The sequence below is a fragment of the Oncorhynchus masou genome, chromosome 24 (assembly GCF_036934945.1).
Source record: "Oncorhynchus masou masou isolate Uvic2021 chromosome 24, UVic_Omas_1.1, whole genome shotgun sequence".
In the NCBI taxonomy this organism is placed as follows: Eukaryota; Metazoa; Chordata; class Actinopteri; order Salmoniformes; family Salmonidae; genus Oncorhynchus; species Oncorhynchus masou.
The window spans coordinates 27,966,393-28,034,142 of NC_088235.1; the positions used below are offsets into that span (position 1 = coordinate 27,966,393).

Below are 67,750 nucleotides of genomic sequence, written 5' to 3' on the forward strand. Positions count from 1 at the left end.
GGTAATATCCACCGTGATAATCTCCACCGTGATAATCTCCACCGTGGTAATATCCACCGTGATAATCTCCACCGTGGTAATATCCACCGTGATAATCTCCACCGTGGTAATATTCACAGTGATAATCTCCACTGTGGTAATATCCACCGTGATAATCTCCACCGTGGTAATCTCCACCGTGGTAATCTCCACCGTGGTAATCTCCACCGTGGTAATATCCGCCGTGGCAATATCCACCATGGCAATATCCACCATGGCAATATCCACCATGACAATATCCAAGGTGTTGTATATTCATCAGAAAAGACTTCTGCCGTCACACTAAATTACGTGGTGCAGTGTGTTTGGCATGGGACAGTGTGTTTGGCATGGTGCGGTGGGTTTGGCATGGGACAGTGTGTTTGGCATGGTGCGGTGTGTTTTGCATGGGGCAGTGTGTCTGGCATGGGGAAGTGTGCTTGGAATGGGGCAGTGTGGTTGAAATGGTGCAGTGTGCTTGGAATGGGGAAGTGTGTTTCCCATGGGGAAGTGTGTTTGCCATGGAAAAGCGTGTTTGGAATGGTGCAGTGTGTTTGAAATGGAGCAGTGTGTTTGGAATGGGGAAGTGTGTTTGCCATGGGGCAGTGTGTTTGGAATGGGAAAGTGTGTTTGGAATTGGGAAGTGTGTTTGCCATGGGGCAGTGTGGTTGAAATGGGGCAGTGTGTTTGGAATGGGGAATTGTGTTTGGAATGGGGAAGTGTGTTTGGAATGGAGCAGTGTGTTTGGAATTGGGAAGTGTGTTTGACATGGGGCAGTGTGATTGAAATGGGGCAGTGTGTTTGGAATGGGGAAGTGTGTTTGCCATGGGGCAGTGTGGTTGAAACGAGGCAGTGTGTTTGGAATGGGGCAGTGTGTTTGAAATGGTGCTTTGTGTTTGGAATGGGGCAGTGTGTTTGGAATGGGGCAGTGTGTTTGGAATGGGGCAGTGTGTTTGGAATGGGGCAGTGTATTTGGAATGGTGCAGTGTGTTTTGAATGGTGCAGTGTGTTTTGTATGGTGCAGTGTGTTTTGAATGGTGCAGTGTGTTTGGAATGGGGCAGTGTGTTTGGCATGGGGCAGTGTGTTTGGAATGGGGCAGTGTGTTTGGCATGGGGCAGTGTATTTGGAATGGGGCAGTGTGTTTGGCATGGGGCAGTGTGTTTGGAATGGGGCAGTGTGTTTGGCATGGGGCAGTGTGTTTAGAGCAGCAATTTAAGTTCCATAGACCCTCCCCCCATTCTGTCCACTGAGCAGCCAGTTCAGTTCCATAGCCCCCCTCCCCTTCTCTTCCCTGAGCAGCCAGTTTAGTTCCATAGTCTCCCCCCCTTCCTTCTCTTCCCTGAACAGCCAGTTTAGTTCCATAGTCTCCCTCCCTCCCTTCTCTCCCCCGAGCAGCCAGTTTAGTTATATAGATCACCCCCCCCCCTCTCTCTCCCCTAAGCAGCCAGTTAGGTCCCATAGACCCCCCTTCTTTCCTCTGAGCAGCCAGTTAGGTTCCATAGACCCCCTTCTCTCCTCTGAGCAGCCAGTTAGGTTCCATAGACCCCCTTCTCTCCTCTGAGCAGCCAGTTAGGTTCCATAGACCCCCTTCTCTCCTCTGAGCAGCCAGTTCGGTTCCATAGACCCCCCCTTCTCTCCTCTGAGCAGCCAGTTAGGTTCCATAGACCCCCTTCTCTCCTCTGAGCAGCCAGTTAGGTTCCATAGACCCCCTCCCCCTTCTCTCCTCTGAGCAACCAGTTAGGTTCCATAGACCCCCCCCCCCTTCTCTCCTCTGAGCAGCCAGTTAGGTTCCATAGACCCCCCTTCTTTCCTCTGAGAAGCCAGTAAGGTTCCATAGCCCCCCCTTCTCTCCTCTGAGCAGCCAGTTAGGTTCCATAGACCCCCCTTCTTTCCTCTGAGAAGCCAGTAAGGTTCCATAGCCTCCCCTTCTCTCCTCTGAGCAGCCAGTTAGGTTCCATAGACCCCCCCTTCTCTCCTCTGAGAAGCCAGTTAGGTTCCATAGACCCCCCTTCTCTCCTCTGAGCAGCCAGTTAGGTTCCATAGACCCCCCTTCTCTCCTCTGAGCAGCCAGTTAGGTTCCATAGACCCCCCTTCTCTCCTCTGAGCAGCCAGTTAGGTTCCATAGACCCCCCTTCTTTCCTCTGAGCAGCCAGTTAGGTTCCATAGACCCCCCCCTTCTCTTCCCTGAGCAGCCAGTTAGGTTCCATAGACCCTCCTTCTCTCCTCTGAGCAGCCAGTTAGGTTCCATAGACCCCCCCTTCTCTCCTCTGAGCAGCCAGTTAGGTTCCATAGACCCCCTTCTCTCCTCTGAGCAGCCAGTTAGGTTCCATAGACCCCCCCCCCTTCTCTCCTCTGAGCAGCCAGTTAGGTTCCATAGACCCCCATTCTCTCCCCTGAGCAGCCAGTTAGGTTCCATAGACCCCCCCTTCTCTCCTCTGAGCAGCCAGTTAGGTTCCATAGACCCCCCCCCCTTCTCTTCCCTGAGCATCCAGTTAGGTTCCATAGACCCCCCTTCTCTCCTCTGAGCAGCCAGTTAGGTTCCATAGACCCCCCCTTCTCTCCTCTGAGCAGCCAGTTAGGTTCCATAGACCCCTTCTCTCCTCTGAGCAGCCAGTTAGGTTCCATAGACCCCCTTCTCTCCTCTGAGAAGCCAGTTAGGTTCCATAGACCCCCCCCCTTCTCTCCTCTGAGCAGCCAGTTCGGTTCCATAGACCCCCCCCTTCTCTCCTCTGAGCAGCCAGTTAGGTTCCATAGACCCCCTTCTCTCCTCTGAGCAGCCAGTTAGGTTCCATAGACCCCCTCCCCCTTCTCTCCTCTGAGCAGCCGGTTAGGTTCCATAGACCCCCCTTCTTTCCTCTGAGAAGCCAGTAAGGTTCCATAGACCCCCCTTCTTTCCTCTGAGCAGCCAGTTAGGTTCCATAGACCCCCCCCCCTTCTCTTCCCTGAGCAGCCAGTTAGGTTCCATAGACCCTCCTTCTCTCCTCTGAGCAGCCAGTTAGGTTCCATAGACCCCCCCCTTCTCTCCTCTGAGCAGCCAGTTAGGTTCCATAGACCCCTTCTCTCCTCTGAGCAGCCAGTTAGGTTCCATAGACCCCCCCCTTCTCTCCTCTGAGCAGCCAGTTAGGTTCCATAGACCCCCATTCTCTCCCCTGAGCAGCCAGTTAGGTTCCATAGACCCCCCTTCTCTCCTCTGAGCAGCCAGTTAGGTTCCATAGACCCCCCCCTTCTCTTCCCTGAGCATCCAGTTAGGTTCCATAGACCCCCTTCTCTCCTCTGAGCAGCCAGTTAGGTTCCATAGACCCCCCCCCCCCTTCTCTCCTCTGAGCAGCCAGTTAGGTTCCATAGACCCCCTTCTCTCCTCTGAGCAGCCAGTTAGGTTCCATAGACCCCCCTTCTCTCCTCTGAGAAGCCAGTTAGGTTCCATAGACCCCCCCTTCTCTCCTCTGAGCAGCCAGTTCGGTTCCATAGACCCCCCTTCTCTCCTCTGAGCAGCCAGTTAGGTTCCATAGACCCCCTTCTCTCCTCTGAGCAGCCAGTTAGGTTCCATAGACCCCCTCCCCCTTCTCTCCTCTGAGCAGCCGGTTAGGTTCCATAGACCCCCCTTCTTTCCTCTGAGAAGCCAGTAAGGTTCCATAGACCCCCTTCTCTCCTCTGAGAAGCCAGTAAGGGTCCATAGACCCCCCTTCTCTCCTCTGAGAAGCCAGTTAGGTTCCATAGACCCCCCTTCTCTCCTCTGAGAAGCCAGTTAGGTTCCATATACCCCCCCCCCCCTTCTCTCCTCTGAGCAGCCAGTTCGGTTCCATAGACCCCCCCTTCTCTCCTCTGAGCAGCCAGTTAGGTTCCATAGACCCCCTTCTCTCCTCTGAGCAGCCAGTTAGGTTCCATAGACCCCCCTTCTCTCCTCTGAGCAGCCAGTTAGGTTCCATAGACCCCCGCTTCTCTCCTCTGAGCAGCCAGTTAGGTTCCATAGACCCCCGCTTCTCTCCTCTGAGCAGCCAGTTAGGTTCCATAGACCCCGCTTCTCTCCTCTGAGCAGCCAGTAAGGTTCCATAGACCCCCTTCTCTCCTCTGAGCAGCCAGTAAGGTTCCATAGACCCCCCTTCTCTCCTCTGAGAAGCCAGTAAGGTTCCATAGACCCCCCTTCTCTCCTTTGAGCAGCCAGTTAGGTTCCATAGACCCCCCCTTCTCTCCTCTGAGAAGCCAGTTAGGTTCCATAGACCCCCCCCCTTCTCTCCTCTGAGCAGCCAGTTAGGTTCCATAGACCCCCGCTTCTCTCCTCTGAGAAGCCAGTTAGGTTCCATAGACCCCCGCTTCTTTATAATTCACTGTATCACAATTCCAGTGGGTCAGAAGTTTACATACACTAAGTCGACTGTGCCTTTAAACAGCTTGGAAAATTCCAGAAAATTATGTCATGGCTTTAGAACCTTCCGATAGGCTAATTGACATCATTTGAGTAAATTGGAGGTGTACCTGTGGATGTATTTCAAGGCCTACCTTCAAAGTCAGTACCTCTTTGCTTGACATCATGGAAAATCAAAAGAAATCAGCCAAGACCTCAGCCAAAAAAAGTTGCATACCTCCACATGTCTGGTTCATCCTTGGGAGCAATTTCCAAACAGCTGAAGGTACAACGTTCATCTGTACAAACAACAGAACACAAGTATAAACACCATGGGATCACACAGCCATCATACCGCTCAGGAAGAAGACGCGTTCTGTCTCCTAGAGATGATTGTACTTTGGTGCGAAAAGTGCAAATCAATCACAGAACAACAGCAAAGGACCTTGTTAAGATGCTGGGGGGAAAAAAGTAAAAAAGTATCTATATTTGCAACTGTTTGCAACTGCACATGGGGAAAAAGATCATACTTTTTGGAGATATGTCCTCTGGTCTGATGAAACAAAAATTGTTTGCAGGAGGGACTGGTGCACTTCACAAACATCTCAAGACATCAGTCAGGAAGTTAAAACTTGGTCGCAAATGGGTCTTCCAAATGGACATTGACCCCAAGCATACTTCCAAAGTTGTGGCAAAATGGCTCAAGGACAACAAAGTCAAGGTATTGGAGTGGCCATCACAAAACCACGACCTCAATCCCATAGAACATTTGTGGGCAGAACTGAAAAAGCATGTGCGAGCAAGGAGGCCTACAAACCTGACTCAGTTACACCAGCTCTGTCAGGAGGAATGGGCCAAAATTCACCCAATTTATTGTGGAAGCTTATGGAAGGCTACCTGAAATGTTTGACCCAAGTTAAACAATTTCAAGGCAATGCTGCCAAATACCAATTGAGTGTTTGTAAACTTCTGACCCACTGGGAATGTAATGAAAGATTTACAAGCTGAACTAAATAATTCTCTTTACTATTATTCTGACATTTCACATTCTTAAAAATAATGTGGTGATCCTAACTGTGTCAGGTTCTCCTTAGGAGAGGTGGGTGTGGAGTCAGGCGCAGGAGAGAGTGAATTGCAAGAAAGGGCGTTTATTTACAAGTCCAAAGAACAGGAATGGGACCACAACAGTAGCCACAAAACGACAGGAATGCAGTCCAGAAAAAACACCTGTTCAACAGAACAAACCAAAACGCAACCCAAACAAATGACAGCTACAAGAACAATCCCGTACAAAACCAAGAGGGTAGAGCGAGATTAAATACCCCACCAATAACCCAAACTAGACAAAACCAAACGAAAAGAAAAGGGATCGGTGGCAGCTAGTAGACCGGCGACGACAACCGCTGTGCATTGCCCGGACAGGGAGAGGAGCCACCTTTTTGGAAGTTGTGACAGTACCCCCCTCCCCCCCTTGACGCGAGGCTCCAGCAGCGCGCCGACGCCTAGCCTCGAGGACGACCCAGAGGGCGAGGCGCAGGGCAACCCGGATGGAGGCGGTGGAACTCACCCAGCAGAGATGGGTACAAGATGTCCCCCACCGGCACCCAGCACCTCTCCTCCGGACCGTACCCCTCCCAATCCACGAGGTACTGCAGGCCCCTCACCCGACGCCTAGAGTCCAGGATGGAACGCACAGTGTACGCCGGGCCCCCCTCGATGTCCAGTGGGGGAGGAGGGACCTCCCGCACCTCAACGTCCTGCAGTGGACCAGCTACCACCGGCCTGAGGAGAGACACATGAAATAAGGGGTTAATACGATAGTATTAATACGATAGTATTAATGTTATAGCTGTAACCTACAACACACCTCGTTTATTCTCCTCAGGACTTTAAATGGCCCCACAAACCGCAGCCCCAGCTTCCGGCAGGGCAGGCGGAATCCCTAACTTAAGCGTGAACCCGCGGTCCATAAAACTCCCCGCTGCACCTGAATCTACTAGCGCCTTATGCTGGGAATGAGGGGAAAACTCAGGAAAGGAAATCAACACATACATATGACCAACAGGGAGCTCTGGGTGAGCCTGGTGCTGACTCACCTGAGGTGTCCGAGTAGTGCTCTGCCTGCCCTCTCGACTCCCAGACGAGCTCCTCCAGCACCGGTCAGAAGTGTGCCCTCTCCGACCACAACTGGTGCAGGAGGAGGCTTCTCCTCTGTTCGCCCTAGCTGCAGCCCCCCTTAACTACATGGGTGTCGGAGCGGGAGGGCTGGGAGGTGGAACGAACAGAACCCTATCTGGACACCCGCGAGCAGCCAGCAAGTTGTCCAGCCTGATGGACATGTCGATCAGTTGGTCCAGAGTGAGGGTGGTGTCTCAACAAGCTAGCTCCCTGCGGACATCCTCTCGCAGGCTACACCTATAGTGATCCATCAGGGCCACTATAGGTGGACCGCGCCAGCAGCTAGGGTCCGGAACTCCAGCGCGAAATCCTGTGCGCTCCTTGTCTTCTGCCTCAGATGGAACAGCCGTTCACCCGTCACTCTGCCCTCTGGTGGGTGATTGAACACAGCCCGGAAGCGGGTGAACTCTAGGTAATGGTCCCTCGCCGAATCTGGACCCTCCCAGACTGCGTGGCCCACGAGGACGTTGACACTCTCCCCTCCCGAGGGAGTCGAGTGAACGGTTGCCAGGCAAAGCTCCAGCTGGAGCAGGAACCCCTTGCACCCGGAAGCCATCCCATCGTACTCCCTCAGGAGCGCGAGTCGAATCCTGCTGGGGCCGGACGCCGCCGGAGAAGGTGGAGGTGCAGGCTGAAGAGTGGCTGAAGACGGGGTAGGGAGGCCGCTCCTCTCCCATCTCTCCATTCTCGCCAACACTTGATCCATGGCTGTCCCCAGGCGGTGTAGCATGGCTGTATGCTGGAGGACATGTTCCTCCATGGACGTGGAGGGCGCGTCCGCTCCTGTTGACTCCATGATTGTGGTGTGGGATTCTGTCAGTTTCTCCCTAGGAGAGGTGGGTGTGGAGTCAGGCGCAGGAGAGAGCGAATTGCAAGAAAGGGTGTTTATTTACAAGTCCAAAGAACAGGAACGGGACCACAACAGTAGCCACAAAATGACAGGAATGCAGTCCAGAAAAAACACCTGTTCTACAGAACAAACCAAAACGCAACCCAAACAAATGACAGCTACAAGAACAATCCCGTACAAAACCAAGAGGGTAGAGCGAGACTAAATACCCCACTAATAACCTAAACTAGACACAGGTGAACAACAAGACAGACAAAACCAAACGAAAAAGAAAAGGGATCGGTGGAAGCTAGAAGACCGGCAACGCCGAGCGCCGCCCGAACAGGGAGAGGAGCCACCTTCAGTGGAAGTAGTGACAAACTGACCTAAGACAGTGCATTTTTACTATTATTAAATGTCAGGAATTGTGAAAACTGAGTTTAAATGTATTTGGCTAAGGTGTATGGAAACTTCGGACTTCAACTGTGCTTCAACTGTGCATTAATAAAGTTTCAAATGGACCCCTAATATACTAGTTGGAGTTGTTGTTCACCGTATTGCTTCCATCTCATAACCTATAGTTCAGGTGCCTAGGATAGATAGGGATCGATTTAGAATTGGTGGTCGTCACCTTTGATCGAAGAGGACGTCCGTCTGTTTAAAGCATGCACCACATTTATTTGCATTTAAATGCTTCTCTGTTTCTGTTGCATACTGGTCCACTGAATGACATATACAGTGCCTTGCAAAAGTATTCGGCCCCCTTGAACTTTGCAACCTTTTGCCACATTTCAGGCTTCAAACATAAAGATATAAAACTGTATTTTGTTGAAGAATCAACAACAAGTGGGACACAATCATGAAGTGGAATGACATTTATTGGATATTTCAAACTTTTTTAACAAATCAAAAACTGAAAAATTGGGCGTCGCTTGGGGTATGTCTCTATCAGTTTTGCACATCGAGAGACTGAAAATTTTTCCCATTCCTCCTTGCAAAACAGCTCGAGCTCAGTGAGGTTGGATGGAGAGCATTTGTGAACAGCAGTTTTCAGTTCTTTCCACAGATTCTCGATTGGATTCAGGTCTGGACTTTGACTTGGCCATTCTAACACCTGGATATGTTTATTTTTGAACCATTCCATTGTAGATTTTGCTTTATGTTTTGGATCATTGTCTTGTTGGAAGACAAATCTCCGTCCCAGTCTCAGGTCTTTTGCAGACTCCATCAGGTTTTCTTCCAGAATGGTCCTGTATTTGGCTCCATCCATCTTCCCATCAATTTTAACCATCTTCCCTGTCCCTGCTGAAGAAAAGCAGGCCCAAACCATGATGTTGCCACCACCATGTTTGACAGTGGGTATGGTGTATTCAGGGTGATGAGCTGTGTTGCTTTTACGCCAAACATAACGTTTTGCATTGTTGCCAAAAAGTTCAATTTTGGTTTCATCTGACCAGAGCACCTTCTTCCACATGTTTGGTGTTTCTCCCAGGTGGCGTGTGGCAAACTTTAAATGACACTTTTTATGGATATCTTTAAGAAATGGCTTTCTTCTTGCCACTCTTTCATAAAGGCCAGATTTGTGCAATATACAACTGATTGTTGTCCTATGGACAGAGTCTCCCACCTCAGCTGTAGATCTCTGCAGTTCATCCAGAGTGATCATGGGCCTCTTGGCTGCATCTCTGACCAGTCTTCTCCTTGTATGAGCTGAAAGTTTAGAGGGACGGCCAGGTCTTGGTAGATTTGCAGTGGTCTGATACTCCTTCCATTACAATATTATCGCTTGCACAGTGCTCCTTGAGATGTTTAAAGCTTGGGAAATCTTTTTGTATCCAAATCCGGCTTTAAACTTCTTCACAACAGTATCTCGGACCTGCCTGGTGTGTTCCTTGTTCTTCATGATGCTCTCTGCGCTTTTAACGGACCTCTGAGACTATCACAGTGCAGGTGCATTTATACGGAGACTTGATTACACACAGGTGGATTGTATTTATCATCATTAGTCATTTAGGTCAACATTGGATCATTCAGAGATCCTCACTGAACTTCTGGAGAGAGTTTGCTGCACTGAAAGTAAAGGGGCTGAATAATTTTGCACGCCCAATCTTTCAGTTTTTGATTTGTTAAAAAAGTTTGAAATATCCAATAAATGTCGTTCCACTTCATGATTGTGTCCCACTTGTTGTTGATTCTTCACAAAAAAATACAGTTTTATATCTTTATGTTTGAAGCCTGAAATGTGGCAAAAGATCGCAAAGTTCAAGGGGGCCGAATACTTTCGCAAGGCACTGTACTTGTGCTTAATAGTCATCCCCCTATAGAATGAACCCTCTGAATAACATAGAACTGTGCTTAATAGTCATCCCCCTATAGAATGAACCCTCTGAATAACATAGAACTGTGAGAGGACAGGAGGGCAGGTGAGGGTAGGGTTAGGGCAAGTGAGGGGAGGGGAGGGGAGGGGAGAGTAGGGGAGGGGAGGGCAGGTGAGGGTAGGGTTAGGGCAAGTGAGGGGAGGGGAGGACAGGTGAGTTAATGGGGGGGGTTAGGGCAGGTGAGGGGAGCGGAGTTCGGGCGGTTGAGGGTAGGGTAGGATAGGTGAGGGGAGGGCAGGTAAGGGTAGGGTTAGGGCAGGTGAGGGGAGGGGAGGGTTATGGCAGAGGAGTTAAGGGGAGGGTTAGGGCATGGTGAGGGGAGGGCATGGTGAGGGGAGGTAAGGGGAGAGTTAGAGCATGGTAAGGGCATGGTGAGGGGAGTTTGGGGAGGGCAGGGCAGGTAAGGGGAGGGTTAGTGCAGGTGAAGGGAGTGGGGGCATAATGAGGGGAGTTAGATTAGGTGAGGAGAGTAGGGTAGGTGAGGGGAGGGGAAGGCATCGTGAGGGAAGTTTGGGCTTGTGGGGGAGGGGAGGTGACTGGAGGGGAGTGTTAGGGCATGGGGTGTTCTGATCTCCATCCCAGATACCTCTGCTACGGTCTGAATGGATCCTCTTTAAGCCGTCTGCATGCTTCCTATCCAAAACAGTTTGTGCATTATGATGATATTTTGTCACGTTTTTGTTTGTTTTGTTGTTCAGCAAGGGTTTTCTCGACTGTTTGTGGCACAATATTTTATCCTGAGGCATGCCGAAGTTCGGTAGCCAAAGTCTAGGTCCCTTCGTTGATTGGTCAACAGTAGGGATTCTTCAATTAAGTGTTTGTTGTCATTCAACGCATTTTTTCACTTGAGAAATACTGCACCAAACATCAAATTTATATGTAAAATTACGTGACTAAGCAGCAAAAATGTCAAAATTAAAAACAGATTCATTCAGACTATTTTGAGGAAGCATATACTGGCTGCAGCGTCTCAAGAGGGACAAACAGTACTATTGCCGCTTTTTTCTAGTTTTTCAAGCGAACGTTTAAGGGCGTATGCGAGGCACAGACGTTCACTTCGCCGAGTTCTGCTAGGAGCAAACCCAACCTAGTATGCAGACGCCACCATGTCCCAAATTGCCCCATGGCTAGGGGAGGAGGGGTGGGGGGTGCATGAGTAAATGAAATTAGCACATCAAAAACAAATGAAAATGTGTGTGTACATGTGCGTGTGTGCATGTGTGTGTGTGTGTGTGTGTGTGTGAGGGGGGGGCACACACACACAACTTATAAGGTACAGCCACTGTTAATCATAGCCACATAGACATAATGGTTAATTGCTGGGGGAAAGCTTCTGGGTTTAGCTTAACAATAACATCACTAAACCCCATTCAACACAGGCTGCTGAGAGCTTTTACATGTAAAGTGTGTTGAACAGACGGACATATTGACACACGTAGCAGGCACACACACAAACACACACACACACACGAACACAAACAATGTAAACCATTGTATCACTGGTACATAGTACACTGAGAAGCACAAGGATGAAAAGAGCAAATATTGTCAAATGGAACAGACCCTCAAATGGAACCTGATTTACATGTCATGCATAAACATCAACATTTTAGAAAGGTCATTGAGGTGTATTTCCTTAGCCACTCCCCTTCCACTCCTCAGATTCCCTTCTCATGTCCTCTATGTGTTATAGGGGTCTGTATGCACCCCGCTAATCAGGGTTTGGCCATAACCCCCCCCCCCACACACACACACACACCCTCTCACACACACACATACACACACACACACACACACCCTCACACACACACACACGCTCTCACACACACACACACACACACACACACACACACACACACACACACACACACACACACACACACACACACACACACACACACACACACACACACACAGTGATAAAGTTGCGTAGCATAAGCCCACTGTGACAGGCCGGTCTTGTTCCTGGTCCTGCAGTCACAGCGTCTGCATTCTGAGCAGCGCTGGTCTTAGAGACAGGGTGAATAGAGCTGCAGGGACCTGCCCCATGGAGATAAGGTTATCTATTCAACCATGGGGACAATATTTAAACCTCACATACAAACACATTTACAAACAAACAGACATGCACACACACACACACACACACATACACACACAGAGACACACATGCACACAGAAAGACAGAAAGACAGACACACACACCGGGTGACACAGAGACACACAGGCACACAGAAAGACAGAAAGACACACAAACACACACACTGACTCTCCTCAATGTGCCCCTCAACAACAAGCGTTAGTGATCCCTTGACTTGACAATGATATTAGGCACACTGTCAAACAGTAACAACAAGAAGCTGGTCTCCTTTTTTTGAGACTGGAACATAACAACTGGTACAGGCTGGTACAGAGCTGATGAACCATAGTGTTCATCAGCTCTCAGGATGAATATGGCAACAAGTAGCGTCACAATTCTGTCTCTGTGCATAGTCCCTGCTGTTTCTAGGAATCTGAGTTATTTGGTCGATCCCAAAAGATCTTTACTCCTGACCTCCAACCCCATGGGAGGGAGAACCAATGGGATAATCCTCATTTGTATCCCCTTTTGCTGCCTTTTTCAATTAAAAAGAGATTTGAAGGGAGAAAATCATGTTTGTATGTATTACACAGATGTAATATCCTTGAAACCTGTTACTCTTAGTTCAAACCAAGGTGGTTTGAGAGAATTTTCTCTGGTTAGAGACTGGATCAAGACAAATGCTTCAGACCCTTAATCTTTCAAGTAAAAGGGACATGTCAAGAGACAGCAAAATGAGACAACTGGAAATAGAAAATAACATTAATGCTGTTCTTCATGCTCCAACCCCACAATATGCTCCTGTACTACCTTGAACAAGTACACTTCAGCACATGGCGTATCCAACCTCTAACAGGTGAATGAAACACTGTGCCCGTGGCATGCCCATGCTTGCCCGGCATCCCCCCAATCTTTGACCCTCTCTCTCTTCCTTCTCACTCTCTATTAACACCAACTCATACTCTCTATCTTGTAATGTTGAGAAACCAGGCTTGTCTGAGAGACCAGGTTAGTCTGAGAGACCAGGTTAGTCTGAGAGACCAGGTTAGTCTGAGAGACCAGGCTAGTCTGAGAGACGAGTCTGAGAGACCAGGTTAGTCTAAGAGACCAGGTTAGTCTGAGAGACCAGGTTAGTCTAAGAGACCAGGCTTGTCTGAGAGACCAGGTTAGTCTGAGAGACCAGGTTAGACTGAGAGACCAGGTTAGTCTGAGAGACCAGGTTAGTCTGAGAGACCAGGTTAGTCTGAGAGACCAGGCTAGTCTGAGAGACGAGTCTGAGAGACCAGGTTAGTCTAAGAGACCAGGTTAGTCTGAGAGACCAGGTTAGTCTAAGAGACCAGGCTTGTCTGAGAGACCAGGTTAGTCTGAGAGACCAGGTTAGTCTGAGAGACCAGGTTAGTCTGAGAGACGAGTCTGAGAGACCAGGTTAGTCTAAGAGACCAGGCTTGTCTGAGAGACCAGGTTAGTCTGGGAGATCAGGTTAGTCTGAGAGACCAGGTTAGTCTGAGAGACCAGGTTAGTCTGGGAGATCAGGTTAGTCTGAGAGACCAGGTTAGTCTGAGAGACCAGGCTTGTCTGAGAGACCAGGTTAGTCTGAGAGACCAGGTTAGTCTAAGAGACCAGGCTTGTCTGAGAGACCAGGCTTGTCTGAGAGACCAGGTTAGTCTAAGAGACCAGGCTTGTCTGAGAGACCAGGTTAGTCTGAGAGACCAGGTTAGTCTGAGAGACCAGGTTAGTCTGAGAGACCAGGTTAGTCTAAGAGACCAGGCTTGTCTGAGAGACCAGGTTAGTCTGAGAGACCAGGTTAGTCTGAGAGACCAGGTTAGTCTAAGAGACCAGGCTTGTCTGAGAGACCAGGTTAGTCTGAGAGAACAGGCTTGTCTGAGAGACCAGGTTAGTCTAAGAGACCAGGCTTGTCTGAGAGACCAGGTTAGTCTAAGAGACCAGGCTTGTCTGAGAGACCAGACTAATCTGAAAGACCAGGTTAGTCAAAGGGGACCAGGCTAGTCTGAGAGACCAGGTTAGTCTGAGAGACGAGTCTGAGAGACCAGGTTAGTCTGAGAGACCAGGTTAGTCTAAGAGACCAGGTTAGTCTGAGAGACCAGGTTAGTCTAAGAGACCAGGCTTGTCTGAGAGACCAGACTAATCTGAAAGACCAGGTTAGTCTGGGAGACCAGGTTAGTCTGGGAGACCAGGTTAGACTGGGAGACCAGGTTAGACTGGGCCTGACTATGATTGTCTTCCCAACTATGAACAAGCTGTTCTTGACCCTTATTGACCAATGGATTGCATCTTTGACTTTCATGTGCAGAATGGCAAACGAATGAGATAAAACATCTAAATTGCCATTTATTGCATTAAGGCATGATTGCATTTTGAACAATTTATGAATTACACCAGAATTACATTGAAGACATTGTACCAAGTTTGAGCTGAACTTCACGATTGACTCAAGAAGTACAAGCATTTCATTGGTTCATCAGTTTTCCCAAACAAGATACCTTTTAAAATAAATCATCCTTTTAAAAACATACAAAATTATAGTAACTTGAAGTAATCAATCAGAAATCAATATCACTAAAAGGAAGCCGATCACCCCAGAGAGAGAATTTAGATTTCCTCAGTATATCAATGGGTAGCCTAAACCTGAACATACTCATCGACAGAGTTCAATCAAATGCAAGATTGGCAGAATAAATCATGGAAAACTTGAACAAAAGCATCTGTGCCTGCCAAGGCTGTGGTATTGTTGTCAAACAATGGAGTGTTCAATCTGTGTCATTGCATGTTTTATGGAACAAGGGCAAATAGCATTCTGACGGACAGTAGAGCATTAGAAATTGAAATGTTTTCTATCCTCAAACATACCCGTTGTCTCTCATATGCTTGGATATTCTGATTGAGGCATTTCAGTTCATTTATGTCCCTCTCTCCACTTTCCCATAGCCTAGGACTCAAAAGACTAGTGCTCAGCCAGACTCTTATCATAGACTCTAATGGATATATATTAAATTGACTACTTGAAAAGCATATTGAAATCTGATCTCTAGGTCCGACAACGACCCAACACCATAAGTGCATCTCCACTTCATTGACTCCTCTAGTCCTCCAGTCTGTGATCAAACCAGAAACATAGATCATCTTAAAGTCCTAAACATACAGTATAGATCTCTCAAAACATGATGACTTTATGATGCTAATGTAGCAAAATAGTAGTCTGTATGTAGGTCTCCTGGCTCACTGGTGATGTCTGACTTTCCTGTCCCAGCATTTACTGTAAGAAAGCCGTGGCTAGGGCCGGAATCCCTTGGTTAATGGCTGGCGTAACAGTAGTTGGTCTGTCACAGGTAGGCCTCAGCCCTCTCCCAGGGTTGTATCTCTGAGAAGAATCCTTCACACAGCCCAAATCCCTGATCCAGAGGGATAGCCTGAGCCTCCTCCTTCATCTCCTCCCAGGGATGCACCTCCTGCTGCTCTGGAAACAGAGTCACCTCCTCGAACTGGTGCAGGTGGCTCTGTAACAACTGATCCTGGCTCAGCTGTTGCTGTTGAACATGATGGTCCCCCATGTTACTGCTGTCATATCCCACTGAGCCACTAAGCTCCATGTAGTCGTAAGAGTAGTGGGTCTGCTGGGTCTGGTTGTCCCCCTCTCCACACCACCTTCCCAGCCCAGCGGAGTGCCTCCCCTGCAGGGTCAGGTCCAGAGAGCAGCCCAGGGAACTCAGAGCAGAGTCGATGTCCAGTTCTTCGAACGTACTGCAGTTACCACTGAGGACGTCATCAAACACAGACACCAGGTCAATATCTCCCCTCAGAACTATATCTGCGTTGTGGGCCTCCATGGCTAACAGCGGGGATTTGTGGGTCCGCGCCATCTTGCCGTGTTGCCTTGGAGAAGGTTGTTTACGCTTACTGCTGGCTCCAGCTCCTAGGTAGTGGTAGCCATCTTGGCTCCCCTGAGTGCCTCTATGGTCGTCAGTTTCCTGGTTGTGTAGGAGCTTGCTCTGCCTATTGGTGTTGTAAGGGTTGGAGGACATTCTCCTTCTCTTGAAGACTCCATTAACGAACATGTCAGCGTACTGAGGGTCGATCTGCCAGAAGCCTCCTTTCCCTGGTTCATCCTTCTGCCGCGGCACCTTCATGAAACACTTGTTGAGTGAGAGGTTATGGCGGATAGAGTTCTGTTAGGGGAGGGAGGGGAGAAGAGAAGGGGAGAGGAGAAGGGGAGGGGAAGTGGAGAATGGGAGAATGGGAGGGGGTGGGGAGAAGGGGAGGGGAGATGGGGAGGTGAAGGGGAGAAGAGGAGGGGATAAGGAGAGGGGGAGTGGATAAGGGGAGGGGAGAAGGGGGGAGTGGAGAAGGGGAGGAGGGGAGGGGGAGTGGAGAAAGGGAGGGGAAAATAAACAAATGTGTTAAATCCATGTTGCATGTGATGTAAATAATAATCTAATTTGATATAGTGTGTGTATGTGTGTTCATATGCGTGTGTGTGTCAAATAGAGAGAAAAAGCGAGAGGGCCTTCTAAGGGGGAGGAGGAGTTATTGTTGTTTGTGTAGGAAATGTACCTAATGAGGCCTTCTAGTGTAGAGCTCTGTGCATTTCAAACATGATCAACTATGCTTAGCTGCCAAGGGAGATCTCATAGGGATACTCATTAACACACACACACACACACACACACACACACACACACACACACACACACACACACACACACACACACACACACACACACACACACACACACACACACACACACAACCCCCTCCCTAGAGCAGTAAAGCACTTGTGTCTGACCCCTGAGATAGAAGCCTGACAGATATCTCTCAGAGGGTAGAAATAGCAGAGATGTACTCTTATATAAGACACCTTGGTTTATAAATTACAAATGTAAATTCAAATGAATATCACTAGGATCTAATAAAATACAGTATAAATTACTGTTGGTGATTATAAGTTACTGGATTATTATAATAAATAACAGGAACAATGTGTTTTAAATGGATTTTTGTGTATTAATATTCTTACAACAAAACAACAGGTTTAGTATGCATATTGCAACCCTTCTGCTAGCCCTTATCTGGTCTCTCTCTTCTCTCCCTGTCGCCATTTAGCTCATCAATAATAGAGTGACAGAGGAGAGCCGGGTCATTTACCTGCCAGCTAGGATCTGCGTGTCTGTAGTAGCAGAAGTTGTCTGTGATCCAGTTATAGATGGTGGACAGAGTCACCTTGGGCTTCTTGCTGGCCTGCATGGCCATACAGATGAGAGAGGCGTAGGAATACGGTGGTTTGACTTTGGGGTTCGTTTTAAAGTCAATCTCCTCCGGTGGGATGATCTGCGCATTGATGTGGTGTTCGTGGTGAGGGTAATTCACCAAACGCACATCGGTGGAGTTACTGCCAGAGGTAACCGGGCTCCCGAGGCAGCGAGGCATCCCGCGGGCGGCGGTGTCCCCCGCTGGAGGGCTGGACGGGGAGTCGGTTCCACGGGGGTACAGGCGCTGGTGGTAGGAAAGCAGGTGATGTGATGGGCAACCGGAGCCAGTGCCGGTGGGTCTGTCCTGGTTAGCGCTGAGGATGGAGAAGTTCTGCAGCCAGTGGAGGCTGGTCAGGCTGTCGTCCATGTGCACTGAGCCGGCTGCGCTGCCCTGAAGATCCGGCTGGAGGTTCAGCCACTTGGAGGCGATCTCCGGACTCATCAGGACAGGCATTCTAAGCGTGACGCACGGGACGTGCAATCGCGAAGATGTGGAAATTTTGAAGGACTGTTCAATGAGATGTCCTGCAGCAAAACAAATATTGAAATCGACCGAAACCACATAAAAAAAGATCGCCTTTGAGCCACTACTCCCATTACAGTAGCCTATTAAAAACACACTATATAAAAGCCTATGTGTCTCAACAGTCGAATTCGAGTCACTACTCCCATTACAATAGTCTATTAAAAACATTCTATATAAAAAAAATCATTTTTTTTCTCAGCATGCCAACATGTCAAAACATAAAATTAAACAAGTGATTATAACACAGTGGCCCATATACCCACCCTTACCTCAAAAACAGGTCAGCGATAATGCTCGGGAACCGTGTACACCTGTTGCAGTGGTCGGTGATCGGTCGGTCCCTGTGCCCTATTCTTCTAGGACTCCGGAGAAGCAGCATCTATCTTCTGCGCAACAAGTGCAGAGGGGGGGGGGGGGGGGCTCACCTAAGTATGATCCAGCAGTTTATATAGAAATGTAGAAGATAATTTAATAAATTTCAGTCGTTTTTAATAATCCATAATATTTCAATCCCGGCCAATTGCTCACCAGAATGATACATGAAAAGGTCTGGGTGCTGGAAGGTTCTTGGATGCTCATAATAAAGGTGGAGAGACTTCCCACGAGCCCATTAAACGTCTTAGAGGTCTCTGATTGGTTGCCTGCTCTCCAGGTTTCACTTGTCTTGACAGACAAAGCTGGTGTGCATGAGGATATGAGGAGCGCGCTCAACTGCTCAACCAGGAATGTGTCATTATACCGACATTAGGCTGGCCTATGTTAAGGTTACATTGCGGAATACAAGGATAACCACAAAATCAACAACAATTGACATCTCTTTCTAAAGGCTATTGTTGTCCCGAGCCCAATCCTGATCCAAGACCTGTTGAGAGCAATACGGCGCGACAATGCCCCCACGGAGCGCTGAAATGTCGCGCCACAAGTCCCGCGCGTGTGCTCCACTATACTCTCAGCATTCCATACCTTTTGTCAACATTTAGCTAACCCCTTATTAACTGTAGGCTATCAAATAGCACCATCCAACTGCAGAGAGGGGAAATATGAGAGGGAATTCCTACACAATAGCGTCATAGGCTATAGTAGACCTAGGCCTACTATAACATATTACGGTATCTGAATTATTTCATTTTAAATAATGTCATGTATATTCAATTTGTCACCAACTATAATGCTTGTGAAATAGAATACAACTTCACTCCTAGGGAATTAGCGTAATATTGGGGGATGACCTAACAAATTTGCCTACTCCAACAAATTATTGCAATTTTGAGGGATTTTGGACATCTCGTTTTTCTATTTACTACAATGCACAGTTTATAAATGACACGAAAAAACCTGCCTCCATCTGTTGCCAATGGATAGCTATCTCAGCTCCTCACATAGGGATGCATTGCCGCTCTGTGGAGATATAGTGTACTGCATCTTAATTTGAGCCAATTTGCGACAGCAGGAAAATAATCCTCCAGCAACAAGAAATGTGAATTATTATGTGGATTATAATTCATATACATTTTTGTAGTGGTTGGTACATTTTTCATATTGGAAAATCAAGTCTGAAATTTCAAAGTGAAAAAACTCAAATGCCAACAAATATAAAAAAGTTCTCTTGCTACAGGGTGATCACATTAAGATCCTACACACTGTACCTAGAGAGCTGAATCAATTTGTACTGATATGAGAAAACTGGACAGGTGAAAACAAATTCCCAGCAGGTTGGTGCATGTAGATCAATGCAAATGAAGGATAGGGCATGAGCAGAGCAAACCACATAAGACATTGAGATGCTGCCCATGGTGTTTTCAGCATCTTCAAACAGATGGCCCCAGACCTGAGCCAGTAATAGATCAGACATTTTCTAGAGGTTCGCAGAGATTAAGGATCCTAACCTGACCTGACCCCACTCTCCCTCACACACAGTGACCTGTCCTGCAATATTTTCCCTTTCACAAGCCTCATTTAACCTCTGTTGTAGTTGCTCTGAATCCATAGTCGTGGGAAGTAGGGGTACTGAGGGTATTAATATATTAATATGATAAAAATAAAAAAGATCTCACAAAAGTAGTGCACTGGGTCTTAACTAGTATTAACGGTCCGATATAGCAGGCATCTCTGATTTGGCAAGAAAGGTGGTTGTATAATGAAGAACAGTATCTTGCAGGATTCAATAGTTGGAATTGTAAGAGTTGTTGCCCTGACCCCTTCTCTTCTAAATCCATTCTAATAGGATCCAAAGAAAAGAACAAAACCCCGTCTGCCTTCAAATATTTACATCAAAAGGCGTAAAGTTATGGGCAAAGACACAAAACATCCACATCAAATAACAATAAACCACCACTTTTTGTGCAGTATTATTTTACCATCCTTACAAACCATTTAATGTAAATGTACATTACTGTATTGTACATCGGCTGGTGGTCATCTAGGTTTGTACCTGTAGACTTTGTCACCAAAAGCAATGCACAATATAGTAAGTGAGTACATTGAGACATCAAGTGGTTTGCAATGATGTGATGTGGTGCAGTTGGTAGACCATGGTACTTGCAATGCTAGGGATGTGGGTTTGATTCCCATTGGGGATCAGTATGAAAAAGTATGCAAATGCAATTTATTTCTATGTGAAAACTGAAATGGTCTATTCATTCCTTTTCCATTTTAGCAGACACTCTCATCCAGAGACACCTACAGTACTGAGCACATACATTTTCGAAGTGGAAAACATATATCAACAAAGTATTTTTATATCCACAAGTAGTATCAGATAATTATCAGACTCAAGTTACAAATGCTTGTAAACACTCAAATACATTTACGTTTTTAAAATCACAAATGTAGTGCATCCCCCAATACATTTTTCTAATTAACTGCCAACATGCCTACATTCCATTCAAACAATGCAGTCAAGCCACAGCTGGTCACTGGCTGAAATCAGTTGATGATGTAACGGCTTTCTTTATGTGAAAGAGAGTCGGACCAAAATGCGGCGTGGCTATTTAGATTCATGTTTTAATAACACAACTAAACACAAACACTTCAAAACAAGAAACGTAACACGAAAACCGAAACAGCCTATACTGGTGCAAAGTAACACAGGAACAAGGACAATCACCCACGACACACTCAAAGAATATGGCTGCCTAAATATGGTTCCCAATCAGAGACAACGATAAACACCTGCCTCTGACTGAGAACCACTTCAGACAGCCATAGACTTTGCTAGAAAACCCCACTAAGCCACAATCCCAATACCTATGAAATAACCCCAAGGCAAAACACACCACATACCAAAACCCATGTCACACCCTGGCCTGACCAAATAAATAAAGAAAACACAAAATACTAAGACCAGGGCGTGACAGAACCCCCCCCCTCGCCGTCGACCTTGGCCTAGTAGCCCTGACCAAGGGCCCCACTGGACTGAGGGCAGCTCGGGACTGAGGGGCAGCTCGGGACTGAGGTAGCTCAGGACTGAGGGGTAGCTCGGGACTGAGGGGTAGCTCGGAACTGAGGGGTAGCTCAGCACTGAGAGGAAGCTCAGGCAGGTAGTTGGCTCTGGCAGATCCTGGCTGGCTGGCGGTTCTGGCAGATCCTGGCTGACTGGCGGATCTGGAAGAGTCTGGCTGACTGGCGGATCTGGAAGATCCTGGCTGACTGGCGGATCTGGAAGAGTCTGGCTGACTAGCGGATCCTGGCTGACTGGCGGATCTGGAAGATCAGTCTGCATGAAGCCGCCAGAGCTGCCAGTCAGCATGGAGCAGCCAGAGCCGTCAGTCTGCCAGGATCCGCCAGTCAGCCAGACTCTTCCAGATCCGCCAGTCAGCCAGGATCCGCCAGTCAGCCAGACTCTTCCAGATCCGCCAGTCAGCCAGGATCTTCCAGAGCTGCCAGTCAGCCAGGATCTTCCAGATCCGCCAGTCAGCCAGGATCCGCCAGTCAGCCTGACTCTTCCAGATCCACCAGTCAGCCAGGATCCGCCAGTCAGCCAGACTCTTCCAGATCCGCCAGTCAGCCAGGATCTGCCAGAACCGCCAGCCAGCCAGGATCTGCCAGAGCCAACTACCTGCCTGAGCTTCCTCTCAGTGCTGAGCTTCCTCTCAGTGCTGAGCTACCCCTCAGTCCCGAGCTACCCCTCAGTCCCGAGCTACCCCTCAGTCCCGAGCTAACTCAGTCCCGAGCTGCCCCTCAGTCCCGAGCTGCCCCTCAGTCCAGTGGGGTCCTTGGTGAGGGCTACTAGGCCAAGGTCGGCGGCGAGGGTCGCCTATCTAAGGACGCGAGGAAGATGGACTAAGACTTTGTTGGAGTGGGGTCCACGTCCCGCGCCGGAGCCGCCACCATGGACAGACACCCACCCGGACCCTCCCTATGGGTTTTGGTGTGCGGCTGGAAGTCCGCACCTTGGGGTGGGGGGGTTCTGTCACGCCCTGGTCTTAGTATTTTGTGTTTTCTTTATTTATTTGGTCAGGCCAGGGTGTGACATGGGTTTTGGTATGTGGTGTGTTTTGTCTTGGGGCTTTTCATAGGTGTCGGGATTGTGCCTTAGTGGGGTTTTCTAGCTAAGTCTATGGTTGTCTGAAGTGGTTCTCAATCAGAGGCAGGTGTTTATCGTTGTCTCTGATTGGGAACCATATTTAGGCAGCCATATTCTTTGAGTGTGTCGTGGGAGATTGTCCTTGTTTATGTCTCTGTGTTACTTTGCGCCAGTATAGGCTGTTTTGGTTTTCGTGTTATGTTTGTTGTTTTTTTGCATTGATTTGTGTTCCTTGTTTTTATTAAAACATGAATCTAAATAGCCATGCCGCATTTTGGTCCGAGTCTTTCGCCTAAAGAAAGCTATTACAGATGATAGGACTTAGACAACTTGTAAATTCAACAAGTACTGATATTGTTTCATATAATAGCACTCATAGTTTTCCCCCACTTTTATTTTTTATTTGGATATTTATGGTCTGTTTACATACATTTTAGAGGCTATTTATACAGAAAATTGGTATAAAACCTTTTAAAACTATATTTATAATTATATGACAATATTCTAGGTTGACAAACATGTTATTACGCAATTTCTGATATATTACATAATTTACGCTAAATCAGGATTGTGCCTCTACTGCCATTCATTCTAATCAGACTGGTTAGGATTTCTTCCTGACCAATATGGCTGCCATTTTCACCCATTCTGGAACTTTTAGGGTTTATGACATAGTCCCTCTAGTAATGTAATAGAATCTCTATTGTGCTTGCCCTGTAACTTGAGGGGTGGTGGTTGGAGCGCCGAGCTGGCTGTTCCCTCTCAGTTGTTACACTGGTGGCAGTAGTGGGAAAATACTGCAGTCTCTCAATCATTACACGGTTAATAGTGGGCATACTAAAGAGCCTTTGGTCCATGCACTTGTAGAAGAGCAGGTTCACAAACAATAGGCCTAGTTGCCAGAAACAGATCTGGGGCAAAGCAGAGCTGTGAATGCTGGGACAAAGAAGAAGTGGGTCGTTTTACGAGAGTGTAGCATGAATGACTGCATGTAAACACTTAGATAAGCCAGTCCAGCTGTTGCAGGGAACTGTCTGTCACAGAAGGAAGGAGGCACCAAATGGTTTCAAAATCCCACTGGGCACAGAGGTCAATTCAACATCTACTCCACGTTGGTTCAATGTCATTTACTTGAAATGACTTGCAATTAACGTTGATTCAACCAGTGTGTGCCCAGTGGGATGTTTCCAGGTTTGTTTCTGGTCAATCACGAAGGGCCTTGGTGAAACAGGGTAAGTGTTTGACCAGCTGTTCTTATGGTTGCTAGAGGCAACAGCAGTGTTTGTCAAGAGAGGCCTGTGGCATACAGTACATCTACAGATGGGGGTCTGTTGTAATCGGGGATGTCTTGTAATCTATCATTATTCACCTGTTTTGTATGACGTCTAGCCCACTTTACATGAGGACACTGAAATCAGGCCACGGTATATGGTCTAGCTATGATGTCCTTTAAGGGTGATTATAAAGGTCATCAGACTAATCAAAAGGGGATTATAGTACTAAAACCGACAACATTGGCCATATTCATAGAGAGTCCAAAACTAGAATTTGGCAGTTTGGTTGTGCCCTGAGGATAGCTATATTATATTGATATAATGCACTTTTCAAAGGGACCATTTCACCAGCAGGCGTCTCTATTTCCAAAACCTAACACAAACCCACGCGCACACACCCACAGAGAGGTTGCGCATAAGAGAGGCTGCACACAGATAACAGGATGTTTACAGTATCCAGTTTCCCACACTCCTTGTAGGTTTATTGACGTATTGACGGGTCGTTTTACACACAGTCTACTCCAGGGATCATCAACTAGATTCAGCAGCGGGACGATTTTTCTTGAGCAGATGGTCAGGTGGCCGGAACGTAATTGCAAATAATTTGTCAACTGCAAATTGACCGCAAGAAGCCCAAACAGATATAATATTATACTAAAACAGAATCATTTCAACCCTTGCTGATATCTGTATATGGTCACATACTTTATATCTCTGTATTATGAGTGGGAATACTTTGGAACAGATTTCCTAAATTAAAATCACTTGGAGCTGATTTGCTGTTTTGTTTTTTTACAGTATTTTACGTTCATCAATAAAATAAACAAATATATATATTACTTTTTTTTCATAAAACGCCAGCTGGGGAACCGTTGTCTACTCTCTGTGGCTGCAGTGTTATTTTCCTTTCACCCTGCATCCACTTCAATGCAATTTAGGCATTGGGGGCTGTTGTTAATAGGGGTCTCATTGGGGCCATTAAATGAAACATTGTCTTTCTTATGAGAGCTAATTGGGATGAAACAGTCTGCCAACTAGAGGCTCAGTACATAGGGTGTATGGACAAAGAGAGAAAAGGATTGCAGATTCTCAAATCTGCACGAGCAGAATGAGAACAAGTCACACATGCAGTAGTCTCGCGTTACCATACCTCCAAAATCACGTCGTTGTAACGCCTCCCTTGGAGAAGCCTGGTTCTCGTCGAGGCTACGCGTACAGTAATAGAGTCGTAGACAGTTTGAAACATACATATATAATAAATGTATTATAAAGTAATCATAATACAAAACACAGATATAATTGGTATATGACAACATTTAACAAGTCATGTATAAACATGTAATAAATGATTTAATGACTGCATATAGACAATCTAGGCTGTGCTGCGTGGTTTTGACTGCAATATTGACTTAAGTTATCTCACTAAAGAAATGCGCAGACACGACGCTTCTGAATGTGAATAGACTGTCCCTAATGTAATTGTGGAAGTTTTGTTTACCATATTTGGCAAGACAGTGACACAGCGTGCATGGGAATTGGACAGGACCGGCCGTCATTCACAAAATTCCACCCTCTAGAACTTTACAAACAAAGCATTGACTCACGGGATTTGTAGTCCAAAACAAACAAATATAATACACCCTCATTTTTGGGAACATAACCCTTCATATTTGACGTTACTATTTTATATTTTCATGAACATGTGAACTGTCTAGATTCCAAGCATTTTTTTTTTGCAATGTACTGACAATTCCTGTCTTGTGATTCGAGAACATGGAATAATTCATCAAGGCCCCCTAGTTATTGCAGGACTTTTGCGGCATACAAATCCCATTTGCAGTGCTTTGTCTTCACTGGCTGCCGGCTGGCGTCACTCAAGGGGCACTACTGCTCCTACAGTAAATATTTGTGTTTTCTCAACCGGTTGTGATGGTGAACGACTGAGACTGAAAAGAGAGGAATAAAACGAATATCGAAGTGTTGACACAATACTACGAGACTCGAGTAGGAATAAAGCTTCAGCGCAAAATGGATGAGCTCAAACACCAAGTAATGATAAACCAGTTCGTCTTGACAGCGGGTTGTGCTGCAGATCAGGCAAAGCAGCTTTTGCAAGCAGCACATTGGCAATTTGAGGTAAGGGGTTAGCTACGATCTGTAGCGAGATGGCTTGCTAATGTTTATGTTTGACTGCGTATGTGACAGACAGTAAATGTAGTTTTGACCGGGCTGCGATGTTCATTGTTGTTGGTCATGGCCGAAATTTGATGTTGCACAAGAACATTCGAAAAGAAAGATCAGTATCAACACTTAAACTCAACTTCTAACATGTATTTATTTTGTATTTTTATCGAATTGTGCTATTTTATCTGTGCTTTATAAATATCCGTAGTATCCATTAAGTAAGGCTGGAATGGGAAACGTTTACCCAGTCAATATCCAATTATAATTTACTCTAGAGATTAAATTAACCTGTTCCCATGCAGTGGTTAGGCGAGGCTAGAAAATGCAATTATGCAATGAAGATAACCGTTCGTTTGTTTTGACTGCACATGATTGTTTAGTCTGCACAGAAAAGTGGAATAGATTTTTCACATCACATTTGATTCAGCTCCATTGTTTATGTGCTGAATGTTTTGTAAACTCACACTGTAATCACATAAATCTCTAAACAACATGTATTTATATTTATTTAGTTAAAAAAATACATGTTCTGTGTTCTATGTAGTAGAGTCTAAATATAATTGATCAAATTATATTTTCTTTTTGTTTTAGACTGCCCTCAGTGCCTTTTTTCAAGAAACGAATATTCCATACGGTCACCATCATCAAATGGTGAGTATCAGAATGCTGTCCACTCTTCACCTTAACCTTTTTTTAATATGGTGGTGTTATTTATTTTTAACGGTGTCAATAGTAGTATAGTAGAACTTCTCTTAGTAATTACTTAGAAAACGATAATTATGATGTAGCAACAATAACAAAGCACATGTCGGCCATGTTGCGGAGTCGAGGTCTCTGTAAACAGAGGCATGCTTGCAGCAGCCACGTTCTGTTCAGCCAGCACAGGCTGCGTTCGATCAGAACCTTGGTGATCATGGAATGGACAGAGGAAAGTTTCAGATGGTTTCGAAGAATATGTCAGTGATATGTGGACTGCATAGTGGTGGATACACGTGGACAGATTTCACATTCTGTGTGCCACAAACACCACATAATGTAACATAGTCCGATAAATGGAGACACCAGGTAGTCACTTCCCAGAAAAGGACAGCCAGTCCCAGCTGCTGCAGTTGTCTCCATTTGTCAGACTATGTTGCATCATTATGTGTTGTTCTAAGTGTATTACATGTGTAAAGCAATAGAGGAAACGAAATCTCAAGCATAACATTGTCAGTCAGTCAGTCAGTTGTTATGGTTTCGTAAGCACTACACTGCCCAGTGGCACATAGGTCTTTGTGTTGAGCTGCTTGTCATGACACGTTCTGGGACACACCATCGATGAGGATTTGTGGAAATGTTCATCAGTTTGGAGCTGAGCAGAAGCCCATCGCTGTGTTTGTCCAGATTCTCTCTCTGTCAGGTGGCCTCACCACGCTAGTGGACATTTAGGTGTTCATGCTGCTGTGTCAATGCAGTGATTGGTATCAGATATACGTTTTATTGGGGTGCATGGCATGATGCTTACAGTGCAGTGTATTCATACAACGCTGTTTATTTAAGCTGGAGAATATGCTGTTTTACCTGAAGCTTTTGTGTTTGAAAGTACAACACTGTAGGAGTGATTCCACCGAGACCCGATGGCATCTATTAGCAGAAACAGTACTTCTACCTTCCAACCTTTTTTTATCCTGTATGTGTGTCACCTGAGATGACTTTTTTATTTAGTAAGTCAACATCCACGCAGATATAGGTGAACCTGGGTCGTACACTTGTATTTGTGTACAGTAGCCTGTCATATCAGTAGGGATTTCATATCCATAGACACAGAATAATGAACCTCCATCTCATTGCAAAACAGTTTGCTCTGTGTCTGTGTGTGTGGTAGTCTACTTCATGGCAGGCTGCAGCCATTGCCAACCCCCTGGAGCCTGTATGTGTGGCTTGGCTATAGAGACTTAATCCACTTTGCTCCAGTCTTTCCTCTAACTGACACACTTTATAGTGATTGACAGACCTGATGGAATCAGCTAAAGCTCCGTAAAGGAAACCGGCATAAACCAGGTCCTGAGCAACTGTACTGAACATTAACCATGTCAATGCTCTACAGTACAATACACATGAATATAAATCTACCCCTAACATGAGTGGTAAGATACTTAGCTATGTGTTTGCATGTAGTGTTCTAATGTACGCTAACCTCTTGTCCTCAAGCAGGTGGGATTTCTCTATTCTATGCCCATGAATTCACATAAATGTTTATCCTCAGTATAATGAGATGATAACTGTTCCAGAGTATACTATAAAATATTATCTTTATTAATTTTGACTTTCCTTTAGATAAGTCTAAATAATATTTACCCTAGCATCAACACATTCCACCTATGAGCTTTTTCCATCTGGAGATTGATCACCAATTAAATATGGACTGGTCCCAGTAGCGGCATGCAGCAGCCCCTGTCTCTTCTTGCATAATGTTGTGAAAGGTGGGAGATTTAGCCTAACTTAAGCTTTTCATTATTTTTTCAGCAGCTATTGCAAAGCTAGAGGAGTGCCGTGTCCTTTCCCCGGCACAACATAAACAAACGTTAAGCTTTGCACAGACACGGATTTGATGGGTGTGTGTTTGTGTGTGTGTTTGTACACAATCTTTTTTCAGAGAGCATAACAGGCTTCAAATGAGTCGTGTTTATTGGACAGAATACTAATGAAGCATCCTCTGTTTGACAACACAAAGACTAATGGGTGTGAAGCAGACCCTTTACTGTGGACTTCAGTTCTGTGAGCCTGTTACTGATGTAAGGGCCTTAGTTAAAGCCTGTAGTTAAAGTGAGACTTAGCCTAACCGTGGTGGAGTTAGGAGCCTACTACTCAGTGAGGAGCTTAGGACCGGAGTAGCCTTTCTGGTACAGATCTAGGATCAGCTTTCCCTCCCTAAATCCTAACCTTATCCATCAGGTGGACGAGATAGACCTTCCAAATCAGTGGCGAGGAGACAAATCAGTGGCGAGGGGACAAATCAGTGGCGAGGGGACAAATCAGTGGCGATGGGACAGATCAGTGGCGATGGGACAGATCAGTGGCGAGGGGACAGATCAGTGGCGAGGGGACAGATCAGTGGCGAGGGGACAGATCAGTGGCGAGGGGACAAATCAGTGGCGAGGGGACAAATCAGTGGCGAGGGGACAAATCAGTGGCGAGGGGACAGATCAGTGGCGAGGGGACAAATCAGTGGCGAGGGGACAAATCGTGGCGAGGGGACAAATCAGTGGCGAGGGGACAAATCAGTGGCGAGGAGAAATGTACTCCTAAACTCCTGCCGGCTGCCTGGGTAGATTCCCTCCCTCCCCTCCACCCTGTTGCCCTGCCCCTCCCTCCCCTCCACCCTGTTGCCCTGCCCCTCCCTGCCCTCCACTCTGCTGCCCCAGCCCCTCCCTACTCTCTTCCTTGCTCCGCCTGCCCCTCCCTACCCTCCAGCCTCCTGCCCCCCTACCCTCCACTCTGCTCCCCCGGTCCCTCCCTACTCTCTTCCCTGCTCCGCCTGCCCCTCCCTACCCTCCAGCCTCCTGCCCCCCTACCCTCCACTCTGCTCCTCCGGTCCCTCCCTACTCTCTTCCCTGCTCCGCCTGCCCCTCCCTACCCTCCACTCTGCTCCCCCGGTCCCTCCCTACTCTCTTCCCTGCTCCGCCTGCCCCTCCTTACCCTCCAGCCTCCTGCCCCCTACCCTCCACTCTGCTCCCCCGGTCCCTCCCTACTCTCTTCCCTGCTCCGCCTGCCCCTCCCTACCCTCCAGCCTCCTGTCCCCCTACCCTCCACTCTGCTCCTCCGGTCCCTCCCTACTCTCTTCCCTGCTCCGCCTGCCCCTCCTTACCCTCCACTCTGCCCCTCCCAAAGCCACCCGTCCCACCCTGGCTGTCTCTTCCCCCCGCCCTTCCCTGTACTCCTCTCAGCCCTCGCCCCTTCCTGTCCCTCCTGACCCAACGGTCCTCAGAGGCTAGCCTATGCTCAGCGATGTTTAGGTTTTCCTCTTTGTTGTGTCTGCTCGGCTCTCCCCTCCGCGGTTTCCCTCTCCACACACTATCTGCCCATACAAACAGTGCCACCGCAACACATTCCAATAGGAAGCCAGACTCCGGCTGTTCCAAATGGACTCTTTCAGAGCAGCAGGGACCAGCTAGGCTGCAGACACAGAGCTAACTATCTGGCTGTGTTTTGGGCCTAGACCGAGGTCTCACTGCACCTCTATGGGTGTGAGCTGGGGGACTTTCTGAATAGGAGGTGGTGGTGAAACCACCCACACTTTGGTTTGTGTGTGTGTGTGCGTGTGTGTGTGTGTGTTTGTGTGCGTGTGTGTGTGTGTGTGTGTGTGTGCGTGTGTGTGTGTGTTTGTGTGTGTGTGTGTGTGTGTTTTTGACTGGCGGCTTTGTTGGATTGGGGAACTGAAAGTAACTTATCTTATCTCTATCTGGGCCTTACAGCTGTAGTAAAGTGAATGGAGCATCATGTGACCTGGGAGAAGGAAGTGGGCTGACTTTCACTACAGCACATGTGACTAATCACTAACCTAGAGAACCAGCTACAGTAACAACCAGGAAATACAGTTTATAATGCTTAGACTGATACAATATGCCTGTAGATTTGACTCATGTCATGTCACTATTGTATTATCAAAACCAGGGGATGTGATTCACTCCAACACAAATATACAGTTTGTGGATATGGATGTCATTGTTCATTCTTGTCTGGTGGGATATTGTAAGTCTAGATGATCAATGAACCAACCATTAGACTCCATGTGTCGTCTTGTGGTCCAATGAACTTCTCTTTACAATGCTGGCATTCACAGTAGCTGGCTAGCTGTCGTCTGGATACGGTGACGTAGTCAAGAAAGGATTGGACAGCAGAGCAAGTTAATAACAGTGGGAGGGGGTGGGAGAGAGGGAGGGGGTGGGAGGGAGGGAGAGATGGGGGAGAGAGGGATGGGGAGGGGGGTAGGAGAGAGGGAGGGGGTGGGAGGGAGGGAGAGAGGGATGGGGAGGGGGTGGAGAGAGGGAGGGGCGGTGGGGAGGGTGTGGGAGGGAGAGATGGGGGGTGGGAGAGAGGGAGGGGCGGTGGGGGGGAGGTGTGGGGAGGCGGTGGGAGGGAGGGAGGGGAGGGGGTGGGAGGGAGAGATGGGGGGAGGGGGTGGGAGGGAGAGATGGGGGAGAGAGGGAGGGGCGGTGGGGAGGGTTGGGAGGGAGGGAGGGAGGGGTTGGGAGAGAGGGAGGGGCGGTGGGGAGGGGGTGGGAGGGAGAGATGGGGAGAGAGGGAGGGGGTGGGAGTAGTGTCTGGTAACTATAAGCTTGTGATTTTGTTTCTGGGTGTGGCTGAAAAGACTGTTAGAAGAACTCTGATCAGCTGACACACAAACAAACACACTCTTTCACACACGTACATTGTAATGTAATATTTTATTATACATTTTGTATTGTAGAAATGTTGTGGTAGAGTAGTGTGTAATAATGTATTGTAGATATGTAGTGATAGAGTAGTGTGTAATAATGTGTTGTGGTAGTGTGTAATAATGTGTTGTATTGTAGATATGTTGTGGTAGAGTAGTGTATAATAATGTAATAATGTCTTGTATTGTAGATATGTTGTGGTAGAATAGTGTGTAATAATGTGTTGTAGATATGTTGTGGTAGTGTGTAATAATGTGTTGTATTGTAGATGTGTTATGGTAGAATAGTGTGTAAAATTGCGTTGTATTGTAGATGTGTTATGGTAGAGTAGTGTGTAATAATGTGTTGTATTGTAGATATGTTATGGTAGAGTAGTGTGTATTAATGTGTTGTATTGTAGATATGTTGTGGTAGAGTAGTGTGTATTTGTCACGCCTTGGTCTTAGTATTTTGTGTTCTAGTTAATTAGTTGGTCAGGCCAGGGTGTGACATGGGTTTATTGTTTGTTGTAATTCTTAGTGGGGTTTTTTAGTTATTGGGATTGTGGCTGATTAGGGGTGTGTGTTGCATAGGTTTGGCTGCCTGAGGCGGTTCTCAATCAGAGTCAGGTGATTCTCGTTGTCCCTGATTGGGAACCGTATTTAGGTAGCCTGGGTTTCACTTTGTATTTCGTGGGTGATTGTTCCTGTCTCTGTGTTAGTGTTCACCAGACAGGCTGTATAGGTTTTTCACGTTCCGTTTGTTGTTTTTGTTATTTCATGTATCGTCATTTGTTCTATTAAAAACATGAGTAACCAACACGCTGCATTTCGGTCCGACTCTCTTTCGACAAACGAAGAACGCCGTTACAGTATTAATGTGTTGTATTGTATATATGTTGTGGTAGAGTAGTGTGTAATAATGTGTTGTATTGTAGATATGTTGTGGTAGAGTAGTGTGTAATAATGTGTTGTATTGTATATATATTGTGGTAGAGTAGTGTGTAATAATGTGTTGTATTGTATATATGTTGTGGTAGAGTAGTGTGTAATAATGTGTTGTATTGTAGATATGTTGTGGTAGAGTAGTGTGTAATAATGTGTTGTATTGTATATATGTTGTGGTAGAGTAGTGTGTAATAATGTGTTGTATTGTATATATGTTGTGGTAGAGTAGTGTGTAATAATGTGTTGTATTGTAGATATGTTGTGGTAGAGTAGTGTGTAATAATGTGTTGTATTGTAGATATGTTGTGGTAGAATAGTGTGTAATAATGTGTTGTATTGTATATATGTTGTGGTAGAGTAGTGTGTAATAATGTGTTGTATTGTAGATATATTGTGGTAGAGTAGTGTGTAATAATGTGTTGTATTGTAGATATATTGTGGTAGAGTAGTGTGTAATAATGTATTGTATTGTAGATATATTGTGGTAGAGTAGTGTGTAATAATGTGTTGTATTGTAGATATATTGTGGTAGAGTAGTGTGTATTAATGTGTTGTATTGTAGATATATTGTGGTATCTAGTAGTGTGTAATTGCCTTCATCTCGTTTGGACCACAGCAAGAATAGCTGCTCTCTTGGCAGGAAGTAATGCGTATCCTTAATAAATACAAATACACGCACACATTTATTTTGAAGTCTCCATTAGGCTATAACTGGTCATGTGTTAGATGGGAAGATATTTATAATCACAGTCATAAATGACAACATGGCTGACTGACTGCACTTTTGCAATGGCTGCTTGGAGAGAAATGGTCCTATCCCTCTCTGTCTGACTGGCCCTGGACAATGACCAATGACCATGATCTGTTCATCACCAGGGCAGAGGGAAGAAGGGAGAGAAAAGAGTAGTGAGGCAATAAGGAAGGGAGGAAGATAAAGTCAGAGTATGGGTTTTCTAGCAGTGTAGAATAGGGTAATAACAGGGTAATGATGATGAAGTATTTGGAGATGAGAGATGATTCTCCTAGTTGCTAACACAGATCATCTTTGTGTCTGTGGCAGTCTGTCTGGCTGGTGAAAAAACTTCTACTTTGTCTCTGGATAAATACCATTGGAGTAAACTGAAATCCACTGTATGTTTCCCGTATTGAGAAAGACGGGTGTGTTTGGGTGCATGACTGTGTGTGTGTCTGCGTGTGTATTTTTGCTCATAGTTCCAAGTTTACCATCTGTTCAGGCCACGCAGAGTGTATAGTATTTCCCAGTGTGGTGTGTGTGGGGTGTCACAGTACCAGTCAGGCTTGTCCTGAGCTTAGTATGTTCCATTGTGCTGTTCTGCATGTTTCTACGAGCAACACTACCCAGAACGCTGGACCTGGCTAAACAAACACACACGGGTACAGCACACACACACACACACACACACACACACACACACACACACACACACACAGGTACAACACACACACACAGGTACAGTCGTGGCCAAAATTTTGAGAGTGACACAAATATTAATTTTCACAGTCTGTTGCCTCAGTTTGTATGATGGCAATTTGCATATACTCCAGAATGTTATGAAGTGTGATCAGATGAATTGCAATTAATTGCAAAGTACCTCTTTGCCATGCAAATGAACGGAATCCCCCAAAAACATTTCCACTGCATTTCAGCCCTGCCACAAAAGGAACAGCTGACATCATGTCAGTGATTCTCTCGTTAACACAGGTTTGAGTGTTGACGAGGACAAGGTACAGTGGTACACACACACAGGTACAGTGCACACACACGACACACAGGTACAGCACACACACACACACACACACACACACACACACACACACACACACACACACACACACACACACACACACACACACACACACACACACACACACACACACACACACACACACACACACACACACAGACAAGCACAGCACTGTTCCTAGGCCGTCATTGAAAATAAGAATTTGTTCTTAACTGACTTGACTAGTTTAAAAAAAACACACAAAAAAACAGGCACAATACACACACACACACACACAGAGACAGGTACAGCAGGCACAATACACACACACAGGTACAGTACACACGCACACACACATACACATACACACAGGTGCAGCAAACACACACACACAGGTACAGCACACGCACATACACACTAGAGGTCAACCGATTAATGGGAATGGCTGATTAATTAGGGCCGTTTTCATAACAATCTGAAATTGTCATTTTTGGACACCGATCATGGCCGATTACATTTCACTCCACGAGGAGACTGTGTGGCAGGCTGACTACCTGTTATGCGAGTGCAGCAAGGAGCCAAGGCAAGGTGGTAGCTAGCATTAAACGTATCTTATGAAAAACAATCAATCTTAACATAATCACTAGTTAACTACACATGATTGATGACTTTATTAGTTTAACTAGATTGTCCTGCGTTGCATATAATCAATGCGGTCCCTATTAATTTATCATTGAATCCCAGCTTACTTCGCCAAATGGGTGATTTAACAAGCGCATTCGCGAAAAATGCAAATTGTGTCACTTCTCTTGCGTTCTGTGCAACAGAGTCAGGGTATATGCAGAAGTTTGGGCCGCCTGGCTCGTTGCGAACTGTGAAGACCATTTCTCCTAACAAAGACAGCCAACTTCGCCAAACGGGGATGATTTAACAAATGCGCCTTTGCGAAAAAAGCATAATCGTTGCACAAATGTACCCAACCATAAACATCAAGGCCTTTCTTAAAATCAATACACAGAAGTATATATTTTTAAACCTGCATATTTCGTTAAAATAAATTTATGTTAGCAGGTAATATTAAACTAGGGAAATTGTGTCACTTCTCTTGCGTTCAGTGCAAGCAGAGTCAGGGTATATGCAACAGTTTGGGCCACCTGGCTCTTTGCGAACTAATTTGCCAGAATTTTATGTAATTATGACATAACATTGAAGGTTGTGCAATGTAACAGGAATATTTAGACTGATGGATGCCACCCGTTAGATAAAATACGGAACGGTTCCGTATATCACTGAAAGAATAAACGTTTTATTTTCGAAATGATAGTTTCCGGATTTGACCATATTAATGACCTAAGGCTCGTATTTCTGTGTGTTATTATGTTATAATTAAGTCTTAGATTTGATATTTGATAGAGCAGTCTGGCTGAGCGGTGGTAGGCAGCAGCAGGCATTCATTCAAACAGCACTTTCATGCGTTTGCTAGCAGCTCTTCGCAATGCTTCAAGCATTGCGCTGTTTATGACTTCAAGCCTATCAACTCCCGAGATTAGGCTGGTGTAACCGATGTGAAATGGCTAGCTAGTTAGTGTGGTGCGCGCTAATAGCGTTTCAAACGTCACTCGCTCTGAGACTTGGAGTAGTTGTTCTCCTTGCTCTGCATGGGTAACGCTGCTTTGTGTGACTGTTGTCGATGTGTTCCTGGTTCAAGCCCAGGTAGGGGCGAGGAGAGGGATGGAAGCTATACTGTTACACTGGCAATACTAAAGTGCCTATAAGAACATCCAATAGTCAAAGTTATATGAAATACAAATGGTATAGAGGGAAATAGTCATTTAATTCCTATAATAACCTCAACCTAAAACTTCTTTCTAACCTGGGAATATTGAAGACTCATGTTAAAAGGAACCACCAGCTTTTATGTTCTCATGTTCTGAGCAAGGAACTTAAACGTTAGCTTTTTTTTACATGGCACATATTGTACTTATACTTTCTTCTCCAACACTTTGTTTTTGCATTATTTAAACCAAATTGAAAATGTTTCATTATTTATTTTTAGGATGCATTGATTTGAATGATGTATTATATTAAGTTAAAATAAAAGTGTTCATTCAGTATTGTTGTAATTGTCATTATTACAAATAAATAAATAATTAAAAACTTGTCCGATTAATCGGTATCGGTGTTGAAAAATCATAATCGGTCGACCTCTAATACACACACATACAGGCACAGTACACATACAGGCACAGTACACATACACACAGGCACACACACAGGCACAGTACACACACAGGCACAGGCACACACAGGCACAGTACACACACATACAGGCACAGTACACACACACACATACAGGCACAGTACACACACAGGCACAGTACACATACACAGGCACAGTACACACACAGGCACAGTACACATACACAGGCACAGTACACATACACAGGCACAGTACACACACAGGCACAGTACACATACAGGCACAGTACACACACACAGGCACAGTACACACACACACAGGCACAGTACACATACACAGGCACAGTACACATACACAGGCACAGTACACACACAGGCACAGTACACATACAGGCACAGTACACACACACAGGCACAGTACACACACACAGGCACAGTACACATACACAGGCACAGTACACATACAGGCACAGTACACACATACAGGCACAGTACACATACACAGGCACAGTACACATACACAGGCACAGTACACACACACAGGCACAGTACACATACAGGCACAGTACACATACACAGGCACAGTACACACACACACAGGCACAGTACACATACACAGGCACAGTACACATACAGGCACAGTACACACACACAGGCACAGTACACACACACACAGGCACAGTACACATACACAGGCACAGTACACATACAGGCACAGTACACATATACAGGCACAGTACACATACACAGGCGCAGTACACATATACAGGCACAGTACACATACACAGGCACAGTACGCACACACACAGGCACAGTACACATACACAGGCACAGTACACATACAGGCACAGTACACACACACAGGCACAGTACACACACACACAGGCACAGTACACACACACAGGCGCAGTACACATATACAGGCACAGTACACATATACAGGCACAGTACACACATACAGGCACAGTACACACATACAGGCACAGTACACACACACAGGCACAGTACACACATACAGGCACAGTACACACACATACAGGCACAGTACACATACACAGGCACAGTACACACACAGGCACACACACAGGCACAGTACACACACACACATACAGGCACAGGCACAGTACACACACAGGCACACACACAGGCACAGTACACACATACAGGCACAGTACACACATACAGGCACAGTACACACATACAGGCACAGTACACATACACAGGCACAGTACACATACACAGGCACAGTACACACACAGGCACACACACAGGCACAGTACACACATACAGGCACAGTACACACATACAGGCACAGTACACACATACAGGCACAGTACACACATACAGGCACAGTACACACACACAGGCACAGTACACACATACAGGCACAGTACACACATACAGGCACAGTACACACATACAGGCACAGTACACACATACAGGCACAGTACACACACACACACACACACACACATACAGGCACAGGCACAGTACACACACAGGCACACACACAGGCACAGTACACACATACAGGCACAGTACACACATACAGGCACAGTACACACATACAGGCACAGTACACATACACAGGCACAGTACACACACAGGCACACACACAGGCACAGTACACACACACACATACAGGCACAGTACACACACAGGCACACACACAGGCACAGTACACACATACAGGCACAGTACACACATACAGGCACAGTACACACACACAGGCACAGTACACACATACAGACACAGTACACACACACAGGCACAGTACACATACACAGGCACAGTACACACACAGGCACACACACAGGCACAGTACACACATACAGGCACAGTACACACATACAGGCACAGTACACATACACAGGCACAGTACACACACAGGCACACACACAGGCACAGTACACACACACACATACAGGCACAGTACACACATACAGGCACAGTACACACATACAGGCACAGTACACACATACAGAAACAGTACACACACATACAGGCACAGTACACATACACAGGCACAGTACACACACAGGCACACACACAGGCACAGTACACACACACACATACAGGCACAGTACACACATACAGGCACAGTACACACACAGTACACACATACAGGCACAGTACACACATACAGGCACAGTACACACATACAGGCACAGTACACACATACAGGCACAGTACACACATACAGGCACAGTACACACATACAGGCACAGTACACACATACAGGCACAGTACACATACACAGGCACAGTACACACACAGTACACACACACAGGCACAGTACACACATACAGGCACAGTACACATACACAGGCACAGTACACACATACAGGCACAGTACACACACACAGGCACAGTACACACATACAGACACAGTACACACACACAGGCACAGTACACACATACAGGCACAGTACACACATACAGGCACAGTACACACACAGTACACACACACACAGGCACAGTACACATACACGGGCACAGTACACACACACAGTACACACACACAGGCACAGTACACACATACAGGCACAGTACACATACACAGGCACAGTACACATACACAGGCACAGTACACACACACAGGCACAGTACACACACACAGGCACAGTACACATACACAGGCACCGTACACATACAGGCACAGTACACATACAGGCACAGTACACATACAGGCACAGTACACACACACAGGCACAGTACACACACAGGCACAGTACACATACAGGCACAGTACACACATACAGGCACAGTACACATACACAGGCACAGTACACACACACAGGCACAGTACACATACACAGGCACAGTACACACACACAGGCACAGTACACACACAGGCACAGTACACATACAGGCACAGTACACACATACAGGCACAGTACACACATACAGGCACAGTACACATACACAGGCACAGTACACACACAGGCACAGTACACATACAGGCACACTACACACACACAGGCACAGTACACACACACAGGCACAGTACACATACACAGGCACAGTACACACACACAGGCACAGTACACACACACAGGCACAGTACACATACACAGGCACAGTACACACACACAGGCACAGTACACACACTCAGGCACAGTACACATACACAGGCACAGTACACACACAGGCACAGTACACATACAGGCACACTACACACACACAGGCACAGTACACACACACAGGCACAGTACACATACACAGGCACAGTACACACACACAGGCACAGTACACACACACAGGCACAGTACACACACACAGGCACAGTACACACACACAGGCACAGTACACATACACAGGCACAGTACACACACACAGGCACAGTACACACACACACACATACAGGCACAGTACACATACACAGGCACAGTACACACACAGGCACACACACAGGCACAGTACACACACACAGGCACAGTACACACACACACACATACAGGCACAGTACACACACACAGGCACACACACAGGCACAGTACACACACACAGGCACAGTACACACACACAGGCACAGTACACACACACACACATACAGGCACAGTACACACACACAGGCACAGTACACACACACAGGCACAGTACACACACAGGCACAGTACACACACAGGCACAGTACACACACACAGGCACAGTACACACACAGTACACACACACAGGCACAGTACACACACAGGCACAGTACACACACACAGGCACACACAGGCACAGTACACACACAGGCACAGTACACACACACAGGCACACACACAGGCACAGTACACACACACAGGCACACACACAGGCACAGTACACACACACAGGCACACACACAGGCACAGTACACACACACAGGCACAGTACACACACACAGGCACACACACAGGCACAGTACACACACACACAGACACAGTACACACACAGGCACACACACAGGTACAGCACACACACAGGCACAGTACACACACACAGACACAGTACACACACAGGCACACACACAGGTACAGTACACACACACAGACACAGTACACACACAGGCACAGTACACACACAGGCACACACACAGGTACAGCACACACACACACACACACACACACACACACACACACACACACACACACACACACACACACACACACACACACACACACACACACACACACACACAGGTACAGTACAGGCACAGTACACACACACACACACACACATGTACAGTACATTACATTACATTACATTTAAGTACACACACATGTACAGTACACACACGCACGCACGCTTTGGTTTCACACACACACACTCTACTTTGTCTCAACCGATAACTGAGAGTGTTGTTCCGCTTGTACACTACATGACGAAATGTATGTGGACACCTGCTCGTCAAACATTTCATTCCACTCTTCTGGGAAGGATTTCCACTAGATGTTGGAACATTGCTGCGGAAACTTGCTTCCATTCAGCCACAAGAGCATTAGTGAGGTCAGCACTGATGTTGGACGATTAGGCCTGGCTCGCAATCGGGGTTCCAGTTCATCCCAAAGATGTTCAATGTGGTTGAAGTCAGGGCTCTGCAGACTCGTCAAGTTCTTCCACACCGATCTCGACAAACCATTTCTTTATGGACTCGCTTTGTGTACGGGTCATTGTCATGCTGAAACAGGAAAGGGCCTTCACCAAAAAGTTGGAAGCACAGAATCATCTAGAATATCATTGTATGCTATAGCGTTAACATTTCCCTTTACTGGAACTAAGGGGCCTAGCCCAAACCATGAAAAACAGCCACAGACCATTATTCCTTCTCCACCAAACTTTACAGTTGGCACTATGCATTGGGGCAGGTAGCGTTGTCCTGGCATCCGCCAAACCCAGACTCGTCTGTCGAACTGCCAGATGGTGAAGCGTGATTCATCACTCCAGAGAACACGTTTCCACTGCTCCAGAGTTCAGTGGCGGTGAGCTTTACACCCTTCCAGCTGACACTTGTCATTGCACATGGTGATCTTATGCATGTGTGCGGCTGCTTGGTCACGGAAACCCATTTCATGAAGCTCCTGACGAACAGTTCTTGTGCTGACATTGCTTCCAGAGGCAGTTTGGTAGTGAGTGTTCTAACAGAGGACAGACCATTTTTACATGCTACTCGCTTCAAAACTCGGCGGTCTTGTTCTGTGAGCTTGTGTGGCCTACAGCTTTGCGGCTGAGCCATTGTTGCTCCTACATGTTTCCACTTCACAATAACAATCACAGCAGCAAGATTTGTGACCTGTTGCCACAAGAAAAGGGCAACCCCCTGTCTCTCTTTCTGTCTCGGTCTCTTTATCTTTCTATTTCTGTCTCTCTCTGTCTCGGTCTCTGTCTTTGACTCTCTCTCTCTCACACGCTGTCAATCTTCTTCTCTCTCTGTCTCTCTGTCTCTCCGACAGTTCAGACACTGCTGCGAGTCTGTGCATCACCATGCGTCTTATCAGGTTGCTTTACAGTGGAACACAGAGGCTCATCAATTATTCCATTACCTACCATATAATTATATTAACTAGCATATTATTATATTAATTGCCGGACATCCTAGTCACCTAGCCCCAAGGGTCCCCGATAGTCAGAGGAAGCGTCCCAATAGTCTAAAGTTGATTGTTTTGCTTATCTCCTCTCCTGTATTTGCACAGACTGTATTTGCAAAGGACTGGATCTGGTCAGTCACTTTCTCCCTCTGTCACAACACAGGTCGATGACTTTGGAACAGACCTCCTCATTGGACAGAATGGATTTTGAAAACAATCCTGCACAATTCTACGTTATAGTACGGTACATTCCACATTCAACCAGTTCAGACAGGTGCAGCTTTTTCATGTCTCTCTCAAAAAACTGTAAATACTTCCCTACCCTGTTTATTGAAAAAGGGACGTCATTGGACAGGGATTCATGCCGCGTTCATGTGCTAGTCGGAACTAGGAAACTCAGAAGTTTTCGACTAACTGGTTGAAGTTATACACGTGCTGCGTTCAACCAGTTAGCAAGTCGGAAATCAGTTAGCAAATGAGCACGAGACTAGAGGGAATGTTGGTGGAGAGATAATGTTGGCGAAATAAAAATCTAATCAAATTTCATTGGTCACATACACATGGTTAGCAGATGTTAATGCGAGTGTAGCGAAATGCTTGTGCTTCTAGTTCCGACCATTGCAGTATAATCTAACAATAGAAAGTTACACCTAAAAACTGATCTAAGGTCAGTTATGTGTTTGGCCCACATAATGGTTAGCGTTAAGATTTGGGGAGGGTAAACTGATCCTAGATCATCTGTGCCTAAGGGCAACTTCTACCCAGATCTTTGTGGTTCTCTAGTTAAACTCTCATGGGTCTGTCTGCAAGGGGTGACATGAAACAGCCACCGGAAGGAGAGACAGACAGAGACAACTAATATGTGGTTGAATAATATGCAGGGCTACAGCAGTCATGTAAACGTTTGAACCTCTCCAGGCTGGATAGTGATCGGGAGGAATATCTGCTCCCCTGACAAATTCAACACGTTGCTCCCTGTAAACAGGGTTTTATTCAGGAATGTTGTCGGTCAGAGACATTGGTGAAGAGTGAGGACTGGGGCTTAAGCCTCACCACAGTGGAGGGCTGGTTGGACAGAGAGACAGAAATGCAGGGTGAAACGTCAGATTGGAGTCCACAGTAAACTTAATGACAGACGTCCTACACACACAAAAATGATGGTTCCTCAAGGGTTCTTTGGGAATGGTGATGGCTCTACGTGGGGAAACCTTTGAGCCCTTCAATGGTTCTTTACAGTTCACAAAAAGGCTATTTTTTCTTTTAGTGATCATTCAAATGTAGGGCCGGCAGCTCATTAGCATATTTTAAGGTGTGATTTGCTCACAGCTCTTTTTGTGCATCCCTGAGTGAGAGTGTCATTCCAGTTGATCTAATGTGGTTGTGTAATGTCAGGACATATTAGTGATGGAAAATCCGGCTCTATTTGCGACTTCAGCTGTTTGACTGCTGCGAGAGAGATTTGCACAATAGGCTATCGTTTGTGAAATGTAGCAGCCGCACAAACTATTGGTTCTGAGTGTTGAGCAGGCTGTGTATGTTCTGGTTCTACAAAGCTGTGTCCATCCATAACATTCAATAATCAATTCATTCTTGCACCATGTAATCATTTCTCAGTTATTTCCCTTGTCTATGCTGCCTGCAGCATGATCTATATTATTACATGATAGACAGTTGGTGGTTGGAGCACGTCTCCGGAGCCGCTGAACCAGAGGAGCACGTCTCCGGAGCCGCTGAACCAGAGGAGCACGTCTCCGGAGCCGCTGAACCAGAGGAGCACGTCTCCGGAGCTGCTGAACCAGAGGAGCACGTCTCCGGAGCCGCTGAACCAGAGGAGCACGTCCCCGGGAGCCGCTGAACCAGAGGAGCACGTCTCCGGAGCCGCTGAACCAGAGGAGCACGTCTCCGGAGCCGCTGAACCAGAGGAGCACGTCTCCGGAGCCGCTGAACCAGAGGAGCACGTCTCCGGAGCCGCTGAACCAGAGGAGCACGTCTCCGGAGCCGCTGAACCAGAGGAGCACGTCTCCGGAGCCGCTGAACCAGAGGAGCACGTCTCCCGAGCCGCTGAACCAGAGGAGCACGGCTCCGGAGCAGCTGAACCAGAGGAGCACGTCTCCGGAGCCGCTGAACCAGAGGAGCACGTCTCCGGAGCCGCTGAAACAGAGGAGCACGTCTCCGGAGCCGCTGAACCAGAGGAGCACGTCTCCGGAGCCGCTGAACCAGAGGAGCACGTCTCCGGAGCCGCTGAACCAGAGGAGCACGTCTCCGGAGCCGCTGAACCAGAGGAGCACGTCTCCGGAGCCGCTGAACCAGAGGAGCACGTCTCCGGAGCCGCTGAACCAGAGGAGCACGTCTCCGGAGCCGCTGAACCAGAGGAGCACGTCTCCCGAGCCGCTGAACCAGAGGAGCACGTCTCCCGAGCCGCTGAACCAGAGGAGCACGTCTCCGGAGCCGCTGAACCAGAGGAGCACGTCTCCGGAGCCGCTGAACCAGAGGAGCACGTCTCCGGAGCCGCTGAACCAGAGGAGCACGTCTCCGGAGCCGCTGAACCAGAGGATCACGTCTCCGGAGCCGCTGAACCAGAGGAGCACGTCTCCGGAGCCGCTGAACCAGAGGAGCACGTCTCCGGAGCCGCTGAACCAGAGGAGCACGTCTCCGGAGCCGCTGAACCAGAGGAGCACGTCTCCGGAGCCGCTGAACCAGAGGAGCACGTCTCCGGAGCCGCTGAACCAGAGGAGCACGTCTCCGGAGCCGCTGAACCAGAGGAGCACGTCTCCGGAGCCGCTGAACCAGAGGAGCACGTCTCCGGAGCCGCTGAACCAGAGGAGCACGTCTCCGGAGCCGCTGAACCAGAGGAGCACGTCTCCGGAGCCGCTGAATCAGAGGAGCACGTCTCCGGAGCCGCTGAACCAGAGGAGCACGTCTCCGGAGCCGCTGAACCAGAGGAGCACGTCTCCGGAGCCGCTGAACCAGAGGAGCACGTCTCCGGAGCCGCTGAACCAGAGGAGCACGTCTCCGGAGCCGCTGAACCAGAGGAGCACGCCTCCGGAGCCGCTGAACCAGAGGAGCACGTCTCCGGAGCCGCTCAACCAGAGGAGCACGTCTCCGGAGCCGCTGAACTAGAGGAGTACGTCTCCGGAGCCGCTGAACCAGAGGAGCACGTCTCCGGAGCCGCTGAACCAGAGGAGCACGTCTCCGGAGCCGCTGAACCAGAGGAGCACGTCTCCGGAGCCGCTGAACCAGAGGAGCACGCCTCCGGAGCCGCTGAACCAGAGGAGTACGTCTCCGGAGCCGCTGAACCAGAGGAGTACGTCTCCGGAGCCGCTGAACCAGAGGAGTACGTCTCCGGAGCCGCTGAACCAGAGGAGTACGTCTCCGGAGCCGCTGAACCAGAGGAGCACGTCTCCGGAGCCGCTGAACCAGAGGAGCACGTCTCCGGAGCCGCTGAACCAGAGGAGTACGTCTCCGGAGCCGCTGAACCAGAGGACCACGTATTAATCCTGCTTTAGAATTTAGATCAAACAAACGATTAAAATGAAAGAGTCACTCGGAAATACAAATCATGACTCACGAGTCAGTTAAAAAGAGTCTGCGAACTGCACACCACTACTGCAGGTTATACTGTATATGACTATGGCCAGTGTCTTGTGAGAGACTCACTTATGGCCTTCTGTCATTTGAAAATTGTTGACAAAATCAGTCACTAGTTGTCAATTCTACCCTCAGGGACCCCCAGCTGTTCCAGAGGTAACTGACTTGATTCAATTTGTCAATTCATTCAATAATAACACCTATGGAATTTAACAATATAATATGGCTGACCAGAATAAAACAACCATTATGGTTCTTCGAAACGATTTTCAGATTGAGAAAGGTTATTTTATAGAACCGTTCTCCATAAAGATTCTAGATAGAACCATACAAACGTGTTCTATATACAGTGCCTTGCGAAAGTATTCGGCCCCCTTGAACTTTGCGACCTTTTGCCACATTTCAGGCTTCAAACATAAAGATATAAAACTGTATTTTTTTGTGAAGAATCAACAAGTGGGACACAATCATGAAGTGGAACGACATTTATTGGATATTTCAAACTTTTTTAACAAATCAAAAACAGAACAATTGGGCGTGCAAAATTATTCAGCCCCTTTACTTTCAGTGCAGCAAACTCTCTCCAGAAGTTCAGTGAGGATCTCTGAATGATCCAATGTTGACCTAAATGACTAATGATGATAAATACAATCCACCTGTGTGTAATCAAGTCTCCGAATAAATGCACCTGCACTGTGATAGTCTCAGAGGTCCGTTAAATGCGCAGAGAGCATCATGAAGAACAAGGAACACACCAGGCAGGTCCGAGATACTGTTGTGAAGAAGTTTAAAGCCAGATTTGGATACAAAAAGATTTCCCAAGCTTTAAACATCCCAATGAGCACTGTGCAAGCAATAATATTGAAATGGAAGGAGTATCAGACCACTGCAAATCTACCAAGACCTGGCCGTCCCTCTAAACTTTCAGCTCATACAAGGAGAAGACTGATCAGAGATGCAGCCAAGAGGCCCATGATCACTCTGGAGGAACTGCAGAGATCTACAGCTGAGGTGGGAGACTCTGTCCATAGGACAACAATCAGTCGTATATTGCACAAATCTGGCCTTTATGGAAGAGTGGCAAGAAGAAAGCCATTTCTTAAAGATATACATAAAAAGTGTCGTTTAAAGTTTGCCACAAGCCACCTGGGAGACACACCAAACATGTGAAAGAAGGTGCTCTGGTCAGATGAAACCAAAATTGAACTTTTTGGCAACAATGCAAAACGTTATGTTTGACGTAAAAGCAACACAGCTCATCACCCTGAACACACCATACCCACTGTCAAACATGGTGGTGGCAGCATCATGGTTTGGGCCTGCTTTTCTTCAGCAGGGACAGGGAAGATGGTTAAAATTGATGGGAAGATGGATGGAGCCAAATACAGGACCATTCTGGAAGAAAACCTGATGGAGTCTGCAAAAGACCTGAGACTGGGACGGAGATTTGTCTTCCAACAAGACAATGATCCAAAACATAAAGCAAAATCTACAATGGAATGGTTCAAAAATAAACATATCCAGGTGTTAGAATGGCCAAGTCAAAGTCCAGACCTGAATCCAATTGAGAATCTGTGGAAAGAACTGAAAACTGCTGTTCACAAATGCACTCCATCCAACCTCACTGAGCTCGAGCTGTTTTGCAATGAGGAATGGGAAAAAATTTCAGTCTCTCGATGTGCAAAACTGATAGAGACATACCCCAAGCGACTTACAGCTGTAATCGCAGCAAAAGGTGGCGCTACAAAGTATTAACTTAAGGGGGCTGAATAATTTTGCACGCCCAATTTTTCAGTTTTTGATTTGTTAAAAAGTTTGAAATATCCAATAAATGTCGTTCCACTTCATGATTGTGTCCCACTTGTTGTTGATTCTTCACAAAAAAATACAGTGTTATATCTTTATGTTTGAAGCCTGAAATGTGGCAAAAGGTCACAAAGTTCAAGGGGGCCGAATACTTTCGCAAGGCACTGTAGCCCCAAAAAGGGTTGTAGCCATAGCAAAACCCTTTTTTGGTGCTGAATAGAACCTTTTCTTAATGGTTCTTTATAGAATTTTAGGACAGGGTTCTTTATAGTACTATACAGGTTCCATTTAGAACCTTATCAGCATGTTTCTTTATATCAAAAAGGGTTCCTGCTATGGTTACAAGCCAAAGAACCCCTATCTGGTACAATTTAGAACCTTTATTTTTGTGTGTATCAATCACCACCAGATCTGTTTTCATCATAACAATGGGCCATCCCCATGACAACGCCTCAGTGTTTGCCTATTGTAGAACACTCTCCTTCTAGAACAAATACACTCTCTCTCTAAATAATGGATGCTGTGGTTAGTAACATGCATTTCTCTTAGTGTGTACATACATGCATTTATGCACCTTTCTCATTTCAAGTGCACATGCCCCCACTCATCCAATCGGATTTGATGCTTTGCCCTCACACACTGTCCCAGCACCCATTTCAGCATTACCTGGCTGTGTCCTTCACAGACAGACAGGTCCTAATTTTTATCTTCTGCCAGTGTGTGCTGCCTGGCTATGACTGAAAATAAACTGTACACAGACTATTCCTCTGAGCATGTGCTTCCTTCCAGTCTGGATAAACATCAGCACCCTGTCACTGACTGCAAGGTTGAGGACAGACAGACAGACCTCTACAGACACTGACTGCAAGGATGAGGACAGACAGACCTCTACAGACACTGACTGCAAGGATGAGGACAGACAGACCTCTACAGACACTGACTGTAAGGTTGAGGACAGACCGACCTCTACAGACAAGGAGTGTGTTGCAGCCTCTACACTGAGCACCGGTCCTTTTCCCTATGTGTGTGTGTGTGTAGGAGTGAATGTATGTGAGTGAGAAGGGCATATGTGAGCTCAGCAGTAAGACAATCTAGGGTGGTCCATTTAGCGTAGCAGTGTTACATACTAGTGGTGCTAGGGACAGCTGTATGTTCACCCGCAATTGCTAATAACCCATCCACAACCGCCTGACTATATGTGATAAAGTGAAAATCTCAGGCCCACTCCCGACTCTAAACCGCTAATATAGAAAATGAGCTGTAGACTACAGTCAGACGGCAGATTTTTTTTTTGACAGGTTGCAGGATTTAATTTTTCTTAATATATAATTTCTGACATTTTGGTAGGCTATTTGTTAGTCAGCTTGTCTATAATTAGTTACATGTGGCTTCTCTCCTGTCATTATATGTTGCCCTAGAAGACTAAATAAACCCTCATGAGAATAATGTTATAAATTGATATAATGACTGCTTCAATCTAGTTGAAATCAATAAAGTTTTTTCTGTCATCTCAGCTTCTTTGGGGCCTCCAAGTGGCGCAATGGTTTAAGGCTCTGTATTTCAGTGCAAAAGCAACACTACAGTCCCTGGTTCAAATCCAGTTTGAATCACATCTGCCTGTGATGGGGAGTCCCATAGGGTGGCATGCAATGGCCCAGTATTGTCTGGGTTTGGCTGGGGTAGGCTGTCATTGTAAATAAGAATTTGTTCTTAACTGGCTTGCCAAGTTACATATAGGATAAATACAATTATTTCTTGGAGCAAAGATGTTTAGGGACCAGGGGGGAAACAGGAAAGATTTTTCTGCGCAAAATGTCCAAATGACTTCAGTTTGACGGTTGTAAGGAAATAGAAAGCTGTGAAAACGGCCCAACATGTTTCTGATCAGATTTCAGTTTGGCTTGGATGCATATTTTATGTGGATGAAATACTATCAGCTTTTATGATGCTGATAAAGACAGCACCTCTACAGAAGGTCCCTAACTGCACATTCACATTGTCTCAAGATGCTGATACAAAGAAATCATATTTCTCCACTCCTGTTCCCAAGTCAAAGTTTTGCCTACATTTTGGTGTATAATTTTACTGCATGAAAGGGTTATTCATTCTGCAGGAGTTAATATTAAGGCTATGTGAGGTTATAGGCCTATAGTCAGTGTCCAGATTTCAGTTTCCATTTAACCCATCTCAACAATAGACTACAGCTCGCTTGCCATCCCATAGGCCTATTTGAAGTCCCCATCTTGTAACTGTGGAATTGGTATAGCGCATCACAATCATCACCAAATCTTTCCCAAACATTACTTTTCTGGCCCTCACTTCTCTTTTTTTTTCAACTCTCCATTTTGCAGCTTTTTGCCTCCGTGAATCGACGTTAACCTTTTCTGACTGGCGATTGGTGTGTAGGCTATCTGGTGGGAGTACAGTTAGTCCCTAAAGCTTAGGGTAATGCACTAATGCCAGATAGCCTCAAATAAAGAAAAACCTCAATGTAGCCTATAGATATAAATTGCACAACAATGATACATTTATGGATTTTTAAATGTATTGTTTTCTCTTTACTCAACCCTTCATCCTCCCTAAACTGTGGGTTATGAGTCAACACGCGTATCACTATTTCAATACCTAAGTAGAGGAAATAGGGAGGAAGTAGAGGGGTAACCATGAAGGAAAGGGCGTTTCCTCTCGCTGCAGGGTGTCTGTACATACATGGCATGTATTTTGTTATAGGCTAAGAGTGTTGTGTAGACACAGTACTCGTGACCCATTCTCAAAATTAGCATTCATTGTCACAAGTTGGGCTATTCTTGTTTACCTCCGGTCCTGCTGTTGGGAGTTGAAGGCTGTGTAACGTCTTGTTGTATTTCAGGAATAGATAGTAGCTACAGTGGGGTAAAAAAGTATTTAGTCAGCCACCAATTGTGCAAGTTCTCCCACTTAAAAAGATGAGAGAGGCCTGTAATTTTCATCATAGGCACACTTCAACTATGATCCAGAAAATCCAGAAAATCACATTGTAGGATTTTTAATGAATTTATTTGCAAATTATGGTGGAAAATAAGTATTTGGTCACCTAGAAAACAAGCAAGATTTCTGGCTCTCACAGACCTGTAACTTCTTCTTTAAGAGGATCCTCTGTCCTCCATTCATTACCCACATTAATGGCACCTGTTTGAACTTGTTATCAGTATAAGAGAAACCTGTCCACAACCTCAAACAGTCACACTCCAAACTCCACTATGGCCAAGACCAAAGAGCTGTCAAAGGACACCAGAAACAAAATTGTAGACCTGCACCAGGCTGGGAAGACTGAATCTGCAATAGGTAAGCAGCTTGGTTTGAAGAAATCAACTGTGGGAGCAATTATCAGGAAATGGAAGACATACAAGACCACTGATAATCTCCCTCGATCTGGGGCTCCATGCAAGATCTCACCCCGTGGGGTCAGAATGATCACAAAAACGGTGAGCAAAAATCCCAGAACCACACAGGGGGACCTAGGAGTGGCTTCGTAAGAAGCATTTCAAGGTCCTGGAGTGGCCTAGCCAGTCTCCAGATCTCAACCCCATAGAAAATCATTGGAGGGAGTTGAAAGTCCTTGTTGCCCAGCAACAGCCCCAAAACATCACTGCTCTAGAGGAAATCTGCATGGATGAATGGACCAAAATACCAGCAACAGTGTGTGAAAACCTTGTGAAGACTTACAGAAAACATTTGACCTCTGTCATTGCCAACAAAGGGTATATAACAAAGTATTGAAATAAACTTTTGTTATTGACCAAATACTTATTTTCCACCATAATTTGCAAATAAATTCATTAAAAATCCTACAATGTGATTTTCTGGATTTTTTTTCTCATTTTGTCTGTCATAATTACAGGCCTCTCTCATCTTTTTAAGTGGGAGAACTTGCACAATTGGTGGCTGACTAAATACTTTTTTGGCCCACTATATGGGGCTGCCTGTGTAACGTCTTGTTGTTGAGGTCAGGAATAGACAGTAGTCAATAATAATAATATCGATGTGGAGTACAGGAAACTGGCCCTGGAACAACCAGGCCTCGGAGTGAGATGCTGTGTCTTGTTGCTACAACACTCTGAGGAGTGTGTTATGAAGACAGTGTTTACGCCTGCCTGGCCTGGCTCCTGAACTGCAGGGAGGTGATGGTTGGCTGGTGTTGTTTTTTGCAGGGTAAGGGGTTGTACTGTAGATGTTGTGACATTGTCTTCACCCCCACCACTATTATCTTCACTGAAGGAGTTACTACCAGAGATGGCAGCGTGACAATGGGGATGGAGGATGGGGAGGATGGGGGTTGGCAGAGAGATATGTCAGGGTACTGCTAACAGGATGTGAGGTCATGGAGAGGCTGAACCCAAACACAGGTTGTTAGGAACCGAACAGAGAAAAGGGTGGGAGGAATGTCGTCAGGATCCTCAGGGAGAGAAAGGATGGGATTCCCCTACATTCCCCTCTATTTTGGACTGACCATATACAGGCTTAGATACTGACCTCCTCATCCTGGATGCAGTGATGGTGTGTAACATATAGTGATGGTGTGTAACATATAGTGATGGTGTGTAACATATAGTGATGGCGTGTAACATATAGTGATGGCGTGTAACATATAGTGATGGTGTGTAACATATAGTGATGGTGTGTAACATATAGTGATGGCATGTAACATATAGTGATGGTGTGTAACATATAGTGATGGCGTGTAACATATAGTGATGGTGTGTAACATATAGTGATGGTGTGTAACATATAGTGATGGTGTGTAACATATAGTGATGGCGTGTAACATATAGTGATGGCGTGTAACATATAGTGATGGCGTGTAACATATAGTGATGGCGTGTAACATATAGTGATGGTGTGTAACATATAGTGATGGTGTGTAACATATAGTGATGGTGTGTAACATATAGTGATGGTGTGTAACATATAGTGATGGTGTGTAACATACAGTGATGGTGTGTAACATACAGTGATGGGGTGTAACATAACTGTATGTTACACACCATCACTGTATGTTACACACCATCACTATATTACCATATTACTATATTACTCATTCTTTCCTTTACAGTATGTACAAGAACAGTGTCAATAACAATATCAATGATAGATGAGGTAGTTATATGCATACAATCAGGGGCAAAGTGGCTGAGCAGCAGGATAAAAAAATAAATAGTAGCAACAACGTTTGGTGTGTGTTAGGAGAGAGTCATTTGAAAAGAGGCACTGCAGATAGTGCTGATGACTGGTCCGTCCAAACCACGGATGAACAAGGAAATCTATATTCGGAGAGCCTGTTTCTGTCCTGCCCTTGACTTTGGTGCAAGGTATCTGATGTCCATAGCCTCTTCGTTGCAAAACTCCCTGATCTTCTCAAAAATATAAGTTTGTCTCGCAGTGTCCAGTCCAGGTGGTGCTTGTACAAGCAGACCATCTATGGGAGGAAGGATGTCAGCGTTGCGCAGCAGCTAAAACCTGGTCCCGACTGAGTCCAATGCTCCTTGGTCACAACATCAGGCTTCAGAGCATCGAAGCTGTAAAACAGGAAATAACAAAAAAACATTACAACCTTGAACTACATCAATTCACCTCCCAAGTTTAGATAGGAAGAATAACCTCATAAAATTCAATGAAAATGCTATTCACCTGAAGAGCTGGTACTGCTTGATCTGTGGCAGCGGCCTGAAGTACAGAGTCAGGTGTTGTTGCCAGCCATAGCGTTCCACCAGCACCGTACCATCCTCCAGTCCAACCAGCTGTGGGACGTTGACCCATGTCACAGTGCTGTTCTTCACAACACCAGCAATCTCAGACAAAGTGTTCACTCTGGTCTTTCTGAAGTGCTGTTTGATGAGGCTGAAGCACCAGTCAGAGGCAACTTGGTGTGGCCTGGGATCAGGAAGGGAAGGTCCAGACTGTGAGCTTGTGCATGGTCCGCCAGGCACAATACCAGAGCACAAACTTGTTCTTGTTTTGGCCACTGCAGTTAACACAATTCAGGTCCACACGTGTTTCCCCAACTCCGTAGTTGGTGAAGAAATGGTGCATTTAGTTGATGACCAAGGCTGCTGCCTTTGCTGGATGACATGCTTCCATCAATCAAGTAGTTGACTTGTTGTGGTATTCCTTCACAGCAGACACCAAACAAGCCACACTTGCGAGGAGTTATTAAAAATGAGATGGGACTTGGCTGCATAGAGCCAGAAGGATAGTGTACCTGCAAACAACAAAATAACATTAAGATAAGTTCATGAAAAGAAAATGTAAAGTAAAACTTAATACCGTGCATCATTGTCAGCTAAGCTTACCTACAAATGTGCAGAGCTGCAGCACTGCATACAGAAACATAATCTTGGAAACTGGATGTTGAAATAATAACACAACGCCCGACTACACGTACCTCTGGAAAATATAGAAATAATGTGACATCAATAAAATTAATGACAATCATGTTGGAGGTCAATTAAATAATAAAGACATGTTGTTTATGCTTTACATACCAAGGTGTAACCTGTGCTTGCTTGGTCTTTTTGATGGGAGGCATTAGACCATTCTCCTTGTATGACTGGTGGAGGAGAGTCAGGCGTGTTCTACTGATGCTGAAAGACAAATTCCAGATACACATATTTTGGCATTATTATTCAATAGATCAAATCAAAATCAAATCAAATCAAATGTATTTATATAGCCCTTCGTACATCAGCTGATATCTCAAAGTGCTGTACAGAAACCCAGCCTAAAACCCCAAACAGCAAGCAATGCAGGTGTAGAAGCACGGTGGCTAGGAAAAACTCCCTAGAAAGGCCAAAACCTAGGAAGAAACCTAGAGAAGAACCAGGCTATGTGTTGTGGCCAGTCCTCTTCTGGCTGTGCCGGGTGGAGATTATAACAGAACATGGCCAAGATGTTCAAATGTTCATAAATGATCAGCATGTTCCAATAATAATAAGGCAGAACAGTTGACACTGGAGCAGCAGCACGGCCAGGTGGACTGGGGACAGCAAGGAGTCATCATGTCAGGTCGTCCTGAGGCATGGTCCTAGGGCTCAGTTCCTCCGAGAGAGAGAGAGAGAAAGAGAGAATTAGAGAGAGCTTACTTAAATTCACACTGGACACCGAATAGGACAGGAGAAGTACTCCAGATATACCAAACTGACCCTAGCCCCCCCGACACATAAACGACTGCAGCATAAATACTGGAGGCTGAGACAGAAGGGGTCAGGAGACACTGTGGCCCCATCCGAGGACACCCCCGGACAGGGCAAAACAGGAAGGATATAACCCCACCCACTTTGCCAAAGCATAGCCCCCACACCATTAGAGGGATATCTTCAACCACCAACTTACCATCCTGATACAAGGCCGAGTATAGCCCACAAAGATCTCCGCCACGGCACATCCCAAGGGGGGGGGCGCACCCCTCCTAGGGACGGTATGAAAGAGCCCCAGTAAGCCAGTGACTCAGCCCCTGTAATAGGGTTAGAGGCAGAGAATCCCAGTGGAAAGAGGGGAACCGGCCAGGCAGAGACAGCAAGGGCGGTTCGTTGCTCCAGAGCCTTTCCGTTCACCTTCCCACTCCTGGGCCGGACTACACTCAATCATTTGACCCACTGAAGAGATGAGTCTTCAGTAAAGACTTAAAGGTTGAGACCGAGTTTGCGTCTCTTACATGGGTTGGCAGACCATTCCATAAAAATTGAGCTCTATAGGAGAAAGCCCTGCCTCCAGCTGTTTGCTTAGAAATTCTAGGGACAATTAGGAGGCCTGCGTCTTGTGACCGTAGCGTACATGTAGGTATGTACGGCAGGACCAAATCAGAGAGATAGATAGGAGCAAGCCCATGTAATGCTTTGTAGGTTAGCAGTAAAACCTTGAAATCAGCCCTTGCCTTGACAGGAAGCCAGTGTAGGGAGGCTAGCACTGGAGTAATATGATCAAATGTTGGGGTTCTAGTCATGATTCTAGCAGCCGTATTTAGCACTAACTGAAGTTTATTTAGTGCTTTATCCGGGTAGCCGTAAAGTAGAGCATTGCAGTAGTCTAACCTAGAAGTGACAAAAGCATAGATAGTCGTAATCACCGTCAGACACACCTGGCTAACTTGATGGGTTGTGTAATCATCTGGCAAAGTGGAGTCTTTTTTGTTCAGACATGCTAGCTAAACAATGTAGCATAATGCCAATCCATAGAGTACTAGCCATACAAACCGATTGTCATAGCTAGCTTGGCATTCTGAGATAACATTACTACACACAGATCATAGATGTAATGTTAGCTAGCGAGCCAGCCAGCCATCTAACATCAGCTAGCAAGCTAACAGTAAGCTTTAACTTGGTCTTTTGTTTATACCTGAAGCGAGCGAGCTAAACAATGAACCATAATACCAATCCTTAGAGTACTAGCAATACAAACCGATTGTTGTAGCTTGCTAAAGTTAACCAAATGGGTTCAGACTGCAACCCCTTTCATTAAATAATAAGTCCTGTATCGTTTCCTTTTTGTTAATACAGCTTGCTTGGTCCGTTGTTGTGTCAAGTCGCTCTGGTTCACACTGACTGTGTGCAATGCCATAAGAATCAGCTTAAACTTTAGCCCCCACCCAAACTCTGACCATTTTACTCGCCCTAGCAGAGCTGGTTAGGCTGTTTTCATGTTCTCCAGAGTGTTGGTGACTGTAATTGTTCTCCTGGCAACAATTTAATTACGCTTTTTTGCCGTGTTTACTGACGCCAGCCATTTTCAACCGGTGTTGAACATTCATCAGTTATTCTGCGCTCTGACACACTCGGACAGAGTGCTGGGAAACAGTTGTTTGCGTTGACATTCTATTGAAATGGATACTTACATAGTGGAGTCTTTTGTTAAGTTTTACTACGCAATACATTTTTGTATAAGCAGCGTTAGACAGGTTTCCTAAACATACTGACCAGCTCAAATAGACAGAAGCGTACTATATGGCAGACCAATCCAAACGCTCAGCGTATTGGGCAGCAGGTAGCCTAGTGGTAATAACGTTGGTCTAGTAACCAAAAGGTTGAAGGATCGAATCCCCGAGCTGACAAGGTAAAAATCTGTCGTTCTGTTAACCCACTGTTCCTCGGCTGTCTTTGAAATTAAGAATTTGTTCTGAAGTAACTTGCCTAGATAATTGAAAAGGCATTTCTGCCCAAAAAACTATTTTGATTTTAGAGTTCAAACGGCTCTCCTGTGAAGTATTGACCATGACATACACCTAGTTTCCTGAAACGTGTCACACACAGTGATGGTGTGTCACGCACAGTGATGGTGTGTCACGCACAGTGATGGTGAGTCACGCACAGTGATGGTGAGTCACGCACAGTGATGGTGTGTCACGCACAGTGATGGTGTGTCACGCACAGTGATGGTGTGTCACGCACAGTGATGGTGAGTCACGCACAGTGATGGTGTGTCACGCACAGTGATGGTGTGTCACGCACAGTGATGGTGTGTCACGCACAGTGATGGTGTGTCACGCACAGTGATGGTGTGTCACGCACAGTGATGGTGTGTCACGCACAATGATGGTGTGTCACACACCGTGACATTTATGAACAGTATGGGCTCCTCCTCTTCTGTCCCTCTAACATCTATGTCTCTCTCCTCCAGATGTGCACCCCAGCTAACACACCGGCCACCCCACCCAACTTCCCTGACGCCCTCACCATGTTCTCCCGGCTGAAGGCCTCAGAGAGCTTCACCACCAGCAGCCCCATGGCCTCCATGGCCACCTCTCCCCCTCCTCCACACGATTGCTGGGGTGTGCCACCGCCCCCCATGCCCATGAGCGGCCCACAGGGTCAGGGACTCTGGATTCAGGGGGAGCCACCCTCCCACCCCGCAGCCTGGCCCACGGGGGTCACCATTAACCCCCACACCCACCAACACCCGGCCACCGAACAGAAGGCGAGTGTGGCCATGGAGGCTGAGAGATGAGGGGCCAGGACTGGACGGCCCTGGGGGGAGGAAGGGAGAGGGAGGGATGGGTGAGGAGGAAAGGAAAGGTGAAGGTGTCTCTTTCCAATTGAGGATGTGGGGGTGGGAGACAAAGACAGCTACGTCAACCAAGAAAAACCAAGCAACTACATAATGTGGACATTTCAACAAGAGGTGGAGAAATTGATTCAAATAAGGAATCAAAAGGAACACATTTTAATGGAAAAAGCAGTGCACACACTTAGCAATAAGAGAGCAACTGAAATCTTTGTTAGTTTGTTTTTCTTCTCTCTCAGTAAATGTATAGATAAGACAAAGAAATGTATGGAACTAAAGGTAATCACCATCATGCTGATGTTTTCTGACATTTAAAAGGCAGCAACTGTTTCTTCTCTTGTTCTTCTTCTTTTCTTTTTGTCTGTCCATCCAGTGTTTTCCCTCTACTGGGGACCTGTGATAAGAAGTGTTTGTGTTGCATGGAGAGAGAGAATCTGCCCATCCAGTGCTTTCCCTCTACTGGGGACCTGTGATAAGAAGTGTTTGTGTGGCATGGAGAGAGAGAATCTGCCCATCCAGTGTTTTCCCTCTACTGGGGACCTGTGATAAGAAGTGTTTGTGTTGCATGGAGAGAGAAAATCTGTCCATCCAGTGCTTTCCCTCTACTGGGGACCTGTGATAAGAAGTGTTTGTGTTGCATGGAGAGAGAGAATCTGTCCATCCAGTGTTTTCCCTCTACTGGGGACCTGTGATAAGAAGTGTTTGCGTTGCATGGAGAGAGAGAATCTGTCCATCCAGTGTTTTACCTCTACTGGGGACCTGTGATAAGATTTGTTTGTGTTGCATGGAGAGAGAGAATCTGACAGTGTAATGTTTTACTCTAGTATTCTCAACATGTGTCTGTGTGCAGTGTAACCGTCACGCACACTTACACACTCAACTAGCGAGCAGAAGAAACAGTGACATAGTTTTCATTACCCATCGGAAGGTGGAACTCTTCTTACCTCACCTGGTGGTCACCTGACTTTTTTCAGCCTATCAGGGATTCTCAACTGTTTGACAATGCAGAACATTTTTTTAAACTGATTGTAATTTTTCAACTCTGGTATTTTCTCATGATGATGACACTGTTCACTGCTATAGCTTTTCTTTCCAACGAAGGGTGATGCTTTACTATTAACCTGTTCTGGAAGATAGAACTGGCCACTGCAATGGTTCTGCAGATTTGGGTATTATATAAAAATCATGGTTTGATATATTAAAGTTCATGTTTTTTTTGGTGGGAGGGATGGGTGGGGTTTTGGAGGATTTGGAGTGGGCGGGATTTGTTTATGTTGTGTTTGGGATGAGCCAATCGGAGAAGCTAAAAATAAATCTACAGAAAAAACAGACTACTATAAATACATTGACCATTTGTAAAGCAGAACTTGCCACTTTGCATGAGGGATACTGTCTTGTAGCAAACACTTGAAACCGAGACGTGTTTCTGGCTGTTGGCGCAGGGGATACTACATGGTTTATCCCTCTGATTTATCATTTGTATAGCAGCATAATACAACTGGTTACGATCACACGTGTACTGTGATCCTGCCTATAGCAGATTATGTAAAGCATTGATTTAAGACAATATTCACATGCAGGGTCAGCCCCGTTCAGTTTAGTTGTCCTTGGGTTATTTCAATTGAATAAAGAATATAAAATAAACCCAGCTAGAAATCTTTGTTTATGTAAGTTATTTTTTTAGGCAGAACATTTTCAGGAAAATATCATTATAATTCTGAGTAAACCATCTTTAATTTTACTAAAATAATGTTTCAGTTCATCCCTTTTCCATCATTTTTGTTTGAATCTGGGAATCTTGGGATGGCCTATACCTGAATGGTTTCTCAGTGTACGTTTCCCCCTGTGTGACTGTATTACCATTCCCACAATATTTGTGGACTACCTGATAATTAACTTAGCATTTTTTGTGTTCCTAAATAAATATTGTATGTCAACCTACACAGTATGATCTCTCTTTAGTTGTGACTGAACTGAATGTAGCCATCAGTTGGTGAAAGATATAGAGATAGATTTAGAGAAGAGATGGGTAGATATAGATAGAGAAAAGAGTTGAGGGAGAAAGGGTGAGTCAGCTTGGGTGAATCTAAATGTGTTAACCGTGACACAGAGAAGATGGATGAATCCTAATCGACACGCCTGGATACTCTAGAGAGGAACAGGGATTTAATCCACCAGTCCAGTGTCAGACCGAAGTACTCCTAACTCTAGTTTAACCAGTTGACTACTGTCTGTCTGTTGGTCCCTCCAGACTCTTAACTAGTTTAACCAGTAGACTTGTTTACGTGCTGCTGTGCGGTATGTTGCTAACCTTACTTTGCTACCTGCCAACTTTATGTTTTTTAGTTACCGTTTATATTTTTAGTTTTTCCCTCGCTCAACTTTTTTTCATTCAACTTTTTCACCCCGGATGCTTTATCTGGACATGGTTCGTCAGGACCTCCAACAGCCGAAGCTAAGTAGTAACATTAACATGATGCCTTCTAATTGCAGTCGCTGTACTCATAATATACAGGAGAATGATCGCCTTACTGCGAGGATAGCTGTGCTACAAGCCCAGCTTCAGACACAATAGTTAGGCAATGGTCATTTGGGAAAGGACACTGTGGGAAAGGACACTGTTTCAGCGTCTGTGCAACCAGTAAGTACAGATAGTAGTTTAAATCCCCTCGCACAGTCCCCGCAGCCGGACAATTTTCTCATGGCTTCTGGAAGAAAATGCTGTAGGAATGCTCAACCGGTGTCGCTCATTCAGCCGACAGAAACATTCAATCGGTTCTCCCGATTAAGCAATAGGTTGGAGTCAGAGGCTGAGCCTTCTCTTGTCTCTACTCCTCCTGTTATGGGGTCTGAGATGCCGAAGCCTCCCACCATTAGCTCTGACAAATTGAAAACCCTAGTCATTGGCGACTCCATTACCCGCAGTATTAAAACGAATCATCCAGCGATCATACACTGTTTACCAGGGGGCAGGGCTACCAACGTTAAGGCTAATCTGAAGATGGTGTTGGCTAAAACTGCCCGAGAATAGGGATATTGTTATCCACGTCAGCACCAACGATGTTAGATGAAATAGTCAGAGGTCACCAAGCACAACATAGCTTCAGCGTGCAAATCAGCTAGAAAGACGTGTCGGCATCGAGTAATTGTCTCTGGCCCCCTCCCAGTTAAGGGGAGTGATGAGCTCTACAGCAGAGTCTCACAACTCAATCGCTGGGTAAAAACTGTTTTCTGCCCCTCCCAAAAGATAGAATTTGTAGATAATTGGCCTTCTTTCTGGGACTCACCTACAAACAGGACCAAGCCTGGCCTGCTGAGGAGTGATTGACTTCATCCTAGCTGGATGGGTGCTCTCATCTTATTGCTACGAACACATATAGGGCTCTAACTCCTCTAGCTCCACAATGAGATAAGGTGCAGGCAAAGCAGCAGGCTGTTAGCCAGCCTGCCAGCTTAGTGGAGTCAGCTCAGCTATCCCATTAAGACCGTGTCTGTACCTCGATCTAGGTTGGGCAAAACTAAACATGGCCGTGTTCACTTTAGCAATCTCACTGGAATAAAGACCTCCTCCATTCCTGTCATTATTGGAAGACGTTATGATATCTCACATCTCAAAATAGGGCTACTTAATGTTGGAACCCTCACTTCCAAGGCAGTTATAGTCAATTAACTAATCACTGATCAGAATCTTGAATCTCTTCCTCCCGGGGAAGGACTGCCCGTTCCATGATCTCGCCATCACGGTTGACAACTCCATTGTGTCCTCCTCCCAGAGCGCTAAGAACCTTGGCGTGATCCTGGACAACACCCTGTCGTTCTCAACTAACACCATGGCGGTGGCCCGTTCCTGTAGGTTCATGCTCTACAACATCCGCAGAGTACGACCCTGCCTCACACAGGAAGCGGCGCAGGTCCTAATCCAGGCACTTGTCATCTCCCGTCTGGATTACTGCAACTCGCTGTTGGCTGGGCTCCCTGCCTGTGCCATTAAACCCCTACAACTCATCCAGAACGCCGCAGCCCGTCTGGTGTTCAACCTTCCCAAGTTCTCTCACGTCACCCCGCTCCTCCGCTCTCTCCACTGGCTTCCAGTTGAAGCTCGCATCCGCTACAAGACCATGGTGCTTGCCTACGGAGCTGTGAGGGGAACGGCACCGCAGTACCTCCAGGCTCTGATCAGGCCCTACACCCAAACAAGGGCACTGCGTTCATCCACCTCTGGCCTGCTCGCCTCCCTACCACTGAGGAAGTACAGCTCCCGCTCAGCCCAGTCAAAACTGTTCGCTGCTCTGGCCCCCAATGGTGGAACAAACTCCCTCACGACGCCAGGACAGCGGAGTCAATCACCACCTTCCGGAGACACCTGAAACCCCACCTCTTCAAGGAATACCTAGGATAGGATAAAGTAATCCTTCTCCCCCCCCCGTAAATGATTTAGATGCACTATTGTAAAGTGGCTGTTCCACTGGATGTCAGAAGGTGAATTCACCAATTTGTAAGTCGCTCTGGATAAGAGCGTCTGCTAAATGACTTAAATGTAATGTAATGTAATGATTGGCCAGATGAATTTACTGTGTTGAATGAGGCATCACCTCCTGGTTACACTAGTGACCATATCCCCCACGCATCCCGCAAAGGCGGAGGTGTTGCTAACATTTACGATAGCAAATAAAACATTTTTTTTAAACGACTGGGTTTTCATCTTTTGAGCTTCTAGTCATGAAATCTATGCAGCCTACTCAATTACTTTTTATAGCTAAAGTTAACAGGCCTCCTGGGCCATATACAGCATTCCTCACTGAGTTCTCTGGATTCCTATCGGACTTTGTAGTCATGGCAGATAATATTCAAATTTTTGGTGACTAATTTTCACGTGGAAAAGTCCACAGACCCACTCCAAAAAGCTTTTGGAGCCATCATCGACTCAGTGGGTTTTGTCCAACATGTCTCCAGACCTACTCACTGCCAGTCATACTCTGTTGTGGATCTTAATGTTTTTCATCATAATTCTGGACTATCGGACCACCATTGTATTGCGTTTGCAATTGCAACAAATAATTTGCTCAGACCCAAACCAAGGATCATCAAAAGCCATGCTATAAATTCTCGGACAACCTAATGATTCCTAGATGCCCTTCCAGACTCCCTCCACCTACCCAAGGACGTCAGAGTACAAAAATCAGTTAACCACCTAACTGAGGAACTCAATTGAACCTTGTGTAATACCCTAGATGCAGTCGCACCCCTAAAAACAAAGCAAAATGGTCATAAGAAACTAGTTCCCTGGTATACAGAAAATACCCGAGCTCTGAAGCTTCCAGAAAATTGGAAAGGAAATGGAGCTACAGCAAATTGGAAGTCTTCCAACTAGCTTGGAGAGACGGGACAGTATCGATGAGCCCTCACTGCTGCTACATCATCCTATTTTTCCAACTTAATTGAGGAGAATAAGAACAATTCAAAATGTATTTTTGATACTGTCGCAAAAAGCAGCATTCCCCAAGAGAGGATGGCTTTCACTTCAGCAGTGATAAATTCATGAACTTCTTTGACGAAAAGGTCATGATCATTAGAAAGCAAATTACGGACTCTTTAAATCTGCCTATTCCTCCAAAGCTCAGTTGTCCCGAGTCTACACAACACTGCCAGGACCTAGGATCAAGGGAGACAATCAAGCTTTTAATACTATATCTCTTAATCATGGCCTCTAAAACTTCAAGCTGCGTACTGGACCCTATTCCAACTAAACTACTGAAAGAGCTGCGTCCTGTGCTTGGCCCTTCTATGTTGAACATAATAAATCAAATCAAATCAAATGTATTTATATAGCCCTTCGTACATCAGCTGATATCTCAAAGTGCTGTACAGAAACCCAGCCTAAAACCATAAACAGCAAGCAATGCAGGTGTAGAAGCACGGTGGCTAGGAAAAACTCCCTAGAAAGGCCAAAACCTAGGAAGAAACCTAGAGAGGAACCAGGTTATGTGGGGTGGCCAGTCCTCTTCTGGCTGTGCCGGGTGGAATTTATAACAGAACATGGCCAAGATGTTCAAATGTTCATAAATGACCAGCATGGTCAAATAATAATAATCACAGGCAGAACAGTTGAAACTGGAGCAGCAGCACAGCCAGGTGGACTGGGGACAGCAAGGAGTCATCATGTCAGATAGTCCTGAGGCATGGTCCTAGGGCTCAGGTCCTCCGAGAGAGAGAAAGAAATAGAGAAAGAGAGAATTAGAGAGAGCATACTTAAATTCACACTGGACACCGGATAGGACAGGAGAAGTACTCCAGATATAACAAACTGACCCTAGCCCCCTGACACATAAACTACTGCAGCATAAATACTGGAGGCTGAGACAGGAGGGGTCAGGAGACACTGTGGCCCCATCCGAAGACACCCCCGGACAGGGCCAAACAGGAAGGATATAACCCCACCCACTTTGCCAAAGCACACCCCCCACACCACTAGAGGGATATCTTCAACCACCAACTTACCATCCTGAGACAAGGCCGAGTATAGCCCACAAAGATCTCCGCCACGGCACAACCCAAGGGGGGGGGGACAACCCAGACAGGAAGATCACATCAGTGACTCAACCGACTCAAGTGATGCACCCCTCCTAGGGACGGTATGAAAGAGCCCTAGTAAGCCAGTGACTCAGCCCCTGTAATAGGGTTAGAGGCAGAGAATCCCAGTGGAAAGAGGGGGACTGGCCAGGCAGAGACAGCAAGGGTGGTTCGTTGCTCCAGAGCCTTTCCGTTCACCTTCACACTCCTGGGCCAGACTACACTCAATCATATGACCCACTGAAGAGATGAGTCTTCAGTAAAGACTTAAATATTGAGACCGAGTTTGCGTCTCTCACAAGGGTAGGCAGACCATCCCATAAAAATGGAGCTCTGTAGGAGAAAGCACTGCCTCCAGCTGTTTGCTTAGAAATTCTTGGGACAATTAGGAGGCCTGCGTCTTGTGACCGTGGCGTACGTGTAGGTATGTACGGCAGGACCAAATCAGAGAGATAGGTAGGAGCAAGCCCATGTAATGCTTTGTAGGTTAGCAGTAAAACCTTGAAATCAGCCCTTGCCTTGACAGGAAGCCAGTGTAGGGAGGTTAGCACTGGAGTAATATGATTAATTTTTTGGTTCTAGTCATGATTCTAGCAGCCGTATTTAGCACTAACTGGAGTTTATTTAGGGCTTTATCCGGGTAGCCGGAAAGTAGAGCATTGCAGTAGTCTAACCTAGAAGTGTCAAAAGCATGGATTAATTTTTCTGCATCATTTTTGGACAGAAAGTTTCTGATTTTTGCAATGTTACGTAGATGGAAACAAACTGTCCTTGAAACAGTCTTGATATGTTCTTCAAAAGAAAGATCAGGGTCAGGATCAGGATTCAACAGATCTCTTTGATTCTTGGGACCTAGAACAAGCATCTCTGTTTTGACCGAGTTTAAAAGTAGAAAGTTTGCAGCCATCCACTTCCTTATGTCTGAAACACATGCTTCTAGCAAGGGCAATTTTGGGACTTCACCATGTTTCATTGAAATATACAGCTGTGTGTCATCCGCATAGCAGTGAAAGTTAACATTATGTTTCGAATGACATCCCCAAGAGTTAAAATATATAGTGAAAACAATAGTGGTCCTAAAACGGAACCTTGAGGAACACCGAAATTTACAGTTGATTTGTCAGAGGACAAACCATTCACAGAGACAAACTGATATCTTTCCGACAGATAAGATCTAAACCAGGCCAGAACTTGTCCGTGTAGACCAATTTGAGTTTCCAATCTCTCCAAAAGAATGTGGTGTTTGATGGTATCAAAAGCAGCACTAAGGTCTAGGAGCACGAGGACAGATCCAGAGCCTCGGTCTGATGCCATTAAAAGGTCATTTACCACCTTCACAAGTGCAGTCTCAGTGCTATGATGGGGTCTAAAACCAGACTGAAGCATTTCGTATACATTGTTTGTCTTCAGGAAGACAGTGAGTTGCTGCGCAACAGCCTTTTCTAACATTTTTGAGAGGAATGGAAGATTCGATATAGGCCGATAGTTTTTTATATTTTCTGGGTCAATGTTTGGCTTTTTCAAGAGAGGCTTTATTACTGACACTTTTAGTGAGTTTGGTACACATCCGGTGGATAGAGAGCCATTTATTTTTATTACGTTTGCAATTGCAACAAATAATCTGCTCAGACCCCAACCAAGGAACATCAAAAGTCATGCTATAAATTCACAGACAACACAAAGATTCCTTGATGTCCTTCGAGACTCCCTCTGTCTACCCCCTTGGGTTGTGCCGTGGGGGAGATCTTTGTTGGCTATACTCGGCCTGGTCTCAGGATGGTAGGTTGGTGGTTGGAGATATCCCTCTAGTGGTGTGGGGGCTGTGCTTTGGCAAAGTGGGTGGGGTTATATCCTGCCTGTTTGGCCCTGTCTGGGGGTATCGTCGGAATGGGCCACAGTGTCTCCCGACCCCTCCTGTCTCAGCCTCCAGAATTTATGCTGCAATAGTTTATGTGCTGGGGGGTTAGGATCAGTCTGTTATATCTGGAGTATTTCTCCTATCTTATCCGGTGTCCTGTGTGAATTTAAGTATGCTCTCTCTAATTCTCTCTTTCTTTCTTTCTCCCTCTCTCTCTCTCTCTCTCTCTCTCTCTCTCTCTCTCTCTCTCTCTCTCTCACTCACACACACATAGGACCTGCATCAGGACTACCTGGCCTGATGACTCCTTGCTGTCCCCAGTCCACCTGGTCGTGCTGCTGCTCCGGTTTCAACTGTTCTGCCTGCGGCGATGGAACACTGACCTGTTCACCAGACGTGCTACCTGTCCCAGACCTGCTGTTTTCAACTCTCTAGTGACAGCAGGAGCGGTAGAGATACTCTGAATGATCGGCTATGAAAAGCCAACTGACATATACTCCTGAGGTGCTGACCTGTTGCACCCTCGACAACCACTGTGATTATTATTATTTGATCCTACATCTTGGCCATGTTCTGTTATAATCTTCACCCGGCATAGCCAGAAGAGGACTGGCCACCCCTCCTAGCCTGGTTCCTCTCTAGGTTTCTTCCTAGGTTATGGCCTTTCTAGGGAGTTTTTCCTAGCCATCTTGCTTCGACACCTGCATTGCTTGCTGTTTGGCGTTTTAGGCTGGGTTTCTGTACAGCACTTTGTGACATCAGCTGATGTACGAAGGGCTATATAAATACATTTGATTTGATTTGATTTGACCTGCAGGACAAGTACAGGATGGCAACAACAATTGCCTGAGTTACACCAGGAAAGTACAATCCCTCCATCAGTGCTCAGCCTGTCCAAAATAGGCTGAGAGAGGCTGGACTGCAGGCTTGTAGGCCTGTTGTAAGGCAGGTCCTCACCAGACATCACTGGCAACAACATCGCCTATGGGCACAAACCCATCGTCGCTGGACCAGACAGGACTGGCAAAAAGTGCTTATAAAGTGCTTATAAAAGGGCCTTATAAATACATTTGATTGATTTGATTGACTACTGTCTGTCTGTTTGTCCCTCCAGACTCATAACTCTAGTTTAACCAGTAGACTACTGTCTGTCTGTTCGTCCCGCTAGACTCCTGACTAGTTTAACTAGTATACTACTGTCTGTCTGTTGGTCCCTCCAGATTCCTAACTCTAGTTTAACAAGATTAAAGGAGTGATAGAGAAAGTGACATTTGATTTGATAGAGGGTTGGATCAAGAAGGCAGTCATCCCCCTGTTTATCTCCCAGAATGAGAGTTGTTCATATAAACGCAAACACCAGCTGTTTCCAAAACAACCACGCCCCTCTTAGTAATGGAGGGGTCACTGGGTTCTGAGCTTGTCCTCAGCTCACCTCTGCCTGCCTCACACTCCTCAGCAGGAAATGAGAGAGAGCGGCTTTGATTCCTCTGTGACCTGCCCCTCCCAACACAGCGATGTGTGTGTCCTTGCCGCCATGTGTGTGTGTGATTGAAAACACTGCCAACTTGGCACTGGGCTGCGGCTCTGAGCCTGTGGAAGCAAACATGAGACCCAGCCTAACAGTACCCAGAGTATTCCGTCTAAAACACACACACACACACACACACACACACACACACACACACACACACACACACACACACACACACACACACACACACGCGCGCGCACACCGTAACACACACACACTGTGGTGTCTACCGCAGGGCGCAGCACAAAACGTCACAACCTGGTACAGTATGGTGCAGGGGAGGTTGCTGGCCAAAACACACTCACATGACGAGACTTGAAGACTTACATCAAGGCTTTAGCTCTGTGTGCTAACATGGCCCTGAGTCACGCGGACCAGACCACCCTGGTTGGATACCTGTTTAGTTGCTATAGAAGAGTAGGCTGTGGTGTAGATTTTCCATGACTCATCCAACAACATTACATGGGACTAAAGCAGTAACACTTCTCACAGAAACTCAATACAGCATAGAGAATGTTAGAAAAAAAACAGGAAAGCTTTTTATTTATTTATTATTGAACCTTTATTTAACTAGGCAAGTCAGTTTAAGAACAAATTCTTATTTACAATGACGGCCTACACCGGTCCAACCAGTGACCCTGTAAGGGATCTCGTCCTCCTCTTCTGAGGATGAGAAGCATGAAGGATCGGAGGCGCAAAGCACAGTGTGGTAAGTGTCCATAATGTATTTATTCAAAAACACAACTGAACACTGGAACAAAATAATAAACGTGAAATATACAAAACCGAAACAGTACCGTGTGGCCCAAAAACTCACACAGAAACACACACCCACAAACCAAAAGTGAAACCCAGGCTACCTAAGTATGATTCTCAATCAGAGACCACTAACGACACCTGCCTCTGATTGAGAACCATACTAGGAAC

General features: G+C 46.2%; 2 protein-coding genes across 2 annotated transcripts; one reads left to right on the plus strand and one right to left on the minus strand.

Moving 5' to 3' along the window:
• Positions 1 to 14,155: 14,155 nt before the first annotated feature.
• Positions 14,156 to 17,637, minus strand: LOC135511585 (forkhead box protein J1-B-like). The gene is made up of 2 exons (XM_064933076.1): positions 16,987 to 17,637; positions 14,156 to 16,010 (listed from the first exon to the last, which is right to left on the minus strand). Exons 1-2 carry the CDS (start codon positions 17,542 to 17,544, stop codon positions 15,168 to 15,170), a joined length of 1,401 nt encoding a protein of 466 aa, XP_064789148.1. The 5' UTR covers positions 17,545 to 17,637; the 3' UTR covers positions 14,156 to 15,167.
• A 7,606-nt stretch (positions 17,638 to 25,243) lies between these two features.
• Positions 25,244 to 58,084, plus strand: LOC135511981 (UBA-like domain-containing protein 1). The gene is made up of 3 exons (XM_064933530.1): positions 25,244 to 25,551; positions 26,191 to 26,250; positions 56,481 to 58,084. Exons 1-3 carry the CDS (start codon positions 25,444 to 25,446, stop codon positions 56,805 to 56,807), a joined length of 495 nt encoding a protein of 164 aa, XP_064789602.1. The 5' UTR covers positions 25,244 to 25,443; the 3' UTR covers positions 56,808 to 58,084.
• The last annotated feature ends 9,666 nt before the right edge of the window (positions 58,085 to 67,750 follow it).

Excerpts from the sequence above, each read along its gene's own strand:
- LOC135511585 (XM_064933076.1), bottom strand. The coding sequence starts at position 17,544 with ATGCCTGTCCTGATGAGTCCGGAGATCGCCTCCAAGTGGCTGAACCTC. Across the intron at positions 16,011-16,986 it reads ACGCAGATCCTAGCTGGCAG|AACTCTATCCGCCATAACCT; the intron begins GTAAATGACCCG and ends CTCCCCTAACAG.
- LOC135511981 (XM_064933530.1), top strand. The coding sequence starts at position 25,444 with ATGGATGAGCTCAAACACCAAGTAATGATAAACCAGTTCGTCTTGACA. Across the intron at positions 25,552-26,190 it reads CAGCACATTGGCAATTTGAG|ACTGCCCTCAGTGCCTTTTT; the intron begins GTAAGGGGTTAG and ends TTTTTGTTTTAG. Across the intron at positions 26,251-56,480 it reads ACGGTCACCATCATCAAATG|ATGTGCACCCCAGCTAACAC; the intron begins GTGAGTATCAGA and ends TCTCTCCTCCAG.